General features: G+C 34.7%; 5 protein-coding genes and 5 non-coding genes across 13 annotated transcripts; 8 read left to right on the top strand and 2 right to left on the bottom strand.

Annotated features, from left to right (window-relative positions):
• Nucleotides 1–23,159: 23,159 nt before the first annotated feature.
• snapc5 (small nuclear RNA activating complex, polypeptide 5) lies at nt 23,160–26,023 on the top strand. The gene is made up of 4 exons (XM_051134971.1): nt 23,160–23,286; nt 23,756–23,871; nt 23,951–24,025; nt 25,116–26,023. The coding sequence occupies exons 2-4, from the start codon at nt 23,782–23,784 to the stop codon at nt 25,290–25,292; spliced, it is 342 nt and encodes a 113-aa protein (XP_050990928.1). The 5' UTR covers nt 23,160–23,286; nt 23,756–23,781; the 3' UTR covers nt 25,293–26,023.
• A 1,937-nt stretch (nt 26,024–27,960) lies between these two features.
• On the top strand, nt 27,961–37,657 carry lctlb (lactase-like b). Of its 3 annotated transcripts, none has more exons than XM_051134964.1 (15): nt 27,961–28,073; nt 28,151–28,357; nt 28,511–28,671; nt 28,761–28,848; nt 28,937–29,046; nt 30,651–30,779; nt 30,859–30,954; nt 31,047–31,101; nt 31,176–31,337; nt 31,409–31,683; nt 31,819–31,945; nt 32,941–33,140; nt 33,892–33,955; nt 36,285–36,329; nt 36,474–37,657. In XM_051134964.1, the coding sequence occupies exons 2-15, from the start codon at nt 28,228–28,230 to the stop codon at nt 36,587–36,589; spliced, it is 1,758 nt and encodes a 585-aa protein (XP_050990921.1). In that variant the 5' UTR covers nt 27,961–28,073; nt 28,151–28,227; the 3' UTR covers nt 36,590–37,657. The 3 variants fall into 3 exon arrangements, with proteins under 3 accessions (XP_050990921.1, XP_050990920.1, XP_050990922.1); XM_051134963.1 differs by having other exon boundaries at nt 27,968–28,073; nt 28,173–28,357; XM_051134965.1 differs by lacking the exons at nt 27,961–28,073; nt 36,285–36,329 and having other exon boundaries at nt 28,163–28,357.
• zwilch (zwilch kinetochore protein) lies at nt 33,672–43,346 on the bottom strand. 2 transcript variants are annotated; one of them, XM_051134961.1, is made up of 19 exons: nt 43,196–43,346; nt 43,011–43,050; nt 42,838–42,927; nt 41,950–42,068; nt 41,661–41,854; nt 41,484–41,563; nt 41,239–41,394; nt 41,032–41,103; nt 40,056–40,149; nt 39,840–39,892; nt 39,556–39,658; nt 39,391–39,470; nt 39,098–39,254; nt 38,947–38,975; nt 38,718–38,854; nt 38,434–38,529; nt 38,188–38,303; nt 37,990–38,086; nt 33,672–33,826 (listed from the first exon to the last, which is right to left on the bottom strand). In XM_051134961.1, the coding sequence occupies exons 1-18, from the start codon at nt 43,243–43,245 to the stop codon at nt 37,995–37,997; spliced, it is 1,758 nt and encodes a 585-aa protein (XP_050990918.1). In that variant the 5' UTR covers nt 43,246–43,346; the 3' UTR covers nt 33,672–33,826; nt 37,990–37,994. The 2 variants fall into 2 exon arrangements, with proteins under 2 accessions (XP_050990918.1, XP_050990919.1); XM_051134962.1 differs by having other exon boundaries at nt 41,664–41,854.
• Nucleotides 43,347–43,712: 366 nt separating this feature from the next.
• rpl4 (ribosomal protein L4) lies at nt 43,713–48,015 on the top strand. Its single transcript, XM_051134969.1, has 10 exons — nt 43,713–43,862; nt 44,675–44,846; nt 45,018–45,124; nt 46,187–46,325; nt 46,621–46,745; nt 46,827–46,956; nt 47,051–47,207; nt 47,390–47,473; nt 47,667–47,787; nt 47,864–48,015. Exons 1-10 carry the CDS (start codon nt 43,860–43,862, stop codon nt 47,951–47,953), a joined length of 1,128 nt encoding a protein of 375 aa, XP_050990926.1. The 5' UTR covers nt 43,713–43,859; the 3' UTR covers nt 47,954–48,015.
• On the top strand, nt 44,499–44,596 carry LOC127181263 (small nucleolar RNA SNORD16). Its single transcript, XR_007829751.1, has one exon. It is a non-coding gene; the product is annotated as a small nucleolar RNA SNORD16 (small nucleolar RNA).
• On the top strand, nt 44,882–44,949 carry LOC127181260 (small nucleolar RNA SNORD18). The gene has a single exon (XR_007829748.1). It is a non-coding gene; the product is annotated as a small nucleolar RNA SNORD18 (small nucleolar RNA).
• Nucleotides 45,168–45,265, top strand: LOC127181262 (small nucleolar RNA SNORD16). Its single transcript, XR_007829750.1, has one exon. It is a non-coding gene; the product is annotated as a small nucleolar RNA SNORD16 (small nucleolar RNA).
• Nucleotides 46,408–46,536, top strand: LOC127181264 (small nucleolar RNA SNORA35). The gene has a single exon (XR_007829752.1). It is a non-coding gene; the product is annotated as a small nucleolar RNA SNORA35 (small nucleolar RNA).
• Nucleotides 47,248–47,315, top strand: LOC127181261 (small nucleolar RNA SNORD18). Its single transcript, XR_007829749.1, has one exon. It is a non-coding gene; the product is annotated as a small nucleolar RNA SNORD18 (small nucleolar RNA).
• Nucleotides 47,901–71,063, bottom strand: map2k1 (mitogen-activated protein kinase kinase 1). The gene is given in 12 exon segments (XM_051134968.1): nt 47,901–48,774; nt 50,030–50,075; nt 50,581–50,639; nt 50,764–50,828; nt 50,946–50,985; nt 50,987–51,154; nt 54,423–54,547; nt 54,645–54,696; nt 54,820–54,897; nt 56,166–56,312; nt 57,084–57,294; nt 70,663–71,063. Coding segments are annotated over 12 exon segments (1,188 nt in total). The 5' UTR covers nt 70,746–71,063; the 3' UTR covers nt 47,901–48,660.
• Between the last annotated feature and the right edge of the window lie 550 nt (nt 71,064–71,613).

The raw sequence follows: 71,613 nt of genomic DNA, 5'->3' as shown, positions 1-71,613 counted from the left end.
TCCACAGAAGAAAGAAAGTTTGGACAGGTTTGGAACAACATGACAGACAATAAATATCACAAAAATTTGTATCAGTTTTGAGTGAACTATCACTTTAAATCCTAGTCTCAATGGAGCATTTATCTGATGATTTAATTTACTAATAATGGCATAGAAATATTTAGAAATAATTATTACATTTATTTAATCCCTTTTTTTTCTTAACCAGCCATTGTCAGAAAAACAAACCGCAAACTCATCTCCTGAAAGCATCTGATGAGAGGAGATGGCCGCCCAAGACCCAGCACTTAAGCCGAGGTGACAGTGAGTCTGAAAGACATAATGCAAGTCAGAGAAAATTGGAGATAAACAGATAAAAGAATGCACTCTCTGCTGGACGCAGCAGGAGGCAGAGGACAGGAAATAAACCTGTATTTAAGCTGATTACCTGCCCAGAGCCCCGGGCCCTCTTAGTAGCTCCACACTGCCCGGCCTCTCTACATCCACCGCTGTTAATTAGAGTTGTGCTCAGGGGGAAAAAGGCTGCCTTGTCAGCCTGGCAAGAGTGTTAGTGATGGCTGGTTGGAGGGGGATACGCAGGGGCTCTTAATTGGGTCTGTATGCTGTATCAGTGGCTGGCCTGAGCATTGGTGATGATTGCTGTGAGCAGGTGGCCATGGTGGCAGCTCTACACAGGCAGTCCCAGGCCAGCATGTCTGTTCTCGTCAAGACCCGGAACATTGAGCAGACAGCTCTCACTCATTACCCCAAACCTGCGCACCCCTCGTCACCTAGCAACCAAACCCGTGGCCCCTCCACAACACTTCCTCCGGCAGGCCCAAAATCTACCCAACAGTTGCTCTGCGTCTGCAGGCGTTCCAGACTGTCCTTTTCTATTAAAGGGGGTCGTGTGTGAACCTCGGTTGTGAAACAAGCTGAGGGACAAGAAATTACAAAGTCACAGCAGAAGAAGTTCTTCTCCATATCCTGCTTTTTTTTTGGCTCTGCGACGCCTTACGTGATGGGCTTTTTCTCCTCGATGTGTGCGTGCCTCCAGACATGCCAGAACTGGAAGTCATACTCCATGACTTGTGCGATTGAGATCGGTCTGATAACACCTTGTCGAACACATACACAGGAATTGTTAAGATCTTGAAAGCATTCTTGTGAAATCTGCAGCCGTCTCTTTCTGGCACAGATCACCATCATCTCCAGATTACGGTAGATATCTTCGGGAAAAAAAAAAAAAAAGAAAGGGCTTTACTTACAGAACCACCCTTGTGACTTCAACCTCAACACAAGAAGATCTTGATGGACCAGGCCATGTGACCAGAAACAGAGAAAGCATAAAGCATTTTTCCTGACCATGTAAACATCCAGTTTTGTTTGAGTGAAATGAAAAGAGACAGCGTAGACCCACGGCTCCAGAAATACCTCCGAAGTCATTGGAGAGAGGCGACTGTTGGTTTTGGGATGACCACATGTCATCCGCTGCTCAGCCAGGCACATGAACTTAATTTATTTTCCATATTTTTATATTAAATCAATCCATTAGAAAAATCCAAGTCACACAAGTAACAGCGAGGTAGTGGGGGGGAAGGGCCGCAGCGGATAAAGCTGGCGAAAATGTCATGAGTGAATGGAAGTTTGGAAATGAGCTGTAAAAGACTCAATCATTTAGAAATCTCATTTGACTTTAGCATGGCTTAAGAAAGTGGTATTTGGTGGCATTCAGCCCAGGCTGGGAAATGGCAGGAAATGACATCAGCTGTTGAGTAGCGCAGGGCTGCGTTTGTTTAACGGACTTTGGAAATAAATGGACGTTTTACAGGCTTCGCACCTACAGTGTGTGATTATGCGGCTCGCTGTGGCACTGAATGTATGTTGACATTATTGCATACCGTACAAAAGTTTTATGGTGCTGTATTTAGATTATAAGATGCAAGCATTCCAATAGTGATGACAGATTGGAGTGGAAACGTATTGCATATTGAATTCTGAATGCATTAACGCATAACGACCAGAAAGCAATCATCTGTAACTTATAATGATCTTTCGCCTAGCTATGTCTGCAGGTTTTAGTTTAGCTTGTTTTCCTGTTAAAGGAGAAGTTCACTTCCAGAACAAAAATTTACAGATAATTTACTCACCTCCTTGTCATCCAAGATGTTCGTGTCATTTTTTTCTTCAGTCGATAAGAAATTAATTTTCTTGAGGAAAACCTTCCAGGATTTTTCTACATATAGTGGACTTCTATGGTGCCCATGAGTTTGAACTTCCAAAGTGTAGTTTCAATGCGCCTTCAAAGGGCTCTAAACAATCCCAGCCGAGGAATAAGGGTCTTATCTAGTGAAACAATGGGTTATTTTCTAAAAAAAAATGTATATACTTTTTAACCTCAAACGCTTGTCTTGTCTATTCTCTGTGATGTGCATGTGGACTCTGTGTAATCTGGGTCAATACAGTTAGGGTATGCTGAAAAATTCCCATCTCATTTTCTCCTCTAACTTCAAAATCATCCTACATCGCTGCAGAAGTACCGACCCAGTGTTTACAAGGTGAACGTGCAAAGAAGATCAAACGCTCTTTGCAAAAAAAAGGTAAAAGAGAGATGTAGGATGGTTTTTAAGTATTGACCCAGATTACACAGAGTTCACATGCACAAGCGTTTGAGGTTAAAAAGTATATAAATTGTACCTTGTTTTTAATATATATTTTTGGGCTTTTTGTAACTTTATTATTCAGATAGAACAGTGGAGAGATGACAGGAAAGTATTAGGTAGAGAAAGGGGGAGCGGGATCAGCAAAGGACCTCATTAAAGGAATCGAACTCGGGTCGCCATGAGCGTTGTATATGTTGCTGCACTAACCACAAGGCTATCAGCTCCGACAGTTGTACATTTTCTGGCTAGATAAGACCCTTTTTCTCGGCTGGGATTGTTTAGAGCCCTTTGAATTGCACTGAAACTGTATTTTGTTTAAACTCGCGGGCACCATAGAAGTCCACTATGTGGAGAAAAATTCTGAAGTTATTATTCATTTTCCTCAAGAAACATAATTTCTTTACGACTGACAAAAGAAAGACACGAACATCTTGGATGGTGAGTAAGTTATCTGTAAATTTTTGTTCTAAAAGTGAACTTCTCCTTTAATGTGCATATAAGTTTTTGAGATTTGGTTTGGTGCTCACACTGCACAAAGTGTGACTCATTAAATATAACTATAAAAAGAAAATTATTAATTATCGTGATAATAGCTTTGTCGTTGTATTGTATTACTGTATTTTAAATAAAATAATAAATAAAGCTTGATAAAACAATTTAAAAAGTATTTAAAAATATAATAATTTTATACATTTAAAACGGCAATACTACTTTTTACGTTTTTAACGTAACTTACATTCTTGCTCCGGCATCGAAACAATGGAGGTCGGACTGTGACAGCTGGTCTAAGGTAAGACACTCATGTCAATCAACTATCGTGGGAGCGGCCTCTGTTGGTGTGACGCCACACCGACAGGCATCTGAGAATGGCTCGATTTGAAAAACGGGATATTATTTTTACAGATTAATTAAAAACCACTGCATGGATTTTTAGCATTATAGGGTAGATTTGTACATACACTGCCAACACACATTAATGTTCAAACAACATGTAAAAGTGAGTTTGCATCCGATGACCTCTTTAACAGCTGTCAACCGTGTTGGTACGATCTGAACCTATTTACATCGCGCATTTGCACTTATGCGCACCACTTATGCCCACCCCTGTAAAAAGTGTTGCCCACTCCATGGTTTTCCTCCGGAACTGGGCTACATAAAATGTGCAGTGTGTAAATTTTAGCGCCATCTAGTGGTGAGGTTGTGACCAACCAAAACCTCAGTTCATCGCTCACCCTTCCGTTTCAAAGCACGTAGTGAAGCTACGATGGCCGAACAAAGATGTCGTCTGAGACAGCAGAGAGTAGCTAAAGCCAGTAGAAGGCAAGGGTGCAACCTTTAGCCAAAAAAACTTAATGGCTAAAGCTAATGCTTCCAGTTTCAGTATGGAGACCAGAGGCTGTTTTCTTTGAATGGATGTCAGTGGAGGGAAGGCTTCGCTATGCTGAATAAAGAGCTTTTTAGGGAAAAAGCTTGTCATTTAATTTAATTTAAATGTTTTACACTAAACAATGCTTTTGGATTGAACTATTTTTAGAGTTTACACCGAAAAATAATGCCGTTTTATAAGAAAAGTCACTGACTTTTTGCGACAGTGGGATTCAGCTTACGGCACTTCCCATTCATTCATATGGTATCCATAAATGCCGACTAAGTGTCGCACAACTCTGAACTGAAATTCAATGACGTCAAAGCTGTAATGTGATTGGTTATCAAAGCTCACGTGATCAAAGTTGACCATTACACTTTCTCCAGTAGTAAGTAATACAGACCCTCTCATCTCCCAATAGTAGAAGCCAGTCAAGCAAAGCATTTTCTTTACAAAGGTAAATTAAGGAATTATATTTACTTAATTATTCAGTAAATCAATATGTTATGGCGAATAATATTGTTACTAGTTCATCATTATGTCAGTGTTTTATTCGCAAGAACAACATAGTGATGAAACACTCTTTGTAGAGCAGTTTGTCTGTTTAGGACTACTGTAGAAACATGGTGGCGCAAAATAGCGATTTCTGTGTAAGAGGACCCGCCCGTGGTGTATGGAAACAGAAATTGCTCATTCTAATGTAATAAAAATATAACAGTTCATTATGTAAGGTCTTTATACACCTCTGAAAATATAGTTATGTATATTATAATGCATTTCTGTCAATAGATTCTCCTAAATATTACACACTGCACCTTTAACACTGGTTGTCCGCAGGTTATCCCCTGCAATGCGCATGTGTGTTTTACCCCCACCCCAGAATGCAATTTTCAACCCCCTCGAAACGCAATCGGGATAGTTTTGAGAAGCAATTGGGTGGGTTTTGTTGTGAAAACCTGGCAACCCTGCCTGTAATGTGACTTATCCTCTCATATTTGGTAGGGTGAATTGGCAAACATGTCCTAGAACTGGGGCTTGGTTGAAGTGTAGCGTAGTCCAATTCACTAACGACTTTTATGATCTGGTTCGGTTTCAAGAAACAAAAACAAACCGTGTAATTGAATTCACAAACAAATGACTCTTTTGAATGAACTCATTGAATCCATCATAGCGGCTATTGAATCAGCCACTGAATCACCACGTTATCATTACTTTTAGTTATGACACATTTTAATATATTACATGAAGGATTGATGGAATATTATTGTAAATTATGTTCTTCCACTGTAATGACTTTCCTTTTCCATTCCTACTTTTCACTATCCATTCGACTTCCCGTAAATAAAATCAAGATTCCTTGTTGAAAATCCTACTTCGCTCATAAATACATCACATTCTAGAAGTTAAAAGTAAATTAGTTGCAAAAAGCAATTCACATTGACTTCAACTGTGGTCTGTAAGTGAGTCAGTGAGATGTTGTCTCTTGGACTTGCTAAAGGTCAGTGTTAACTCAGCACCCCACCCCTCGGGGCTTACCATTAATATAATAATCCAAACTGGATTCCTGTAGCTTCAGAGCCGAGTTCTCCGTTGGATCAGTGTGTGCGGTTTGGGAGGAATCCACACGGAACCCGAACGGACCCGCTGTAACACACACACCCTGTCGTATGGCAACGGACCCACTGGAATTCCCCTGGCTGATCATTTGTCACGGGTTGAGTTTCGCACGGCTGGAATTTCACAGTTTGCACATGCAGAATATCAGACAAGATGTGTGATGTTTCTGCAGCTCAGGGCTGCCTGTGTGCCGTGTCGATCAAAGTGCGCAATGCCGCCGTTACACTGTTCACACACAGCTGTGTGTTCATCGGGGTTGTACTTGGGCTGCAGGTGCTAGACCTCAGCGTGGAAGTGTTTGTAAATGAACGGTTTTGTCATTGTGCTCACACATTCCCCCTGGAGCTAATGCAGACTATCACCCCTATAGTTACAGTGTACAGACTCAAACCACACAACCAACGCGGGGCTTCCGTCCCTACCAGTCGATGTTATTCAGGTATGACGCACAACACTCAGTAACTCTTTTCCACTTTCAGTAGTTTCCCTCAACCACATCATTTCATTACACAAATCAGTCAACACTGTAGAATTCACACCTTTCTTCTCTCACGCTTATTTGTCCCTGTAGTCCTAACATCAATAATGCTCTGCGTTTTGCTAGTTCATGACATTGTTAAAGCTTTCATCAATCCAATGGAACTCTAAAGTGAAATAAGTTCTGTATTTTGTCAGATGTGAATGTGTGTGAATGTTTTTAATGGAGCTACTGCTGCAGGATTCAAGCCACGGTCCACAGAGATGTAACAAATGACAACAGGGAAGAGTAGAATACCTAGAAGCCCACACTAAGAAAGGAATTTTCCATATTGATTTTCCCACATTACCCATATTATTGGTTATTGCTGTTGTTGTAGATTATTCAACCTGATTTCATGATGAAAACCAACATGTGGGGAATTTTTTTGCAAGACACAAAATACCACCATGTATGTTTTGTGACATATTTGATGTGAAATGTCCACTAAGTGGCGCTAAAAGAGTGTTTGTTTTTTTCCACGGAACAGATGAACGTCCATATGTTAAGTTTTATGTGACGGTGGTTTTGTAGTTCTGACTTGAGTGGCATCTGTTGAGTGGCGCTGTTGAGTGGCGCTAGCTCTAATGCTCTGTTACATTTTAAAATAACATACCATCTGCACTATACCCTAACCTACCCAAGAGTATGAACAAAAGTGAATGTGACGTACATCTTTCAGCTCTTTCATTGTGAGTCATGTTTTTCATGAGATTCGTACCCAAGGACTTCGCATCCTAAGTCCAATTCAATGCCAGCTGAGCTACAGAGCGAGCCTGTTATGATTGGAAAGCGAAACATATGGCGCTGTAATCATAACTGTGTATGAAAACGATTATACATGCTCGCCAGTTTAACAGCTTCAAGTGTTCATTTCTGTTGGAAACTGCAGTGATATGTACTTACTGGTACGTATTTTCCATCTTGTGAAAAAGTTCCCACGGGTACGTTTTCGTCATGAGATCAGGTAGAGATTTTAGCTGCTGCTGCAAAGCAAGTACAGGAACGGTGCTGTATTTAAGACATACTGCATCTGCCCAAATGTGACCCTGGACCACAAAACCAGTCTTAAGTCGCTGGGGTTTATTTGTAGCAATAGCCAAAAATACATTGTATGGGTCAAAATTATTGATTTTTCTTTTATGGCAAAAATCATTAGGAAATTAAGTAAAGATCATGTTCCATTAAGATATTTTGTAAAATTCCTACTGTAAATGTATAAAAACTTAATTTTTGATTAGTAATATACATTGTTAAGAACATTATTTGAAGAACTTTAAAGGTGATTTTCTCAATATTTTGATTTTTTTTGCACCCTCAGATTCCTAATTTTTAAATTGTTGTATCTCGGCCAAATATTTTCCTATCCTAACAAACTGTACATCAATTCAAACACAAATGTCATATTAAATAACCTGTAGCAGATCTATACAGGTGGAGCTGGGGAGGTGGAGGGTTTCAGAGGAACTCCACAAAATGCTCTAGTGCAGTGTTTCTCAATTCCAGTCCTGGGGGACCCCTGCTCTGCACATTTTGCATGTCTCCCTTATTTAACACACCTGATTGAGATCATCAGCTTGTTAGTTCAGTTCATGGATCTCTCTCCTAATGAGCTGATGATCTCAATCAGGTGTGTTAAATAAGGGAGACATGCAAAATGTGCAGAGCAGAGATCCCCCAGGACTGGAACTGAGAACCACTGCTCTAATGAATACAAACCAACCATTTAAATTTAAATTGGCTGAGTATGCAACATGAACCAATCAGTTTGTGCCAAGTAGTTGAACGCTGTGAATATCATCAGTCTGTGTTAAGGACCCATCAGCCTGCGCCATCTAGAGTTTCATGACAGAACTTGGCATTTCAACAACCAAAAATGTTTCATTATTTAATTGCCATTATTTAATGTTATTCCAAATCTGCACGACTTTCTTTCTTCCAAAGAACACAAAAGGTGAAATTTTAATGAATATCTTGACCATTTTTCTTTAGTATAATAAGAGAGAGGACTGAGGCTGTCATGTTTCAAAAAGGACTATAAATGCTTTTTTAATCCAAATGATTTATGCACTTTGTTGCAAGTCTTCTGAATCAGTATATACCTGAATTTAAATATGTTAAATTCATGAACTAATCGTTCTTTTGCATCAGATATTTTAAATTAATCGTTGGATCCCGTTCAAAAAAACAGCCAGAATGATTTTTTCAGGGCTGCTCCCTAGTCGACTATCTGTTAGTTGACCAAAATTTTATTTGTCGCTTAGAGAAAAAAAATCCACAGGAAGCGCCGAAATCATGCAGTCTGTGACTGATAGATCATTAACATCTGGTCTATATGGTAATACATTGGGCAGGACATCTAAACGCTCACCTATTGCTCATCGACCTCAAATATGGCTTTTCATCTGAAAGATGTATGTAGTACAAACTTTACATGGCAGCTCAATCTAATGTTATCCTAGAAAAATGTGCGCTATTCAAGTGTTTGCGCAAAGTGTTGAAGCTGAATATTACCGCGCTTACTGCATGACAGATGGAGGTGCCAGTGCAGTCACTTGCTCTTAAATTAGTCACATTTGGTCATACAGATGAAAGTAACACATCTTTAGAATCTGTAAAGACTCTACATTTGTTTGTGTGCACTCACAAGAGCAACAAAACATTGTGCTTTTGTAAAATAACAAGGCAAACAGGATACGCTTTCTGCCGTATCAGTCTCTATGAACTTAAGCATGAAACTCTGAAACTCCATGTATACTTGCCTTACGGACATGAAAAATATATTATTGAGAGTGAAGTGTCTACTTTCAAACGAACCAACTCAAACAGAAAACAAATATCCTCAGATTAAGTAATCTGTATGAAACATGCGTACAGGCGAGTGTCGCCAATTTCATCTCTTAAGACAAAAACGCTAGTTTATCAATAAATTCTTAAAACGTTAACGCAGTCTTCTTGCTGTTTTTCTCTGACACATTCATAATTATTATATCTTGATTATTATAAGCTTAAGTGCTTATTAGACTATGTAGGCAATTAAATTCTCATTATTATGATTAACATTGTTTATTAGTGCCACTAATAGTCGACTAATGTTTAAAATGAACGACTACTAGTCGACCAGAAAAATCTTTAGTCGAGAGCAGCCCTCATTTTTTATGATCTGATTCTTCAAAACAACTTTCTGACTCAATAGGTGCATTTCCATGACAAATTTGCACAACATGTTTGCAGTGTTTTATAAATGTCGATTAAAAACTATTGTGAAATGATGATGTTTACATTAACCGATGTTATGCAGTTAAACATAATTGTTTTCCTATCGTGATGTCATGATGATAAACACAAGCATTGACTAGAGTGGTCGCAAAATAAGAGGTTATTCAAGCATTAATGACAAGGAAAGTCGCTTATACTTGAGAGCAGCCACGTATGTTTCTTGGAGGTTACAGTACATTAATGAATAATCATGTGACCTTTTTAGGCACCAATGAGCTGTGAATTCCATTTTCCATTGCAGTTTTGCGAAATATTGCTTTTCCAAACGGCCTGAAATACCACCTCATGTAAGTGTAAAAATTTTTTTGATTTTGTGATTCCATTGGGTTCCATTGTGCAATTTGAAGGGTAATGGAAACGCAACTAATTATTTGGTTAAAGTGTTTAATGGCTCATTAGAAGAAATTTACTTCATGCTTAATGGAAGAAAGAATTTCATAAAGGTTTGGAGCAATATGAAGGTGAGTAAATAATGATAAGATTATTTCGTTTGAACTCTTGCTTTTAAAGTATACATTTGTACATTCTAAAGAAAACTTACAAAGGACAGGCACCTGACCTTTGACTGCTATTTGACGTCTGGCTAAATAGACCCTTTCTCACCCTTTCCCAGGGTGGATTTATGTTTTATAGTTTCCTAATTCCTCCTTTCCTCTTCTTTGACGTCCAGAAGAAAGAGAATAAAGTTCCCTCCAAAAATCTTTCAGCGCTCCACTCAGCCATGCAGAATGCTATCTGGAATTAAAAGGCCTTCACTTGAATAGGGGAAGGGAAAAAACAGACTCATAATGAATTATTGATGTGAGAGAGAAGGAAGAAAGGAAAACAATGACAAACCAAAACAGCAAGAATTATGTCTTGTGTGCCATGTGGCACTGACGTGACTGAGCCGTTTAACACAAAATGCCACTGAAGGTGAACTGGCCTGAAACATGTAAACAAGCAGGCAGACGAGGGGAAATGGGCCTGAATGACTGTACAAGTCAACCACAGGGCAAAAGCCACAGAGCCAGTCTGAGAGGGGCTTGGGATTTCACTCATCCCAGCGACTCTAAAACAAGAGGATTGCTACATACGGGTGGTCAATTGGTTTAAAAGTTTCAGCTGTGAGCAGAATCTAGTTTAGACTCTCTCTCTTCCTCTTGAACCACATCAGATCAACAGCAGTCCAAACATGCACACAAACCACATGCGTGATCTGAGGCATTCCCTAGGCTGCAACATAAAGAAGCTCTTTCCATTTAGTCCAGCCTAAATTAACAGGCCTTTTTACTGTGGTCGCTGTTCATATGGATGTATTGCCAGAATATGACCATGCATCATTTGCGTTGCTTTGATTAGTGCTCTCCTCCACGCTAAGTTTGGTTAATGTGACAATTTGTCATTGACTTACATTTGAGTTGAGCTTGTATCAACATCCAGTCACATCAGTCCTTTGTTTGCTCAACAATGCCAGCATGCATTTCATTGTAAACTACCACACTTGTGACCCTGGAGCACAAAACCAAGTAAGTAGCATGGGTGTATGTGTAGCACTAGCCAACAATACATTGTGTGGGGCAAAATTATTGTTTTTTCTTTTATGCCAAAAATCATTAGGGTATTAAGTAAAGATAATGTTCCATGAAGATTTTTGATTAGTAATATGCATTGCCCAGAACTCCATTTTAACAACTTTAAGGCTAATTTTCTCAATGATTAGATTTTTTTTGCACCCTCAGATTCCAGATTTTCAAATAGTTGTATCTTGAACAAATATTGCCCTATCCTAACAAACCATACATCAATGGAAAGCTTATTTATTCAGCTTTGATGTATATTTTTGATGAATTTCAATTTAAAAAAATGTACCCTTATGACTGGTTTTGTGGTCCAGGGTCACATTTTAAGGTTTGGGACCATCACTAATGAATCTCCAGCGACTACTATTTCCATTTCCTAAGTAGCTTAGTGGTTCTTAGTGAATCTCAAACTTACAGCACGATTAGTGTAGCGCAATTTCTACATTTCTACAATTATTCTCAAGATGCCTCAAAAACATGCATCATAACCATTTTTACACTTTAAAAAATAAAAAACACAATTTGTTGAGTCAGCTTAAAATAATTTGTTACCCTGCTGCCTTCAAGTTTTAAGTTCAGTCAACTAAAATTTAGTCAACTTGAAATGTTAAGTTGTACTAAGTAACAACTTAGATATTTGTGTTTGCTAAACTTAACAGATGGGTAAGTAACCTAGCTGCCTTAAAATTTTAAGTTGATTCAACTCAAATATCTAAGTTGTCACTTAGTATAATTTAACGTTTCAAGTTGAATAAACTTTTTTTGAGTTGACTGAACTTAAAATTTTAAGGCAGCCAGGTTACAAATTATTTTAAGTTGACTCAACAAATTGTTTTTTACAGTGTATGGCTGGATTGACTGATTGATTAAAAAAAGTACAAAAAAATTGTTCGAAAGTCATAAAAACTGTGATGGAACCAGAATTGTTAAAAATAAAAACCTTTTTAAACCAAATTAAGATATTTTTGATGGATTCCGAGAGTTTTCTGAATCTCTATAGACAGCAACGCAACTACACGTTCAAGGCCCAGAAATCATTTGTGTGGAGAGTGAAAGCTAAAGCGTGCTTTGCAAGGAAGCGCCTGCGCGATCACTTGCATTTTTTTTCATAATAACAGTGGAAATCTAAAATACAGCATCATTTTTGCTCATAAAGGTAAGAGTAATGCATCATTGGAACTGCAAAAGGTCCACTTATTTGTGTGCATTCACAATATCAACAAAAAGTTGTGCTTTTGTAAAATAAAGAAAACTGCCGTCTGCCGTCTCTTGAGGAGAAAAGCTTCACAAAAATAATCTGAAACTCAGTGAATATTTGCCTCACAAACGTGATAAATATATCTATAGAATGCTTTAAATTACTACTTTAAAATGAAAGAGTTCATGTAATAAAGTCATGTTATATTGCGTAAAGTTAATGTGAAAATTCCACCTACTCCGCCCCAAAAAAAAAAAATCTGTGGCATCCAAACAGTAATGAAATGTAGGCTTCAACTCAGTTAACTGGCTGATCTATAAGAGTAATAAAACAATGTTGGCAAAGTTATAGGCTTGTTGGCTTTTCTGAGGTAGGCTAAATGTTGTTACTACTACTATGACTGTTCACTATTCATTTATAGGCTCAGACTTGCGTGCCACAAATAGGTCATGAATGGACTTAAAACGGTTTAATATTATTTTCAAGCATTTATACCATACATAACCAGCTTGTGAATACTCACGTAGCATTCTGTATTTAAGAAAAAGCAACAAGTTAACTGATAACTGATGGGCTGTTGAAGCACATAATGATTGGGGGGGCCCCTACAAACCGACTGCAAGTGTACATGAAGTGTTCCATTTGGGACAGGGCCTATGTCTGTCAAGGATGCATTAATATAATACCAAAACTGTCAGTAGGTGGCAGCAAGTCTCTTTTTATTAAATGATTCACTGAATCATTCGTCAAGTGATTCATTCTAAAGACTGATTCACTTAGAAACAAAGCAAGTGACCACCTTTATAAATGGGTTATTATTAATCATTGGCTCACTCGATTCATTCAAAAACATATTAATTCAGAAACAAAACACCACAGTGTTGCTCTGTCAACTTTTTAAGAACGTTAAAAGACGCGTCTGAGCATTTTTGAGCTTGTGCACAGCTTGTTGCAATATTGAGTTCTGATTGATAAATCGCTGTTATTTAGTTCGTAGAGAATTTTAATATTTCATTGCATGACAAGTTTTACACAACATTATTAGTCTGAAGGGGATGGTGGTTTTACAGAGAGGATGCTTTTTGTCACTTTTTCAACACGGAGGATGCCATTTGGAGCGACATGAGGTGAGTATTTAATGACAGAATTTTCATTTTTGGGTGCACTAGCCCTTTAAGAGGCATCTAAATGGATTCCCATCCCTACTGATTCCCAAATCAAAGCAATGCATTCCAACATATATTTCTGAAGAAGCTTGTCTGTTAAACTTCCATGAGTCACTGGGAGAAAGTAAGCTTGTCTTATCTGCTTTTTTAAATAGCGGGACTCCTCATTTGTACGTACACCCTGTGAGAACCACTGATGACAGACACAGACCACTCTGTTGACCAAGTCGCATTTCTGCGGTTGTTCTGATGATGGTCTGAGAGTCTTTTATTAATCATGATCTTTGATGTCATAATAACCCACTGCGGGAACTCAAAGCAGGTAATTCATCTGGTGTGAAAATCGCAGAGCGCATAAAGAAGCCCACTGTGTTCACACATCCGCACTCGCCCAATTTCGGACTGCAGCCTTGAGTCTGTGAACCGTGTTTAAACACGGCCGCAGAGGGACCGCAAGGCCACTCCTTAAAAGCGAAACCGAAAATTGGTAAAAAATAAATTCCTTTTAAAAAAACAAACCTCACTTTATAACATAAAAGCAGCAGAATTAATGCTCCAGTTCAGTACAGCAGCCAATATATGGAGTCCTATGAGGACAATTGTGTTCACGTAGTTGTATACGTGCAGGAGCGTATACGGCCGAGACTTCAGATGTGTGCGTGTCTGAATGCACGCGAGTCGATATGTGTAGAAGGAAGAGTGAACGGATGGGAAAGGTGAAGGTTGAGACGGAGCTTTGAAAACAAAGGGTCTGAAGTCTCCCCACACACACTTTTCCTTTTCCTTGGAGCACAGGGCTCCTTCCATCATTATGGGCTCAAGGGGTAACATCCTGGACATTATGGTTTTGTTTGTTGGTGCATTTCATTTATAGAAGAGATTTTGTGATTAAAAACAAAAAAGTGTTGCTGCTGCTATGATAAACAGCATGTTCAGGCTGATTTTGTATAACAGCATTGTATATATTGTCGATTCTTCCTTACAAATAAACATCTTTTGAATGAGAAAGCGGATAGAGAATATGAAAATGGATTGTTTGACAAGTGGCCACATACTTTGGCACTACACTCTTAAAAATAAAAGTGCTTCATGATGCCATAGAAGAACATGTTTGTCTAAATGGTTTCATAAAGAACCTTTAACATCTGAAGAACCTTTCTGTCTCACAAAAGGTTCTTTGTGACAAAAGAAGGTTCTTCAGATTATAAAAAGGTAAGAAAGAGATGGTTCTTTAAAGAACCTTTGACTGAATGGTTCTTTGTGGAACCAAAAATGGTTCTTCTATGGCACCTTTATTTTTAAGAATGAAATGTCACCTTTCAGGGCCTTGAACACGGTACACTGTAAAAAACAATTTGTTGAGTCAACTTAAAATTATTTGTTACACGGCTGCCTTAAAGTTTTATGTTCAGTCAACTCAAAAAAAGTTTAGCCAACTTGAAATGTTAAGTTGTACTAAGTGACAACTTAGATATTCGAGTTGATTCAACTTAAATTTTAAGGCAGCTGGGTAACAAACCCAGGTTTTAAGTTTAACAAACTAAATTTTTAGTTTAGTCAACTCAGATATCTAAGTTGTCACTTACCTAATATTTCAAGCTGACTAAACTTATCTGAGTTGACTGAACTTAAAATTTTAAGTCAGCAGAGTAACAAATTGTGTTTTTTAGCACTTGTATCTCATCAAAAACATCTTAAGTTGTGTTCTGAAGACGAACAAAGATCTTACGACTTTGGAAAGACATGAGGGTGAGTAATTAATGACAGAATTGTAATTTGTGGGTGAACTATCACTAACTACTAAAGACTGGGATCCTCAAAAAACGCATTTTTTTTTCTTCACCACTCGCACTCCATTCTTTCTCTTTCATGAGAGCTTTACTTCCTTATCTTGCAATGTATATATTTCTTATTTCATTGCTTTTTTTCGGCCCTCCATCATTGTTGCTTCGAAATTGAGTCACAATTTCCTGACTTGACTGTCCAAAGGTCAATCCCGCTGGCTCAATCTGACTCCCTTTCCCCCCCTTCCCTTTTGTGAGGCCCCTTAAACAGCACGCCCAGCTCTGCATTCCTCAGCCATACAGCACCTTCAAACAGAGCAGCGCTGGGCTTGAAGCAGCCCCCACAGCACTCATCCAGCCAGCTCGAGGAAAGGTCTCACTGCGAGAAAATGCAGGCCAGCAGCAACCCGGCCCCTGTGATGACAGGGAGAAGGCAACTGGGGGCCCTGCAGGGCACAGATTGGTATATGCAGCACATTAGTCGCCTGATCCAGAGTGTACCGTTAATCCCACCTTGAGAATATCCTGAATATCTCACAAAGCTTGGTTACGTATTATATTTCATCCCATAATCATAAAAAACATTTTACATTTGACATTATTTTAAGGACAATTAAGCATATTTTCTCTACACTTCCATTAGCATAATCTTTAATCTTTGTTTTACTTTAACTATTACATTTTTTTCCACAATATTTCTCAGTAATATAACACAATTTATTTCTAATAGTTTTTAATCATTTTATTTTATAAGTATATAATGAAAAAATATAATTTGTAAAAATGGTGCAATACTTTACCATTGAAATATGTTATTTTTTATCTTTAAAAATATCAAATATTTATTGTATATTATTTTAAGTTTTTGTTTTTTAAATATATAAGTTTATATAGAGAGAGAAAGAGAGAGAGAGAGAGAGAGAGAGAGAGAGAGACTAGTCTAATATTATTTGTTTTATATTATATTGATTTAGATTTGCATGTTTTATAATTTTATATAATTAAAAAAACTGAAGGCTCTGAAATATATTAAATAAAATAAAAAAGTTAAGAAAAATATTTTTTAAAAATAAAAATAATCATATAAAAATTTTAGCATGATTTATCCATGAAACATTTTTATATTATTTTATATTATATCAAAATTATTTTGATCACCTTATAATATATTTATTTATTTATTTTATTGTTTTATTTTAAAATCGGTTTTAATTTCATTAAGCAAAAATAATATCATTTCTATATTTTATTTTAGATTATTAAAAATAATGCTCTGAAATGTTATCTTACATTTTATTTATTTATTTATTTTTGTTTATTATAGACTAGTCTTCTTTATAATATAATTAACTAATTTTATTATTATATTTTATTTTAAAATAGACTTTAGTTTCATTAAAAAATAATGTCTTATTTCTATCTTTTTTTAATAATTTTAGATTATTAAATTTAAATTAGATTTTTTTGTTTTTTGTTTATTATAGACTACTCTTCATTTTTTACTTTTTATATTAATTTATATTATTATGTTATATTTTATAGAACATTTTATATTTATAGGCTTTAGTTTTGTTAAGCAAAAAATGTCTTATTTGAAATAAAATAAATAATAGTAATAATGATAATAATAATGTCTATATAATACAACAATGCTTATTTCTATCTCTTATTTTAGATCATTAAAAATGTTATCTTAATTCTTTTGTTTTTTACATTTTATATTTGATATTTTGTTATTTATTTGTTATAAACTAGTCTTAATTTTTCTTTTTAAAATAAATTATTATAATAATGTCTATATAATATAATAATGTCTTATTTCTGTTTTATTTTTAGATTATTAAAAATGTTATCTGAAATGTATTTTTAGTTATTATAAACTAGTCTTCATTTTTATTTTTAAAATTAATTAATATTATTTATTTTATATTCATTTTATTTTAGATTTGTATGTTTTATATCAATTTTATATTATTAAAAAAACTAAAGGCTCTGAAATGTGAAATCTTAATTTTATATACATACTGTATATTATTTTCTATTACTGTATATTTTTAATTATTGTATGTTTATTTTATTTTATTAAATACGTATTTATTTAAGCACATTGGTTTAACCAGTAAGGAATTTTTTTAATGAACCAATAATGTTTTACTTCTTTCCTTAAATTTTAGAGTGAAATATCTTTCTGACCATGTTTTCCATGAGAATCACCCACTCACTCAGTGAGACTCTCCCATGTCTGTACTTGGAACTGGCAGCTGTGTAAGCCCTGCACCATTTCCCTCTGACCCCAAAAGAGGCAGGCAGCAGCACTATGGGCTCCCCCTGCCCTGACGGAGCGCTCCAGTTACATCGTTCCGAGCAGCCTGGCATCCACACACGCATACAGCATGCAAGCGCTAAGCCCTCTTTGGAGGTCTGGCCAGGAAGAGAGGAGACGTGACATTAGAGGTGGGTCAAGTTGGCCAGATTTGTGTTATCAGAGCCTCACATGTCTCCAGTGACCATCATCCAAGCACTGTGCACTCACTGAACCCACTGACCTCACCTGAGGATGGCAGCACCAGCCATAGTCACTCCCTTGGCTTTCACCTGGCCAGAAAGAAGTCTATCTGGACATGCCATATCTGCCACAACATGTCTGTTGGTGCCATCCTCACGTGTGATATATGGAGATTGAAAGCAACGATTGAGGAGCTGATAAAAATCAGAAGCAGAGTCTTGCACGAATGAGCTTCACGCAAGCACCTTCTCTACAATTATATAATATACTCATATTTTATGATGTAATGAGAAACATTTTGAAATGAAAAAAAACCTTACCTCATCAAAATGGTGTAATGCCAGTCTTTAGTAAAGTGCAAAATGTATTATATATAAAAGAATTTCTAACAATTGAAATAATAATAAAAGACAGATTTTCTAAAAGGAAAAGTTAGAAAACTTAATAAAAAACTTAAAAATAACAACAAAAATTACAACTACTCACATGTGCATCGCTGCACACATCTGGATTGGTTTAAATATTTAAAAAATAAAACAGAATTTTTCAAAATGACATTTAAAATAAATCAAATAAAATATATGAAATGTAAATAAATAAATACACACAGATGTATATTTTAGAATGGCTTGATCTCTGCGCAGCATCCAGTGTTGCTGTGAGTGTACACATCTGGTTGGGTTTAAATAATTTCTGCAATAATAAATTTTTAAAAAAATTAAATTAAATGTAAACTATTATAAATATAACCTGAGAAATTTCTGAAAAATAATCTCGTAATTCTGAGAAATAAACTTGCAATTCTGATCTTATATATTGCATATCTTGAAATACATGTCTTCTGAACAGGTTTTTATCTCACAGTTCTTACTTTTCCCTCATAATTCTGAGGGTTTTTTTTTTCAAGAATTGCATGATATTCTTGCAGTTGTGAGTATATATATCATAATTCTTAGAAAAAAAGTCTGAATTACAAGAAAAAAGTCAGAATTGTGAGATGCAAACTCAAGAATAATCTTAAATCTCGCAATTCTGACTTTATTTTTCACAACTGTGAGTTTATATCACGCAATTCTGAGAAAAACGTCGCATTTGTGAGAAAAATCTTAAATTTTGACTTTTTCTAAGAAATGCATGATATTCTGACTTTATTTGTGCGATTCTGAAAAAAAGTCAGAATTTTGACTTTTTTGTGAGAAAATTGCACATTTATAACCAAAAAAAGTCAGAATTGTGAGATATTCCAAATTTTATTCTCGCAAATGTGACTTTGTCTCTATTTTTCTAGGAAATACATGATATTTTTGCAATTGTGAGGTTATATTACGCAATTCTGAGTTTAAAAAAAAAAAAATTGTGAGGTATGAGATATATTCTAACTTTTTTTTTGCAAGCTTGTATCTCGCAGTTCTGACTTTTTTCTAAGAAATACATGATATCCTTGCAATTGTGAATTTATATCATGCAATTCTGAGGAAAAAAGTCAGAAATGTGAGATATAAACTCGCAAATCTGAGAAAAGAAGTCAGAATTACAAGATATAAACTCACAATTCTTTTTTTCTCAGAATTGCGAGTTTATATCCAAAAAAGTCAGAATTGCGAGATATATTCTAACTTTTTTCTCGCAAATTCAAGCTTGTATCTGGCAGTTCAGATTTTTTTTCTAAGAAATACATGATATCCTTGCAATTGAGTTTATATTTCACAACTCTGACAAAAAAAAAGTCAATTGCAAGATACAAACTCCCAGTTTATCTCACAATTCTGACTTTTTTCTAAAAAATACATGATATTCTTGCAATTGTAAGTTTATATCATGCGATTCTGAGAAAAAAATTCAGAATTGTGAGGTAAACTGGGAGTTCTGACTTTTTTTTTCTCAGAATTGCGAGTTTATATCCAAATAAAGTCAGAATTGCGAGATATATTCTAACTTTTTTCTCGCAAATGCAAGCTTGTATCCGGCAGTTCAGATTTTTTTTTCTAAGAAATACATGATATCCTTGCAATTGATTTCATATTTCACAACTCTGACAAAAAAAGTCAATTGCAAGATACAAACTTGCGTTTGCGAGCAAAATCGTAAATCTCGCAATTCTGACACTATTTTTTGCAATTGTGAGTTTATATCACACAATTCTGACTTTTTTTCTCAGAATTGCGAGTTTATATCTCACAATTTCGACTTTTTTCTCAGAATTGCGAGTTTATATCTCACAATTTTGACTTTTTTCTCAGAATTGCAAATTTATAACCAAAAAAGTAAGAATTGTGAGAAATTCTGACTTTTTTCTCGCTAATGCGAGTTTGTATCTCGCAATTTATTTATTTTTTCTAAGAAATACATGATATTCTCACAATTGTGAGTTTATATCATGCATTTTTTAGGAAAAAGTTCAGAACTGTGAGATGTAAACTTGCAAATCTGAGAAAAGAAGTCAGAATTATTAGATATAAACTCACGATTTTGACTTTTTTCTCAGAATTGCGAGTTTATATCCAAAAAAGTCAGAATTGCGAGATATATTCTAACTTTTTCTCGCAAGTTCAAGCTTGTATCTAGCAAATTCTGAATTTTTTCTAATACATGATATCCTTGCAATTGTGAGTTTATATTTCAAAATTATGAGAAAAAAAGTCTGAATTGCAAGATACTCGCATTTGCGAGAAAAATCATAAATCTTGCAATTCTGACTTCATTTCTCGCAATTGTGAGTTTATATTATGCAATTCTGAGAAAAAGGTCAGAACTGTGACAAAGTCGCAATAACCTTTTTTTATTCTTTATTCAGTGGCAGAAACGGGCTTCCACAGGTTTCAGCACTTCACCATTGAACCCCTAAAAATCCTAATATGACTATTTTAGCATGATTTATGCATGAAACTCACAGGTATATCTTTTAGACTGTTTTGTTCTCTACACTGTCACATGCTGTGTATCAGTGTACACATCTGGATGGGTTTAGTCGAGGAATCCTATAAAAGAACCTAATGGGCTCTCCTAACATTTTGAGAGACTGATTAAGAGAGCTTTTAGATGTGCTCCACATCAATGAGTTCCATCTGTGATTTATGTGAGTTTACTTTAAATGAGCATTTTTTTTCTTTGGGATTTGTTTGGGCACGTGCAAAACTCGTACACGTCTTCTGAACAGGTTGATGTGTTGGTGGTACAGTACCTGTAAGTAGCTTTAATACCCAAAAAAGGTCAGATGGAGGCTTTGAGGTTGTGCGTATATCACACAAGTTTTCCTTTTATGTCCTCTAAGTAATTCCAGTCATCTAATACAAAACATACATTAGGATAGTGCACAATATGTTTTGTATGTGATATAAAAAACAGTCTTAATAAATAATGTTCCCGAGAAATACTCTTGGATGTCCTTCTGAGCATCCATTGCTTTCAAGCTGACACTGAAGGTTTTTATTAGATCAGGCAGTTGAATAAAAGAACAATGCCCTCTAATGGTACCATAGACTCTGACAAATGCAGACAATGAAAGCATAATATCAGCTTAGAGGTTTAATGTTGTGCAAATCATCTGAGAAGCAGGGTGTGTGTTTTGTGTGCTGGACTTGGAACATGCATTACATTTGCAATGAATTAGGCTTCCTGGTGCTGTAAAGTTGACACCTGCCAGTTCAAACATCACCATATGCAGGTGAGGACAGTACAGCACAGCAGGTAATTGGGGGACAGATGTAAACTTTTAACTTTTGCTCTCTCTCTCTCTCTCTCTTTCTATAGATCATCTATAACTATCTATAAATAAAAAACATAAATAAGAATATCATGAATATTGTGTAATATTTCTTAGGCTTTAATGTGTCTCCAAACATTGTCTTTTATGGCAATGCATTTCCTAAATTTCACCACATAGCGTCGCTACTGCGCTCAGTGCAGAATTTCATATGCTGTGGGTGCTTGGTATACTTAAAAAAAATAAATAAATAAAATAAAATAAAATATTATTTTTATTTTATTTTGTTTTTCAACTGTAAATATATTCATTATAACTAGAACTATAAATGTATAATACTAATAATATTAACAACGTTATTCATTTAAAAAGCCAACATAATTATAAAAATGTGCTGACATTATTTGTATATTATTTATTAAATATAAACAAAGTTTAACAAATTATCATTGATATAAAAATAAATTGATATAAATAAAAATATTATATAAATAAAAAGAATTCTATCATATAAATAAACATAAATAAATCAAATATTCATGATTTAAATTAATTCAAAATATTTAAAAAATAATTAAATGTGTGTATAAACAAATTTTAACAAATGATCTACATTTATATAAATACAAATATTATATAAATAAAAAGTATATAATTATATCATATAAATAAAGTATTTATGATTTAAATTAATTAAAAAATATTTAAAAAATAAAATCTAGAACTACATTAAATGTGTGTGTAAAACTATATATAAAATCTTATATTAATATTATAAAAATAACTAAATAAAGTACTTTAATATAAAATTATACAAATATAACATTTATCATGTAAAATACATTAAAATAAAAGAATAAAAAATAAAATCTAGAACAATATTAAATATATAAAATGAAATATAATAATAAATTATTATTATTATTATTATTAGTAGTATTATGTTAGTACTGTAGTATATTAAAATCTTTATTATAATACAAAATCTTAATTATAACTAGAAGTACAAATGCATAATAATAATAATAATAATAATAATAATAATAATAATAATAGTAATAATGTTCTTGGTTTAGAAAGCCGGCATCATTATAAAAATGCGCTGACATTATCATTTGTATATTTATACATTATTTACAAAATATAAACAAATTTTAACATAACATATATATAAAATATTTATAATTTAAAATATATTTAAAATATTACAAATTAAATCTAGAACTATATTAAATGTATATATATATATATATATATATATATATATATATATATATATATATAAAATGCAAATACAAATACAAATAATAAAAATAATAATAAAAGTTTAACTAAATATAAAATCTTATATTAATATTATTATAATTAGAACTAGAACTAGGGCATATAACTAAAAAGCCTACTCTAAACATTTAAAATAGCTTAACAGATAAATAATAATAATAATAATAATAATAATAATACATAAAATAATAGAAAAACATAAATACAAGGAAAAAATTACAATGAAAATAAATAACTTTATAATAAGTTTAAATCTAAGAACAGTATATTGGCTTTCTTAAGCCAACATAATTATAAAATCATCATTATCATATGCCGTGTAATTTTAAAGAATAAAAATAAATAATAAACAAAATAAAATTTTACAAAATAAAACCTAGAACAATATAAAATATATAAACGAAATATCGTGATTATTACATTATTATATTATTAGTATAGTACATGAGTTGTATATTGTCTTCTATTCATATTACATAATGTAATTCATATAGTTTACTATAGTTCAGACCCGCGGCACTTTTCACGTGCTTAACGCGCATGCGCGCTGAAGTGCGCGTGACATGTTCTTCAGAATGCTACAACTGTGGAGTTGAGAGGAAAATAAATGAACAGTTTAATCGAACTCATGCACTTTCCCCAGTGCGTGTTGAACCAATAAAGTAAGTAAAGTCGTTTGGTTTATGGAGCTAAAAAGGGAAATGAGCGACGCTAAACGAAATAAATTGCTTGTAACTGTATTTATTTCCGCTAGCATGCTTGCTAAATGAGCTGAGTCTACACAGTACATTGTTGTAAAATGTGTTCCGAAACGGTTTTACGTAAGAAAATGTCACTAAAATAACCGTTTAGAAGATGCATCATTTACACGTCTGAGTAAAACTCGACAACTCATGGAATGACAGCGGAATTCCCAGGAAAAGCAAAAGCAGCCTTTAAACCACAGGAGATCAGGAACATGATGTACTCCTAAACCAAACAGCAAGCACGGTTACACATTCCATCTACGATTTTGTCTTAAGGGCCGTACTGTTAATTTTAACATTGTTTAAATGTAATTTGTAGTTCATATAAAGCAATAAACGTTTGTTTCCTAATTCTAAGCACATTTTCTTGTGCTTTTGTGTGCAGTAATGCTGTAGAAACACTCATCCACTATGCTGAGTCGCCTTCAGGAGCTCAAGAAGGAAGAGGAGACTCTTCTGAAAATTAAACTCATGCTGCAAGATCAGCTTAACAGACTTAAGGTAAAAACAATCATATGTAAATCATATTTCATTGAGGTGTCTGTGCATAAAACTGATTGTCTTTGTTTATGCTCATCAGTTTGAGGAAGGGACTCTGAGGTCAATGATAAATGCTCAGTCTGAGGAAAGCCCAGATGAAGCCCCTGTTCCTGAGGTAAATACACAAAAACTATAAATATAAACACATTTGAATAAATAAAGTACATACAATTATGTATATTTAATATACATTAAAAATAAAATTATGTAAAAAATATAACGCCAGTCAGATTTTTTAATGTTTTTAATGAAGTCTCATCTGCTCACCAAGCCTGCAATTATTTGATCCAAAGTACAGCAAAAACAGTTCAATTTTGAAGTAGTTTTACTATTATATTTCTGTTTGAATATATTTTAAAATGTAATTTATTCCTGTGTTTTAAAGCTGAATTTTTAGCATCATTACTCCAGTCACATGATCCTTCAGAAATAATTTTAATATTCTGATTTGCGGCTCAAAAACATTTTTTATTATTATAATTATTATTATTATTATGTTGAGCTGCGTAGATTTTTTTTTTTCAGGTTTCTTTGAATAGAAAGTTCAGAAGAGCAGCATTTATGTCAAACAGAAGTCTTTTGAAACATTATAAATGTCTTTATCATCACTTTTGATCAATTTCAAGCATCCTTGCTAAATATAAAATTATGCTGACTCCAAGCTTTTGAATGGTATAGTGTATAATGTTTCAAAAGCTTTTTATTTCTGATAAATGCTGACCTTTGGATCCTGAAAAAATGTACTGTTTTAAATATTGATAATAATAATAATAAATGAACAGCTAATCAGCATATTAGAATGATTTCTGAAGGATCATGTGACACTGAAGACTGGAGTAATGGTGCTGAAAATGTAGCTTTGTTCACAGGAATAAATTACATTTTAAAATATATATTTAAATAGAAAGCAGTTATTTTAAACAGTAAAAATATTTCACAATATTACTGCTTTTGCTGTATTTTTTATTTAAATAAATGCAGGCTTGGTGAGCAGAAGAGAATTCTTTAAAAAAAACATTAAAAATCTTACTGTTCAAAAACTTTCGACTGGTAGTGTAAATGAAGCCTGGGTGAGCATAAGAGACTTTCTTAAGAATTATTAAAGCTATTCTTTTAAATACGATGATCTTATATATTTCATTATATATATATATATATATATATATATATATATATATTATAATATTTCTGTCTGTTGTGCACAGGTGGAAGTCAACCTAGATGATGAGGCCGAGATCAACCAGACCAAACTAGTATTAGGTGCTCAAACAGACTATGACATGGAAGAAGAAGAGGAGGAGGAAGAGGACGATGATGACGACGATGCAGATGACAACCTCGATATGGTGCTAGAAGATGAGGAGGACGACGATGACTACTGACTGTGCCTGCGAAGACAGCGTTATCATTTACTCCTGTGTTTAGGTGTGTAGTGTGCACATTTGGCATGCTGATAGAGACTACAACAGTCTCTTTGTGTTAGATTGGTGTTGCTTTAGACAAACTGTTGGTTCAACCCGTCTATAAAATCCTCCAGAAGTATGTGTAGCACAAATACAACTCCTCTTATTACTGTGCTGTTGGCCAAGCCTGCACTTTATGTATTTTTTAAATACATATAAATTAAAGATTGCACCAAGTTCACCAAGTGATGCTGTACTATATAGGCTTTATTTAATATTGTATTGTATTGCTTTCAGATTGAATGCATTATGATTTTGAAGCTGATGATAAGTATTATGTATGTTCATGTTGTAGGTATTTGCAGAGGTATTTTTTCTATTTGGAGTGAGTGTGTGGAATAGGTTGTGTATGCATGGGCATGACAATTGTTCTAGCTGAGCCAGAATTATAACTTTTTTGTACTTCATGTGCAGCGTTGTTAATGTACAGAGAGTTCCTATGTTTTCTTAAAGAAGAACATCTTTTCTGTAGATTTTGAAGAAGGTGCTCCGCGTAACATTTCAACTTAGCACTGTTTCTTTAAGAGAGTGATGCAGATTGTTTGGTTAGGTGTTTTGGTGTTGCCTTGATGTAAGTGTATGATGTGTGAATGACATTTTTACATTACACACTAGGTACATGCTAATAAACGCGAGTATGATGATCCAGACAGCTGCATTTCCTCTGTTGGCCTGTTATTGGCCTGTTATTAATATAAAAATTGTACAGTTTCTGGGACAGCAGACTTCTGCCCCCTCCCAACCACAGCATGAACCTGCAATGCAGTAAAAACACTACCAGCATTCAGCATTTTCCAAAAAACTGTTAACAATGTACTACACTTTCCTAAAACACTAGGGGCACCTCTGGTGAAAAATGAAGGCACAATAATATATATATATATATATATGTATGTATATATATATATATATATATATATATATATATATATAGTAGTCAAGTATATGTATAAATAGTCAATATTTGAAGTGGATCAAACAAGTCCATCAAAGTTGTCCTAAGACAAGAACGGTGTATTGTTTTGGTTTTAGAACAACTTTGATGAAAGGTTTTGATCCACTTCAAATGCTGACTACTATATATCTCTTCTTAGAACTTTAAGAATATTTAATATTTATATATTAAGTGCGAAATAGATTGTTTTAGAATAAACGTTTTTCCTCCTAAATATAGTGCAAAATAAAACTAAAAAGGTTTTATATTTTACTATTTTTTTATATATATTTATATAGAAAGCAAGATTTTTTTGTGTATATATATTCTTATAACTTTTTTAATTTTTTTATTTAATATTTATATATTTATAAAGTGCAAAATATATTGTTTTAGAAATAATTAATTGCATATATCCTTCTACATATAGTGCAAAATACATTTAAAAACGTAATATTTTTATTTTGTTATATTTTTATATAGAAAGTAAGGTTTGTGGATACAGCAAACTTTTTTTAATTTGTAATTCAATTTTAACGTAATTTTTATGTGATATACAAAAAGAGCAGGGTTTGAAGAAAATAACACAACAGTAGTAAAAAGATATATATATATATATATATATATATATATATATATATTAGAATATTAAATTTTTAGATATTCTTAAATAGAATTTCTGCAAAATAGATATTTTTTAAAATTATTATTTATATCGTCCTATATACAGTGCAAAATAAATGTAATAAATTTATAAAAAAAATACATTTTTTTATATTTTTAATCTCTTTATACAATACTGTTTTTATGTTATATGTTTCATGTTATATATATATACATATATTAATTGTTTAATATTTTTACTGTTTATATATATATATATATATATATATATACATATATATTTAAACATTATTTAATATTATTTTATGTAGAAAGCAAGGTTTGTGGATGCATCACAATTTTGTAAACTTCTAATTCATTTTTCATTTTCCTGCATTACTTGCTTTTCACACATTACTACCTGCTAAAATACAAGTTATGCATTACTTAAAGTCACAATAACTCAACATCAGAGTAATGCTGTGCAACGATTAATCGTGATTAATCGCATCCAAAATAAAAGTTTTTGTTTACATAATATATGTGTGTGTACTGTGTATATTTATGTATGTATATATACACATGTGGATTGATATATTTAAAAAAATATGTTTGTATATTAAATAAATTTATATAGAATATAAATTAGATCAATAGAAATATATACATGTAAATATTTTCAATATATATAATGTATGTGTGTTTTTATATATACATAATAAATATACACAGTACACACACATACATTATGTAAACAAAAACTTTTATTTTGGATGGGATTAATCGTTGCACAGCACTACATCAAAGTCAGAGTAAGATCTGAAACCTGTTGTATAATATTTAGTGTCAGTTTATCCCACCATACGCTGTTATTGTTGTAGTAAACACAAGAGTATCAGCCTCTCCAACATTAACTTTGCTTACAGAGTGAAACCCTCATTTGTAAGAGATCTGTCCACCATTGCAAAATGTGATCACAGTCCATTGACCCTCAATAGAAAGGCTTTTGGGTCTACATTGGGGTCACGGGACCACAGCACAGTGGTTTGCCACCCAGGCTAAACAGAAACAGACATCAACTTGGATGTGATATCAAGGTGTGGGATAGTTTTCATTGATTTTAAAACCATTTCCATCAGGAATCAATGCAAATACTGAAAGAGGTATGTTCAAATCAAGAATACGAGTGTGAAAATGTCATTTTCTAGACTGTGTTTAGTAACTGAAGAATGATGTCTAGTGAAAGGGTAACTACCTCTCAGATCAGGAGAGTGTGGTGCTGATGAGACTCACTGAGCTGGAGCTGAGATCTGGAATATGATGCTGTCACACCGAGTTGGACGAGCGTGTCATGTGCTTGTGCTGGTGTTGTGTCTGTCTGCGGCTGAGGACTTCGACTGGTCAGCGAACAACCACGACTCCTTCTATTATGGCACTTTTCCAAATGGTACGATCCCAGCATTACTATACAGATTCCTTTCTCAGCCACTATGGCCTTTGGGAAATGAATTGACCTGCATGGATATCAATGACAAAAGTTAAATACATTTCACTTATACTTCATGTGTATACTTCTCTACTGTTTGACTTCATTTGTCAGGATTTTCGTGGGGCGCCGGCAGTTCAGCCTATCAAACAGAAGGAGCCTGGGACAAAGATGGGAAAGGACTGAGCATCTGGGATGTGTTCACTCATAAGAAGGGAAAGACGTTTTTGAATGATACTGGAGACTCTTCATGTGAGGGATACTATAGAATCAAGGTGACCATGTTGGTACTTAACACAGCATTGGCTATCAAAAGTACCAGCTGAAATGCAACAACATTTTTAATTCATTGTCTTGTGTATAGGATGATATTTCACTGATGAAAGAGCTGAATCTGAATCACTATCGCTTCTCCATCTCCTGGCCCAGGATCATGCCAACTGGAATCCGATGTATGTATTTGTACTGCTAGCTCTACGTAGGATGTTTGTTATTAATAAATTCCCATTATATTTGAGCTCCACTTCTGTGTGTTTGCAGCTGACCATGTGAATGAAAAAGGAGTGAAATACTATAATGCTCTTATTAATGAGCTGCTTGAACACAATATCACTCCCATTGTGACTCTTTATCATTGGGACCTGCCACAGGTGAGTATTTCTGAATATCTCATATAGGTCTATTAATAGCGTTATTTAATATATTTGACCCTGGACCACAAAATCAGTCTTTAGTAGCACAGACATTGTATGGGTCAAAATGATAGATTTTTCTTTTATGTCAAAAATCATTAGGATCCCAGATAGCACATGTACCTCTGCAAGATGTCTGTTAAAGATCTCTTGATCTAGAAAGCATCTGCTGTGTACAAACATCTAAGAGACGTCTTTAAGATGTCAGTTTTACATACATTCTAAATCATAAACATCTTAAAGACATCTAATAAACATCTTTTTGACATCTGATAGAAAACGTCCTGTAGACATTTTGCAGATGAGCAAAAGATAAAAGATGTCAAATAGACGTCTCTGTGATGTATGTGTGCTATCAGGGATATTAAGTGAAGATCATGTTTCATTAAGATATTTTGTAAATTTTCTACCGTAAATATGTTAAAACATAGTTTTGGATTAGTAATATGCATTGCTAAGAACTTCATTTGGACAACTTAAAAGGCGGTTTTCTCAATATTTTGATTTTCAAATAGTTGTATCTCAGCCAAATATTGTCTATCCCAACAAACCATACATCAGTGGAAGGCTTATTTATTCGGCTTTCGGATGGTGTATACATCTCATTTTCAATAAAATGACTCTTATGACTGGTTTTGTGGTCCAGGGTCACATATTCTGATTTATTTAACCTCTCTAGGATGTTTTCATTAGATTTTTACTAAAACAAAGTTGTGAGGCAACAGACTGTTCAGTGGGTTCTAATACTTTTGACTTTGTTTTGTTCGTTCAAATAACGCAAGGTTGAGTAATAACATTAATAAGGTACAATACGGATATATAACAAAAAAAACGGAAAACGTATTATAAAAAAATAGACGTGTTAAGGTGTGTCATATTTACCGTTGCTCGACGAAATCTCGTATGTGAAATCCATAAAATCATCGGGAGTTTTGGGTGAAGACGAAACAATTCCTCACGTACATTTAGCAACGGTTAAGTTAGTCATGTGGATTCGGTGTGTTGGCAAACAAGTTGCTAGGTTAGAAAGTGATTTCTGTATGAGCTGTGCGTCCCCTGGTGAAAAAACCAGCATATGCTGGTAGGTATGTTTTGATGCTGGAATGCTGGTTAGGTAGGTTTTGATGGTAGGTAGGTCAAGGACCAGCATGAACCAGCTAAGGACCAGCATAAACCAGCATCAAAACCTACCTAACCAGCATTCCAACATCAAAACATACCTACCAGCATATGCTGGTTTTTTCATCAGGGTCATATTCCTCAACATCTCATACATCCCTATATATCGACAATAATGGACTTTTTTGCCCACATAAAGTCCGAAGTTTTGCTAATGTAACAATGCTAATAGTCGTCTGTCCCTCACAGCCTTCTTTTCGATTTTCATTTACTTGACGCTCTCAACAATATCTGTCAAGATTTGACCAATAAAAAGATGAATAACGTTACACATTTAATGAATTTAATTCATCCACAGTATTGACTACAGTAATAATAGATCAGTCTGTAACCTTTTTAGGAAAGTTTTATCATTTATCATTGTGTCTGTACATCTTGGACAGGTTTTGCAGGAGAAATATGGTGGATGGCAGAACATCAGCATGATTAATTATTTCAACGACTTTGCCAATCTTTGCTTTGAACGTTATGGGGACCGCGTCAAACACTGGATAACTTTTAATAACCCATGGGTATGCTCACTCTATTCATCTCTAGTTATTAACAGCAAATGTGTGAAGGATGTGCTTATTAATGCTGATTGTGTGTCAGTCAGTGGCGGTGGAGGGATATGAAACTGGAGAACATGCTCCAGGACTGAAACTTAGAGGCACGGGGGCCTACAGAGCAGCTCACCACATCATTAAGGTGACATATCACTGCGCCTTGATATAATATTGTACCGTGGTATTTCAGAATGGTATTTTTGGACAATACTGTTTGTGTTGGTTTACTAACAGGCACATGCTAAGGTTTGGCACACTTATGATACTCAGTGGCGTAAAAAACAAAAAGGTATGAGCTTAGCAATATATCTAAGTTTATTAAAAACTACACCCTTTGAATGCTCAGGCCTCTTTCTTCTTTAGGTATGGTGGGTATTTCACTCTCTGGGGACTGGGGGGAGCCTGTGGACATCTCTAACCAGAAGGACATTGAGGCTGCAGAGAGATATGTCCAGTTTTACATAGGCTGGTTTGCTACACCTATCTTTCATGGAGATTATCCTCAAGTGATGAAGGATTTCATAGGTACATGATGTTAAATATGTAAGGTCAAGAATGGCACAATCCAGCATACTAATGACAATTTTGTATCCAAGGGAGGAAGAGCGCTCAGCAGGGTTTGGGAACATCTCGCCTTCCCACCTTTTCTTCTCAGGAGAAGAGTTACATCAAAGGCACCTCTGACTTTCTAGGTGTGGGGCACTTCACCACACGCTACATCACCCAAAAGAGCTTCCCATTCAACCGTGGCTCCACCTACTTCTCAGATCGGGACGTAGCAGAGCTGGTTGACCCACGTTGGCCGGATCCTGGATCGGAGTGGCTCTACTCGGTTCCTTGGGGCTTCCGCCGCCTGCTCAACTTTATAAAGGTTTGCGGTTTCATATCATTTCCTCATGCTGTCTCTTGATCTTGTTTCATTCATAATACATATTATTAATGTCTTTGTGACAGTATGATGTCAGGAACTGACAACTCTTAAATCATGCTCTTTGACTTTATAAAGACTCAGTATGGGAACCCCATGATCTTCATCACTGAGAACGGGGTCTCTGAGAAGATGCTGTGCACAGAACTGTGTGATGACTGGAGGATACAGTATTACAAGGATTACATCAATGAGATGCTCAAAGGTAACGAGTCCAAAAATGAGTAAAGGGATGGGTCACCCAACAATACTTTAATGAAAGGAATACTTTCATCTGAGGGACACAAAAGAAGATCTTTTGAAGAATGTTTAAAGTGGATCCCATTAACTTGAATTAAAAAAAAAAAAAAGTAATTGTGATTTTGATCTTACAATGCTTACTTTTTTCTCGCAATTATGTAATACAAATTTGCCATTCTGACTTTTTTCTCAGAATTGTGAGATTTAAACTTGCAATTGCGAATTAAGTCAGAATTCTGAGCTTTTCTTTCAGAATTGCATGGAATAAACTCGAGAAATAAATGCGCTGTTCACACAGGCAACAGTGTTCTCTCTTTTTACCGGTAAAACACCATTCACACATTAGTTTCAAAATACCGGTAAAACCTGTGACATCATTAACCTCTAAATGACTGTGCCTGCCGGTGTTGTGTTTGTAAACATGGAGGAGTATACGTATTTTTTCAGTGTTTTTGTTGATGTTTTTATTTTTGCTAATGTAAGAATTGCAAGAAATAAACTCACAGTTCCAACTTTTTCTCGTAGTTGCGAGTTTGTATCATGCAATTCTGAGAAAAAAAGTCAGAACTGCAAGTTTACATCTCTCAATTCTGACTTAATTTCTCAGAATTGTAAGTTTATATCTTGTAGTTACTTTATAACTCGCAATTGCAAGTTTATGTCACAATTCTGAGAAAAATGTCAGAATTACGAGTTTGTATCATGCAGTTCTGAGACAAAAAAGTCTAAATTGTGAGACCAATAGCCACAATTACCTTTTCTCTTTTATATTTAGTGGCGGAAACAGGCTTCCATAACTTTCATTGTATGGGTGGGAAAAAAGACAGTAATTTTTCAAAATATATTCTTTTGTGTTCTACAGAAGAAAGAAATTAATACAGATTTGGAACAATAAATGATGACAGAATAGTCACAAACTGTAAAAAATGATTCTGTATTTTATTTGTTGCTATCCTTCAGCTATCAGAGATGGAGTGAATGTGAAGGGCTACACCGCTTGGTCCCTTTTGGACAAGTTTGAGTGGGATGAGGGCTATTCAGAGAGGTTCGGCCTGTACTACGTGGACTTCAGGAACAAAAATAAGCCTCGCTACCCCAAGGCCTCTGTTCAGTTCTACAAACGCATCATTAGGTTTAATGGATTTCCCAATCAGAGAGAGGTACATCTATTTTGTTGAAATACCCATTATATAGAACAATAGAACAAAAGAAGTCATAATAGTCCTAGAGATATATAAAAGTAGCAGTTCTTCTTCTGTTTTCTGTTTTAACATAAAATGTCAATTTAATACATTGCAAGGACTCTAATAAAGCTAAATTCATAAATACGCAAAAACTTGTGGAAAATGGGCATCCGATGTCCCCTTTAAGGAAAGTGCTGTTTGCACACTGATTAACATTTTGAATGAACTGATTCTGCTCCAGACTGTTTGACAGCCGTCTTGCGCTACTATTTGGATTAGATCATCTGTTTTGGTACTGAAACATGCTGTTTAGAGTCAATTAAATGTTTGTGGAGAACATTTCCAATTAAATAGCTGTTTAGGATGAATACACCAGCGACCTCGTTTGGTTATCTACCAACAAAAATGTCTTGGAAAACCCAAGATTAGGATGTAATTACCATATAAATAGTATTTTCTAATTATTTTTCTGCCGTTTTATAATGAACAAACTCCAGCTGCCTTGGACATGTTCCAAATGTTTATTTTCAGATAATACAAAAACATGTAAACCATTTTATATAGAACTGTTTATATAAACCATGTATTAAAGGTGGTGTAATAAATACCACATACAAAGACAGATTACGGTACAGAATCCTGAAAGGACTGCAAGCCTCTATCTGTAAGAGAACAGAATGAATAAATGAGACAGTGACTGTATGCTCTGAATCATCATCATTGGCAGGTTGAGATCTGGAAAAGGAAAGCTACAGAGACTTGCTCCACCAGCAATCAGCTCCTGGCTGCAGGTCAGTGGATCATTGATTTGAACTTAGTTGAAGAACTGGGGCAAACAAGGAAAAATTCCATTTGTTGATCACAGACTAAAAGAAATAATCATGTAGCCTTTAATCAAGAACAAATTCAGTGGGAACAAATTCCTCTTAAACAGTGCATGAGAACATTCCTTGTGTTCATCTGGATCTCCACTGTTTTATTATGCTAACCTCATTTGTGGTTTGACCAGGTTTCTATTCAGCCATTAGCGTCCGTAGGGACTCGGTATGCGTACCATGAGAATGGATTGACAAAGACTTTTGGGGAGGTCTGAAACAGAGACCACTAACAGGACTTTTCTTTGTTTGCCCCTCCAGCTAGAAGAAAATCCAAGGAAAATAAAGATCATGTAGAGATGCCAAAGATTTGGCCAGTGCTTGATGAAGTTTAGACACTAGGGTACATATAGAAGTAACTTGTTCTTTTCTATTCGGCTTGGCAAACATCCGACAAAGTCTTTAAAAAACCTCAAAATGATTGCGTGGTGTAGTTAGATAAAAAGGACATTAAGCAACTCCAGTTCTGGCCTACTCTGATCTTGGGAAACTGAAATGTCTCAAGTCTTCAGAGGCCATATTCTGTAAGCTTCAGTGAATGGTAATAAAATGGCTCTACAGTACATATATTCCTAATTAAATGTCACCGTGAAGAAATAACCAGATCAGCTATTGGAGCACTTTTGATTAAAAGGGTCAATACATCGTAAAACCTTATTTCATTAGGACAAACTATAATAGAGTGCAACAGTGCTTTAGCACTTTTTAATGGCCTTGGTTCTGGAAGTATCTTTCCCATTCATTTTTATTTCTTCCTTTTTATTAGTTATAGGCTATGAAAAAACAAATCAGCTACATTGTGAATCATTACAAACTTGATTTGAAACAAAAAAGTATTTGAACACTGGGCAGAAAACAATAGAAATGGCACTGAATAAAAAAGTAAGGTAATTGCAACTTTTTATCTCACAATTTGGGTGTTTTTTACTCAAATATGAGTCAAAGTCAAAATTGTGAGATATAAATTCGCAATTCTGTTTTTTTTCTCAGAATTGCGTATTTATATCTCACAGATTTGACATTATAACACAATTGTGAGTTATTGAGTCAGAATTGTGAGACATAACCAGCAAATTCTGAGCATATCAGTATTTTTCCCCCCCTCAACAGTCCGAATTGCGAGAAAAAAGTACGAATTGCAAGGAAAAAAAAAAGTCTGAACTCCAAGAAATAAAAAGTCTGAACTGCGAGAAAAAAAAGGGAAAAAAAGTCAGAATTATGAGAGAAAAAAAAAAAAAGTCAGAACTGCGAGGGGAAAAAAAGTCTAAACTGTGAGAAATAAAAAGTCCAAATTGCAAGTAAAAAAAAAAAAAGGTTTGAATTGCGATTTTTAAAAAAATTAGTAAGAACTGAAATAAAAAAAAAGGCTGAATTGCAAGAAAAAAAAAAAAGGCTGAACTGTGAGGAAAAAAAAAGTCTGCACTGCAAGAAATAAAAAGTCCTAACTGCAAGAAAAATAAAATGTTCGAATTGCGATTTAAAAAAAGGCCAAAAAAAAGTCTGAATTGCAAGAAAAAAAAAAAAAAAAAAAATAGGCCAAAAAAAAAGGCCAAACTGCGAGAATTGTGAGGAAAAAAAAGTCCAAATCACAAGGGGGAAAAAAGTCTGAATTGTGAGTAAAAAAAAAAAAAAAAAAAAAAAGTCAAAATTGCTATGTAAAAACGTCTGAAGTACGAAAGTCTTTTTTTTTCTTTTTTTTTTTTTTAATGAATGGGAATTTTTTTCTTACTTGTGGAACCCGGCTATTGCACTCTATTATTAGAATAAATTACATAATAAGTTGTCAAGTTTTATCAGGACCAATTGCATAAGCCACAATGACATATTGCTTATAGACTGGCAAACAAAAATTCTGTCAACATAAACTTTGTGAACTGTCTGTTGCTTTAATAATAGCTTGCTTTGCTGTAGTTTTGATTAATAGCAAATTGATTAATTTGATTAATTGATTAATTTCTAAATCTTTTTAATAAGACCCTGTTGCTTTTGCTAATACTTGAATACTATTTTTAATAAACATGTTTCCCATCAAAAATAACAGTTTCATACCATACGTGCTGTAAAATCCTCAAACAGCCAGTGTAAGTTTATAAATTACAAGGATGCTTGATTTGAATGGCATGCTGCCCTTTGGCTCATAACCCAGTTGACTAATTGTGCTGCTTTATTGTGAGCTTACCCAGCGGCCCTCAAAGGGTTAATGTATCCTGCTGCCATCCTAAGATTATTTCTCTCTCTTCATTAGAGGAACAGCGGAATACGGCTGCCAATATTCTAAGACTTATTCATGGTAAGCCATCACACACAAACACACACAACAGCTGGAAGAAAACTATATTAACCCTTTGAGTGCTCCGTTATGCAAAAGCAGTGTGAAACTGGGCTATGCTAATATGTTTGGACTGATAAACACATTTGTGTATGTACATTTCAGATCCTTTAACCAGCCACATGGAGATGGTGACCGAGGTTGTGGTTCCCACAGTGTGCACCCTCTGCATTTTGATCAGCGCCGTCTTTCTCATGTTCCTGCTCCGCAAACGCAATTAACCAAGTTTTTTTTTTAAGGAAACAAAGCAAACTGAATTTGGCCCTTGTTTTATGGTTACTATACTATTTGCGTTGAGGAGGTTAAGGATACTAGGGCTGTCAATAAGAATTAATTTGGTAATCGAATAATTGGTCGATTATTCCGACGATTAATCAAGTTAATCAGGTAATTGTAATTTTTTTTGCAGTAGTAAAAATAGACCTAAGCAAACAATAGCCTTTAAAATGACTTAAAATACAGATATAATAGCAATGAGGCAATAAGAATTAATTCAAATAAAGTATCAAAAGCAAGTAATCATGGTTTTATTGAACAAAACTGTTAAAAATACATGGCCTGACGATTGTTTTTGCGCTTTACTGCATGATCTAATCCTTGTTTAATATTGACTAAACAACATTTAATTCAAATGTCCACTTAATCTTTAATATTTGTCCATATTCTTATAACAGAAATGCTACAGCCACTGCAATTTCTTGAATATGTGGACATCAAAACGTGTAAACTCAAAAGCGAGGGTTTAAACTTTTATTTTCAAATCATTAACAGTTAGCATATTAAGAAAGATATTGATGTATTCTTCTGTGTTTGCGTAGGTCTATAAATGATTTACCTTACTAATCTCATAAAACGGTGCACGTTGCGTTCCCAGATCAGCGTTTTAATAAACCCAAACTTACAGGAATATGCAAAGATGGAGTCTGAGATGCTCCACACATGTAAATGATAACAGTTTGTGTGGAGCAGCATTTACGTGCATAACCTACACCTTTTTTTTTTAAATCGAGTACTCGAATTGAATCAGAGAATCGTGACAGCCCTAGATACCATGCTGAATTTAAATGGTATAGGCAATAGTTATCCATTTTTGGATTTTTTTTCTTTCTATGTGGGCTAAACTAGTTGTCTTAAATCCTGTTGAACCTTAAAGTGGTTGCATATATACCATTCATAGGTTTGGGGTCAGTAAGACCTATTTTTATTTTTTAAGAAATTCATGCTTTTTATTCAGCAAAGATGCATTAAATGGATCAAAAGTTACAATAAAGTTGAAAAATGCTACGAAAGATTTTTATTTCATATAAATGCTGTTCTTTCAAAGTTTCTATTCTTAAAAAAAATCCTGAAAAAGTAACATGGTTTCCAAAGAAAAAAAAAAAAGATAATAATTTACAGTATTTTAAACTGTGACAGTATTTCACAATACTGTTTTTGATTGCATTAATAAATAAATGTAGCTCTGGTGATCATGACTATTCTTTGTAAAACATAAAAAAGACCCTAAACTTTGAACAGAATTGTGCAGAAGCAAATTAAAACCATTGCATAAGAAACAATAAATAAATATGGCATTTGCCTTGACATTTTCTGAGTTCATTTCTAATATATGGAGTCTTACCGACGTTAAGTGAAGCTGATGAGACTACAGCTCACCATGGTCCTGTAGTAAGACATCTTCTCACTTTCTCCATTCACAGACACATCCAGGGGTATATCTGCAATGTGTGTGACCAGATACGTTTAAATGTCATGTTTCCTTTTATTTCAGTTAACTGAGCAACAACATAAATGAAACTAGAACAGCCAGTGAATTCACCTAAATCAAAACAGATGTGGTCTACTAAAGGCTTGTCACTGAGATACAAAGCTGTTTTGACTTCCTTTGACCCCTGTCCACTGGACACCTCCATAGCCCAAGAGAACGGCTGCTCCCTTATGAATAACAAACACATATTCATTTATACTTATAAAAGTCATTGTGCTGTTCAGTACATTTTACATAAACTGGAAAAATTATACAGAGAGAACCTGATAGTTTATAAGAAATGCAGCAAATACTCACTTCTCATAAAAGTAGCTAATAAGTGCAGGCTTAATTTGCAGCTGGAAGACATGGTCCTCATTATAGTCGGATGATTTGTAGTATTGCAAACAGGACCTGATATCAAATATTACGGTTAGAAACTTGCTATGCACCATCCTCAATGTAATCAAGGGATCTGTAGTGCTTTCTGAAGAAAAAAAGTTCTCTAATTTTCTCTGAAACAAATGGTGTGATATTATCTCTTTACATTTTGAATCACAGTTTGACTAATATATAATTTCCGGAAAGGGCAGGAAACTCACTGAGTGAAAAGGAAGAGGCGATCATGAGGAAGACTGAGGAAAGTGCTGCAGGTGCCCAGGATCTCCAGCAGGTGGTGCAATTTCCTCACTCTTATCACCTGCTCCTGCAGGTCCACCTCTGTGTCCAAGTAGTAACTCTGAAAATGACATGTATAAACCATGCTAGTATTCATCTAAATCTTCAAAAAAAATCTTTAAAAATAATTACAAATAAAAATGTGTTTCCTACCAAATAGTTGAGAGTTGTAAGTTCCTTTCCTAAAAAAGAATAATATCAGAATTAAGTCTTCAGTCTGCTTCTCAATAAACTATTTTATTTAGGTAATTAGCAGATGAAAAAGAAAAAGAGCTAGATTAGAATTTTTTGGAAATTAATGTACCAACAAGGTAGTTGATGAAGTCTTTCCTGATCTTGTCCAGGCCAAGCTCTAGCAGCATGTTAGCGGGTGTGAGGCCTGTGAGAGGTATGGCGTCTATCTGCTGCTGGTACGACTGCACAATCATCTTACTGAGAGTGCTATTGCTGTCTTTGTGGATCTAAGGAAAGAAAATACCCTTATTACATTTTTAAAATATTTATGCTGGAAAAAAAGAAAAATGTTAGGTCATATTTATTCACATAATGGTTAACCAAAAAAATAGTGCATTTAAACAGACTTGGAGCTGGACACACCCATGGTTTGATTTTACCAAGCTTCACTGCTTTGACAACAATTTTCAGGCATTCTGTTATGTCTTGATATGAAGTTACGCCTATGAGAGAAAAGATATATTACATTTGGTTACAGGAAAGGTGTATTTCTGTATTTTGTTAAAATTCCCCAAAGCTAATATTTACTCTTTCTCATCTTCTCCCACAGTTGTTCTGTAAAGTCCAAGTCTCCTCTCTCAATCACCATTGAGGTGAAGGCTGCTGTACCATCTGTCTTTGCTTTTTGTTTCTGTTAGAAAAGATCAAATGGATAGTTCACATAAACTGAACTTCTGCCATTGTTTACCCATTCATTCCAAATCTGTATCTTTCTTCTTTAGTGGAACAAAAAATGAGAATTTTGCTAACAATATACCAGCTTCTATATAATGAAAGTGATAAATTGAGCTGTTAATATTATATTAATTTACCTCAGAGGCTTTGGTAGCGTGTCCTGGTACTCCTTGTGCAACATTCTCAAGCTCTAAAATAAGGAAGAAAAACAGCTTCATAAACCAGCAAATTATCTCCCTCAAACTGCACAGCACGCTACACTCGAAAGCAAAAAATGTAAAGACTGGCAATTAGCAGCATGTGTATCTATTTGTGATTTTTTCTCACTACTATAATCAATAAAGTTGCTATACCCTCTATGAGTGATCTGGTCAGGTCCACTGCAGACTGAGTCTCCACTGGTTCCAACCATTCAGTTTCTCCTGTTCGCAAACCCTCTGCCAGAGCCTCAAATGTTTTAAAACAAAAACAATAAATGCTGATGACATGAAAATTATTATATTATATTGTATTATATTGTATTATATTATATTATATTATATTATATTATATTATATTATTGTGTTAAACATTTCTTTATCTAGAATAAATCAATTTATTTTAGTATTTTAACTTAAAAATACTAAAATAACAACTAAAATTAAATTTAAGTTAAATATAATAATAATAAAAAATAATCACAAAAGCAAATAACAAAATTACTAAAACCTTTAACTAAAATTAAAATAACACCTTAAAATATAAAAACTAAATCTTACTCATTAATAAAATAATGTTCATAAAATCACCGTAATGTCATAAAAAAACACTAATGTTTAATGTAAGAAATTATAGAAATTAATACTTTTATTCAGCCATAATCATCAAAAGTGATGATAAAGACATTTATAATGTTACAAAAGATATCTATTTCAGATAAATTGAGTTTTTCTGAACCTTATATTCATCAAAAAATAAAAATAAAAATTCAGCTGTTTTCAACAATAATAAAATGTTTTTTTTTTGAGCAGAAAATCTGAATATTAGAATTATTTCTGAAGAACCATGTGACTGGAGTAATGATGCTAAAAATTCAGCTTTGAAATCACAGGAATAAATTACTTTAAAATATATTCAAATAGAAAACAGTTTTAAATAGGGAAATTATTTCAAAATTTGACTTTTTGCTGTACTTAAGATGAAATAAATGCAGGCTTAGTGAGCAGAAGAGACTTCTTTAAAAGACATTAAAAATCTTACTGTTCAAAAACTTTTGACTGGTAGTGTATACATACAGTAAAACACTAAAACTACACTGTATAGGAAACACAATTTATTTCCAACACTTACGAGAAGGAACTCCATCTCTCTGTGGGTCTGATAGAGTGGACTCCTTATGTCTCCAACTGCCACTTTGATATTCTGTAAAAAAAAAAAAAAAAACACACACACACACAGCTAAACAAAACACTTGGTAACCTCAATAGGCATTATGATCAAAACTGATTATTTGCAACTATTGCGTCAAAGGCGACTGGATGCGGCAGTATTGCTGACCAGAGATGCTTTAGAAGACAAGGGCGGACACTCCAAGACTTTCTCCACATTGTTCCAAGTAAGACTCGCTATTACACTGCTCTGGGACTCAAACATCATGCTCTCCTCTTTTAAGGAGCAAAACAGATTGTACTGTGCATAGCCTTTGGTCGCTACCTGAAAAAAAACAAACATAATATTCTTACCAGATACCTAACAGTGAGAAATCTATAGGAGCTAAATAACAGCAACAACAAAAATCTTACTGTAGAAGCATGGTGTCTTTTCTCATGCTCTTGTTTGAGCTCATCCAATGTGGTGAACGAGGTTTCATCTGCTGTTGGACCTCCAGAACATTGGAAAATAAAAAGATGTTGTCTCTGTTTACAAAGACTAATCTTTTTTTTGCGCACTTATCTCTTTAAATAATACATAAGCGCTACTACCTTTGCAGCTGACTGTATACAGTTTGACACCACTGGTTTTGTTCCCACTGTAGACAGCTTCTACTCCAAGCCAGGCAGTGGCACAGGGGTCTGATTTGTCACAACGGACCCATAGAGGGTGTAGAGACCTTGGGGCTTCCACCAGGGGCATGTTGGGGTTGTGAGCCATGGTGTACCACGACAACAGCTGCCTAGTTAAAGAGAGTGATTAAAAATAATTTGTTATCGTGCTCAAACTTTGTAAGGGAAAATAATTCTTTAAATTGCAAAAAGCAGCTGCTTTCACCTTGCTTTCATGACGGAGAGAGGCTCAGGCCCAGGATCTTGCTCCACTTTAAAGAGTGTATCTTCAACAGCACTGGAGTCAGCTGTAGTTTCTGTAACTTCTGGTTCATACTTTGGTTGCTTTTGATTAAATAGGTTCATAAATTATGAAATGTTTAGTGTAAATAAGAACAGAACATGATATGTGACCCTAGACCACAAAACCAGTCATAAGTAGCACTGGTGTATTTGTAGCAATAGCCAAAAATACATTGTATGGGTCAAAATTATCTATTTTTTTATGCCAAAAATCATTAGGATAAGTAAAGATCATGTTCTATTAAGATATTTTGTTAATTTCCTACCATAAATATATCAAAACGTAATTTTTGATTAGTAATATGCATTGCTAAGAACTTAATTTGGACAACCTTAAAGGCGATTTTCTTAATATTTAGATTTTTTTTTCACCCTCCAGATTTTCAAATAGTTGTATCTAAGCCAAATATTGTCCTTTCCTAACAAACCATACATCAACAGAAAGCTAATTTATTTATGATGTATAAATCTCAATTTCAAAATGTTGACCCTTATGGTTTTGAGGTCCAGGGTCACATATATATATATATATATATATATATATACATACACATACATATACACACACACACACACACACACACACACACATATATATATATATATATATATACACACACACACACATACATATACACACACATACATATATATATATATATATATATATATATATATATATATATATATATATATCACACACACACACACACACACATATATATATATATATATATATATATATATACACAAACACACACACATATATATATATATATATATATATGGGGGCCATCATAAACTAACTTACTGCTTTCTCACAGACAAACATAGGCTCATTTCCAGTGATTATGTCGTGCAAAAGTTCTTCCTTCTTTACCAGTAGTACTGAAATATCATCCTGAAATAAATAAATAAATACCTTATTTTCAATACGCATGATTGAACATATTTTCTATTCATCTGCATCTGTATTAGTCTTACCATATACGTACAGTTCTCTTTATTTTCATCTTGACACAACCTAAAACAAGCAAGGAAAGAAATATAAGTCAAACATATGAACTACACATATATAATATATATTCTATACGTAGCAAAACATAACAAATCTGCCAGTTTCTCAAGTTCAGTCCATCGTAATAGAAAAGAAAGGTACAATAACTCACTTCAGAAATTTAACAAATGCGTTAGCGTCCGAAACTATTTTGGATCCCATTCCGCTTGTTTTAGAACAAAATATAAACGTAATTAACAAATTCTATCCGTTTGACTGAAAAACGTAAAGGATTCAAAACTATTTGATTACTGCGCGCCTAATGTACGTCACAAGGGGTTACGACGCAGGCGTCCTTTTGCCACGCCTATTCTTGTTACAAAATTAATAATCAACTTTTTTAAATCAATTTATTTATTTTTACAATATTATTTTGAACTAAGATGAAACTAATTAAATATTTTTTAAAAAATCCAAACTTTTCTAAATATGTAAATAAATTACTGAACTGAAAGTAGATCCATATGACACATTCGAGAGCTTCCGCTACTTAAATAGTGCCAAAACATACCGCCACGTTTATTACTTTATCGCATGTGTCTTATTGAAATTCACTGTACTTAAAGTAATAGACGGTGCAAAGTAATTCTATAATCAAATCCAGATCGTGTTTATAAAAGTAGGCTTTTGACTAAAACAAAGCGCAGACTTGGCCGGAAGTGACATATGTCGGATGGATATGCAAGTGCCGGTGGAGTGTTTCATTCTTCCTTTTCTTCCGTGGCCGCCATCGAGTTAGGAGCGTGGTTCCTGGCGTGCCGTGAAAACTTACAATAATGGTGAGCACAGTGAATGTTTTTTCACCGTTTTAAGCGCGTTTTCAATAAAGCTTCTTCGTTGTATTGTTTTACGTGCATAAAAGTCACCATTTGTTCGTTTTTGGATGAAATATTACACGTTAGCTTGCTATGCTTGCACTACAGCGGTTCTCGGGAGCCATTTTGATCGAGTGCGGCGTGTATACACGTGTAGTCATGATTTGGCAGCTGACTGCGTTTAGAGGTTATTACATCGAAATTCAATTTTAAAGAAAAGCTATTCCGTCATTTTAATAAACCTAACGTCTTATCCAAACAGAATTTGACAGCCTTGAGATTGTGTAAGAACTTAGTTGAAAATGTTAGCTTGCGTGTTGTGGCCTAGTCTTATTTTTGAACGCAGATATTTCAGTTTAGGCGTGTAATTGACAAGTATTAAAGTGACCGTTCACTTTAAAATAATTAATGATGTTTATTCATTCTCAGGATAGTATAATGAAACATTAAAAGGAATACATGTTAGAGCAGCCTTAGGATAAGTCGTAGCACAGTTTAACTATCACTTTAATTTACAGCAGTTTATTAATATGCTTACTCAGTAACTTCATGTTTTGCAACTTATTACATTTTTACCCACCAAATTTTAACTGCTACTCTTGCTATGATGGTGTAATTTGCGTCCGACTCTGTGTTCAGTGACAGATGCCTACTGTCTCATGCTGGCACAGAAGGTTGATGAAAACAAAGACTGAGCAAGATTCAATATTATAACTGATGAATAAACTTGTGAACAAATATTTGAAGTTATTCATATCTATTTTTATTCATTTCAGGCTTGTGCCCGACCATTAATCTCGGTTTTCTCCGAGAAAGGAGAAAGATCTGGCAAAAATGTCGTTCTGCCTGCAGTGTTCAGGGCTCCCATCCGCCCTGATGTTGTGAACTTCGTGCATACCAACATGCGCAAGAACAAGCGCCAGCCCTACGCTGTCAGCGAACTGGCCGGTGAGTGTTTTAAATCAGCAGAGTTGAAATGTTACCATCAATGATGATATTCCACTTCTGGTCCGTGTTTCTGACAACTGATTATAATGGAAGTTCTGAGAAACGTTTGTCTCTTTTTAGTATATTTTACTGTTACATGATCAAATGTTAACTACAAAATGTGTGTTTCAGGTCACCAGACCAGCGCTGAGTCTTGGGGCACAGGAAGAGCCGTGGCCCGTATTCCCCGTGTGCGCGGTGGTGGCACCCACCGCTCCGGACAGGGTGCTTTCGGAAATGTATCCTATCGATCGCAATATTTACTTGATTATAAGCAACCCTTGCTGTGATGGTGTAATTTGCGTCTTACTCTGCGCACAGCGACAGTTGCCTGCTGTCTCATGCTGGCGTGGAAGGTTGACGAATATTAAGACTGAGCTGTTTCACAGATATATGCTTAAAAATTAAGGCCTGTTCACACTAACAGAAATGTTCAGCAAAAATTTGATCTGGAATTTGAGAAATCACAAAACAACGAAGGGAAATGCAGAGGCTACCACGCCACTGAAATGAACGAAGCTCCCATATTTTGCAGATTATTGCTGCTGAAAATGGTCAGTTATTGTCATGTTTTGAACTGTACGAATCAGTCGGACCCTGGAAAAACGTTTGGAGTACTATAGACAGCCAAAAATAACACATCAAGGAGAAGAGCAAAACATGTCTGAGGAACAAAAGGCATTTGTAGTTTGTCAAACTACATTTGTGTTCTATTCATTTCCAGTTAGCTAGGTGAAATATTAGATTAATATATTAATACTTAACTTAAGCTTGTGAAATATTATGCCCCTTCCTGCTTACGAAGTCCTTCTCAATATGATTTAGCAGCTTCCACAAGTGTACATTAGCAGGATAACGTATTCAGTAGTACATTAACCGTGCAATCCATGGTGTTTACGTTCAAGTATCGCCAATATGGCAACGCATCTAGGTGACTGACCAAATCGTGACGCAAGTGCAAACCCTCCATTGTTGGGCAGTTTTCTTCACAGTGCATTGGAAAAGATATTAGTATGGTTTTCTGCGAAGAGTGACACTGACTATGTAAATGTTTGGATATTAAGACGATAGTACACCCCAAAATAAAATAAGATATGTCCTTAATTACTCCCTCTCATGTCGTTCCAAACCCGTAAAACCTTTGTTCATTCTTGGAACACAAATTAAGATATTTTTGGTTGACCCTTTAACAGCCAACTATTCAAATCAAAATGCTCATTGCATCAAATTTTCACACTGAACATTCACTTTTGTGTGAACAGGCCTTTCATGTAAAATGTTGACCCTTGACTCTACTGTAGATGTGTCGTGGTGGTCGCATGTTTGCCCCCACAAAGACCTGGCGCCGTTGGCACCGCAGGGTCAACGTTAACCAGAAGCGTTACGCCATCTGCTCTGCCCTGGCTGCCTCCGCTCTGCCCGCCCTGGTCATGGCCAAAGGTGAGTGAACACATTGTGTCCAGAACTGCACAATCCTTTCATTTTCTAAAAGTTGGGGTCCCTCCATGATGACAGTGCCTGTATGCACTGTATATATTATGTGGGTTGCCAAATATTGGCATTCTGCTCAATTCAGTGCAAGAGAAACCTCACTTAGCAGAAGGGCTAAGCCAAACTAATGGTTTCTCCCTTTCGAAAGCTGAGCACAGCAGTAAATATGGAATATTTGACATTACCTTCAACTTTTTAGTTGTTGCTGTTTTCCTGACTTATAAATGAATGGCATATGTTTCAGGTCACCGCATTGAGGAGATTCCTGAGGTCCCACTTGTTGTTGATGATAAAGTTGAGGGATACAAGAAGACTAAGGAGGCCGTGCTTCTGTTGAAGAAGCTTAAGGCGTGGAACGACATCAAGAGGGTGAGCTACTGTCAAACTATGAGTGAAAATGTTGCGCTTTACAAGTGCTAAGTATTTTTGGTACATATTTGTGCTCTCTAGGTTTACGCTTCTCAGCGTATGCGTGCCGGTAAGGGTAAGATGAGGAACCGAAGGCGTGTACAGCGTAAGGGACCATGCATCATCTACAACGAAGACAACGGCGTGACACGGGCTTTCAGAAACATCCCTGGTACGAGAAGTGATTTCAGTTAAAGTTTTGAACACAGAAAATTTGTTGATCTAGATGGTTGCAAAATCATTAACCATGAGGTTTGTGTTGTCAGGCGTCACACTGCAGTCTGTGAGCAGACTGGACCTGTTGAAGATCGCTCCTGGTGGACATGTTGGTCGCTTTTGCATTTGGACTGAGAGTGCATTCCGCAAACTGGATGACCTCTATGGCACTTGGCGCAAAGCCTCCTCCCTTAAAGTGGACTACAAGTGAGTATCCTTTACCTTGGAGGATAGGTTGTGCGTTGAACAACAGTGATGATCTTCAACTTAGTCCGTGTTTATGAACACCGTGATATTATCAGAAGTTCTGAGTGAAAAAATAAGGTGGTCTGAATTAAAATTTGTAGATATCGAGCATAAACTTATGGACTTACTATCTTATGTTTCAGCTTGCCCATGCACAAAATGAACATCACAGATCTGCACAGAATCCTGAAGAGCGATGAGGTCCAGAAGGCAATTCGTCCTGCCAAGTAAGTTTTGGTTACTTTGATCTATAGTCAATGTATCATTGCAGTGATGAGGTTTCTACTTTGGTCTGTGTTTCTGACTAATGATGTTTTGGAAATCCTGAGCCATCTTGCTTTGAAACTCAAAAGTTTTTTTTTTTTTTTTTTTTTAGTCTGCAGTACAAGTAGAGTAACAAGTTTCTTTATGCAATTGTAGACACAAGATTCATCGCAGAGTGCTTAAGAAGAACCCTCTGAAGAATCTGAGAGTGATGTTTAAGCTCAACCCCTATGCCAAGTCAGCCCGTCGTCGTGCTATCCTGGCACACAACCCTGAAGTAAGTACCCTTGTGGCCCACAAGTGTCACTATAGTCTGATAACAAGCAATTTCTAAATCTGTAAATTTTGTGCAGATCAAGGCCAAGATGCTGAAACCCAAGAAGAAGAGGGTTATCAAGAAGCTCAAGGTCAAGAAGACTGCAGCTGCTCCAGCACAAGATTAGAGCTCTCAAACAGATAATGACAAATGATTCCGAAATAAAACAGCTGCTTAAAAATTCTGAAAGATCTGTCCTTTTTAATGCACTGCATACCACTTAAGCACTGCCACATTCCATCAGTTGTCATCTGTTAAATAAATCTTTTATTATAATATACAAGTTTGTATAAGTTATGACTGATTTTTCTCTCACTTTGTGAGTTAAAGGCTGCAAATTCACCATTGAAGTAAAGCAGAACACAAAACATTACAAAGAAATAATGCAACCGGTGTAGCTGATAGTGCAGTCATAAACTTTAGAATTAAGAGTTTAAAAAGTATAACATCATGATCACAGCAAGTTGACACTTAAGAAGATCCCTAGCATTTTGCGTGTAATTTCAGCCTTGATAGCGTTTGCAGTCGACATTAAAATTAGATTTTGTAGTAAGAAAAATAAAACACATTTTTTGTCATAGGTCTTACGGATGCTATCAAAGCATTTAACAACTGATATTTGGCAGAACAGATTTCAAGCGTCCTATCGGAGGTGTAACGCGTTGTTAATTACAGCAGTATGCTTGTTTAATACTCAAGACAACATCTAAAATAAGGGGTGTATTCCAGAGGCAGTAGTTTGCTGTTGGCCTCTGGACTGACTGGTAGGGTGGAGCTGGAGATGTTGCAGGTGAAAAAACACTAAATGGTTGCCGTAGAAAAAGATGGCTTCGCTCACATTCCCACACTGTGAGTTGGAGTTGCTGGCTGGTTTAGCCCAATGGTGCTGCATAACCAACCAGCAAAGTCAACCTCCTCTGCCTCTGAGTTCTTTATGAAAGAATGGACCTGAAAAAAGATTATTAGATGTTAGTTGTATGAGGTGCATTCATTGGAAAAATATACACAGTTGAGGTCAGAAGTTTACGTACACCTGGCAGAATCAACAAATTGGTAATTAGTTTACCAAAATAAGAGGGATCATGCAAAATGCATGTTATTTTTTATTTAGTACTGACCTGAATAAGATATTTCACATGAAGTATGTTTTACATGTAGCCCACAAGAAAAAAATAATAGTTGAATTGATAAAATGTATAACCTTGTTTAAAAGTTTACATACACTTGATTAGTGATAGTTGTTCACAAGTCCCTTGTTTGTCCTGAACAGTTAAACTGTGCTGTTCTTCAGAAAAATCCTTCAGGTCCCACATATTCTTTGGTTTTTCAGCATTTTTGTGTATTTGAGCCCTTTCCATCAATGACTATACGATTTTGAGATCCATCTTTTCACACTGAGCAACTATTACAGAAGGCTCAAACGCTAACTGATGATTCAGAAGGAAACACAACGCATTAAGAGCTGGGGGTGAAAACTTTTGGAATATGGAAGATCAAGGTAAATTCAACTTATTTTGTCTTCTTGAAAACATGCAAGTATCTTCTGTAGATTCTGAAGGGCAGTACTAAATGAAAAAAAAAAAAGATATTTAGGCAAAATAAGAAAAATGTACACATCATCATTGTGTTCAAAAGTTTTCACCCCCCGCCTCTGAATGCATTGTTTCCTTCTGAAGCATCAGTGAGCGTTTGAAGCTTCTGTAATAGTTGCATATGAGTCCCTCAGTTGTCCTCAGTGTGAAAATACGGATCTCAAAATCATACAGTCATTGTTGGAAAGGGTTTAAATACGCAAAAATGCTAAAAAACAAAAAAAACAAAAAACAAAAAACAAAAAACAAAACAAAGAATGTGTGACCAGGGACCAGAAGGATTTCTCTGAGGAACAGTGGGCAGTTTAACTGTTAAGGACAAACAACAGACTCATGAACAACTATCATTAAACAACAACTACAAAAAAAACAGCTGTGGATCATTCATGTAACAAAATAGTATTAAGAATCAAGTGTATGTAAACTTTTGAAACAGTCATCTTTTATAAATTCAACTATTATTTTCGCTTGTGAACTGTATGTAAATGTCTTTTATGTGAAATATCGTATTATTCTGGTAAAATAATTAACATTTTGCAGATTCTGCAAGGTGTATGTAAACGTTTGACTTCAACTGTACATGAGAGTTGACAGAAAATGATTGTTCCTACCATCAGTTGCTTGAGGTCTGCTCTTTCTGCTGGATTTTTGATTAAACTGTGCAAAACAAGGAAATTCAATTAGGATTAAAAATATCAAAATATTGGTCTGTCTAGTGTGGAGGCCTTGTGAGGATAGTGTGATGGAAAAAATATCAGATGGGACTTTTGGGGGGGGGAAATTGGGATTTTTTTCCCATTCTCTCAAAACTTTTACGTTAACTGATAATCTATGAGTTCTTTTTTTAGTTTTCTCACAAAAGTATTGCTTTCCCCAAGAAACTCTGCATTCACTCAAAACACTGAAATAGTTTTCCATCACCATGTCCATTCAGCGGCTCTACAGCAACAGATTTCAAACTGGTTTTAGTTCAACCACTAGATGGTGCAGCAAGCACCACTGAAGAACAATTTGTGAATTTAGCGGATGATTTTACCCAAAGCAGCTTTCACTGCGCTCTGCATCTTTAGCAATATTCCAGTTGCCTGGGAATCAAACCCATGACCTTGGCACAACGTGCGCCATACTCTACTAGGTAAGCTACAATGCAGTTTCCTCTTACCATTTGTTAACAAAGTCTTGAAATTCTGTACCAAAGATGCTTGGTAGCTTGGGAGGCGGCTGAAAAAAAAAAAAAAAGAAGCGGCTCCATTAAGGCTAAGTGAAGCAGACAATAAATCCTCACTTTAATTAATTCACTGCCATAAAACAGTTTAGAGATCCTTTAAGCACACTGAAAGCTTACTTCATTGACAATATAGTCAAGCAGCTCAAATATAGCCATGGGAGGTCTGCTGTCTGGACCGTATGCTGAAAAGACAAACAGATAAAAAAAAAACAATAAAATTACTATATTATTATAATTTCAGAATCACCTCCACATGCATTCCCACGTCCCTGCCTACAGGATTACAAAGAGACACTCACAGCTGCCGGGTCGACCAGGAGGCCTGGGTTTAGGGGGAGGTGTCGCTGGCTGAGGGGTCCCCTTCAAGGGGCTGACCAAAGATTTGCTCCAGCTCTTTGGCATCAGGCGGTGGGATGGGGAAGCGTCCGATGGCCATCTCCACCAGAGAGAGACCCATGCTCCATATGTCAGACTGGACAGAGTAGTGAGTCCCTTGAAGGCGTTCGGGCTACAGATGGACACAGAGATAAAAGGACGAGAATCATAGAGAGAGGAAATGAACATTATCATACAGGAAGCAATGTGATGAAAAACAAGAGCCTGAACAAACAATTGGCCGCCCTGAGACACTCCAACTAAAACATCCAAGGATTCATGTTGCTGGCTGAAAAATTAAACTGTCTAAAGATTTTTTAAAGTATATACACTGATCAACCAGAACATTAAAACCACCTGCGTAATAGGGTTGGGTTAAAAAAAAGACAGATTTCTTCATTTTTACTGATTCTCATTTTTACGAAACAGTACTGATTATTAAATCCCAAGAATCGATTAATCTAGCCTGTTTTCAGTTAATAAATGGAACATTGCAGCACACTTCCCATGCAATTAATCGCAATAAGCTTTGTGCTTTATTACTACTGATATGAAAAAGTCTCACATTTCAAATTCTGCTGATTTTATTTAAGTATTCAAAAAAATACTTTGCCGTTTTGGCACTGTTTAATGTGGAGTGACAGATCACTGTAGCACCTCCGTAAACTCAACTCCTCCAGTATTTTTTTTTTTTTTTTTTAAAAACCTATTTTTGTGAACTATTCCTTAGGTTTTTTGCCCGATTGAAACCAAACCAGTACAGAAAGATTCTCTGGAGAGTCAATACCAATAGTTTAAAAAAAAAAAAAAAAAAAAAAACTTTAGAACTTTCGACTCACTGTCACAAAGGGGTGCCAAAACTTTTGAAAAGGGCATGGTCGCTTTTGGTAAAATGCCTATAACTTGTAAATAAAAAGAGATATCTCTGCCAAACTCAGAACACTTATGTAAGAGCTCAATCTGAGATCACAGGAGAAAAAAAAACACAGAGCTTGGCCACTTGGTGGCGCTATAAGAGAGAAAAAACATAAAAATGGCTATAACTGCCCAAACATTTGTACTATCAACATGAAAACTGGTACGCACAGTCTTGGTCCGAAGTGCCACAAGTGTTTAAAAGGATAATTGCGTATCTCAAAAAACATGGCCGCCATCGGCCGACGAATTTTGAGCACCTGTTAGACAAGGTTAACAGAGTTCGATCAGAACGAAACTCAGTGGGCCTGTTCGACTCGCGGCCCCAAAGGTCTGAGAGAAATTTGAAAGAAATCTGCCACTAGGCAGCGATACCACATTTTTCAAGGGTTTAAATGATTGTACATTGCACTTTTTTTTTTTTTTCGCACAATATTCATATCATACAATAAAACTCCTCGTTCCAAACAATTTTAAAACCTCTAGAACCACTGGTGTCAATCAAATTGTTTATGAAAAGATTGAGAAGATGCAAAAAACCTACTTGCGAGCTAGTCCTAAGTTTGGAAAAAAACACTGAGGTACAATTCTCTGGACTCTCTAAGGCAATAATTATCAAAAAAAAGTTAAAATTTACCCTTTGGGAAGCTATAACGGGGTCGTTTAGTACAGAGGCCTGTCAAAATTTACCCCAAATCCTATAAAGTCCAGCACATTTTGTTGGTCCAGCACATCCAACATATGTGCAGGCAACACTTTATGCTGCTTTATTATGTACCTCAAAACATTCTTGAACATTTTTTGCAGTGACCCTCACACCAGTTCACCAGTGGTTGTCCTTCCTTGCACCCTTTCTGGTCGGTATTAATCACTGCATACCAGAAACACCCCACAAGACTTGGCATTTTGGAAGTGGTGTGACTCAGTTGTCTAGCCAATACTGTTTGGCCCTTGGCCTTTCCAACACATGAAATTCAAGAAGTGACTGTTCACTTACTGCCTAATATAACCCAACCGCTGACATGTGCCATTGTAACAATATTATCAATTCTCTATTAACCTCTAAGTGGTTTTAATGTTGTGGCTGATCAGTATAGAATCACATTATGAAATAAATGTTTTTCTCCAGTACGTTAGCCACACTTATTGGCAACCTTAAGGCATTTTTATGAATGAAATACCTCCTATTCATATTTACATTTTATTTTTAACTCACCAGGGTGAATAGGAACATGAAATTGTCCAGCCATGACTTCCTGTTTCACAGGAGTATAAATATGAGCTAACACAAAGACCATTTCCCTTAATCATTCATCAGAATGAATAAAACCAAACAATATAGTTCTGATATGCAAACTATGCTGAGCTTTACAAAAAGTAAAGTGGCTGTAGGGAAATAGCTAAACTATTGAAAATTCCCATTTCCACTATTAGGACTATAATTAAGATGTTCCAATCAATTGGAGATGTTACGAATCTGCCTGGAAGAGGATGTTTGTGTTTTCAAGGATCACAGTTGGAAAACTGCAGAAATTAGCTGAGTCTTGGGGAAAGTCTAAAAAAAAGAAATCTCCAAAAACTCCAGCATATTCAGCTGTCAGACAGTACTGTACTGGAACTTCAAACTTCAGGTGCAAACAGATTAAATAATAGAAAACAGAGCTTTTTGGTACACATGAGATGGATTTAATGGGATTCACAAGTATAAAAAAACTACCCCATGGCCAACATTAAATATGCAGCTGGATCTTCGAAATTTTGTGGGCCTATATTTCTGCTGGAGGTCCTGGACATCCTGTTCAGATATATGGCATTGTGGACTATCAAATACCAGCAGATTAAAAAATCAGAAACTGAATGCCTCTGCTAGAAATATTTTAATGGGCCATGGTTGGATCTTCTATCAGAACAATGATCCAAAATCATCATAAAATGGGTCAATGGTTCGGCCATGGCCGTCCCAGTTCCCTGACCTGAACCCTTTAGAAAATGAGTAGGGTGAAATGAAGAGAAGAGGCGCCTTGACATTTGAAAGTTCTGGAGTGATTCTGTATGAAGCAAGGTCTCTGATCTCTTGCCAAGTGTTCTTTAACCTCATCAGACATTAAACGAGAAGACTCAGAGCTGTCATCTTGGTAAATAAAGGTTGCAAAAAGTACTGAATAAAATGGGGCCAATAATCGTGGCCAATGTGTATTTGAGAAAAACATTATTTCATGAGATTTCTCCTCTTTTTTAAATTGTTTTACTTCAGTGAAATACATTTTTAACAATATATTAACATATATAACAATGGGGTTTTTTTTAGATAAATTCTTGTGCTGACATCATTTCAAGATGGCCACCAAACAAACCAAAAAAACAACAACAGGTTACAAAAAAAATGCCAAGCAGGTGCATGGGAACATATTTTTCCTGCTAGACAGGATATATTTTAGTAAAAATATTTGATAAAATTGGTATTTTTGTTGGGAATGCAAACTTACAGACATGTAGGACCTGGTGCCCACGAACGAATTGGCCATGGAGTCAATGAGCTGTCCACTCACACCGAAGTCACACAACTTGATCTCACCACGCGAGTTCACCAGTATGTTAGATGGCTTTACATCTGCAAGACAAGGGCAAGGTCTTCCCTTCAGTAAACACAATGTCAACAGAAAAAGTAATGAACAGCTATCAGTTTGAGATAACACGACACTAGTCACCTCTGTGCATAATCTTGTGTTTCTCCCGCAGGTAGGACAGGCCTTTTATCACCTGCATGAACGGAAAGAAAACAGGTCCAGAAACATTAAACACTCTACCTCAGCCTTGCTTTCTGGAAACAGTCCATAAGAGACCACTGAGGATATTGTTAAGAAAGGTTGCAGAGATACCAACCGCAATGCTAACTTTGCCCAGTATTTGTTCTGGAATCTTTCCAGCTTTCTTCAGGCACTGGTCCAGCGAGCCGCCATCCTACAGTAAAAGATTTTGGATGGAGAAATATTCAGCAGGTACACTTACAGAAGTCAAAAGTTTACACCCCCCTTTCAGAATCATTAAAAATGTTAATTATTTTACCAAAATAAGAGAAATCATTAAAAAAAAAAAAAAAAAAAAAAAAAAAAAAAAAAAAAAAAAAAAAAAAAAAAGCATGTTACTGTTTATTTAGTACTGACCTGAATAAGACATTTCACATAAAAGATGTTTACATATAGTCCACTAGAGAAAATAATAGTTCAATTTATAAAAATAACCCCGTTCAAAAGTTTACATCCTCTTGATTCTTTATACCGTGTTCTTACCTGTGTTCTTTGAATGATCCACAGTTGTGGTTCTTTGTTTTAGTGATCAGGGTTGCCAGGTTTTCACAACAAAACCTGCCCAATTGCTACTCAAAACTAGCCCGAAACTAGCCCCATTTCAAGGGCTAAATATCACATTATTTGGGTCGATTCAACCTGCGGACATCTAAAACAATCCAAGGCAACACTGTTAAGGTAGCCCAACTTGGCAACACTGTTAGTGATAGTTGTTCATGAATCCCTTTGTTTGTCCTGAACAGGTAAACTGCCCGCTGCTCTTCAGAAAAATCATTCAGGTCCCACAAATTCTTTGTTTTTTCAGCATTTTTGTGTATTTAAACCCTTTCCAACAATAACTGTATGATTTTGAGATCCATCTTGGAACTGAGGGACTCATATTCAAACTATTACAGAAGGTTCAAACGCTCGCTGATGCTCCAAAAGGAAAAACCATGCATTAAGTGTCAGGGGGTGAAAACTTTTGAACAGGGGGATCCCATGGAACAGGGATTTGTGGGACCTGAAGGATTTTTCTAAAGAACAGCAGGCAGTTTAACTGTTCAGAACAAACAAGGGACTCATGAACAACTATCACTAAACAAAAAACCACAGCTGTGGATCATTCAGGTAACAACGCAGTATTAGGAATCAAGGGGTGTACATTTTTTATAAATTCAGCTATTATTTTCTCTTGTGGACTATATGTAAACATCTTTTATGTGAAATATCTTATTCAGGTCAGTACTAAATAACATGCATTTTGTATGATCCCTCTTATTTTGGTAAAATAATTAACATTTTTAATAATTCTGAATTTGACCTCAACTATATATGCACTAATGCTATTAAATGTAATGTTTTAAGGACACTGAAAATTACACAACCACCCTACAATGGTAAAAATCCATTCACGACATTGACACTGAGAGAGGACAGTACCATGTTCTCCATACAGATGCTGATCTCTCCATCACTGTAGAAAGCCCCGTAGAAGCCCACTATGTAGGGCGAATTACACTCATGCAGCACCTGCAGCTCTCTGATGATCTGATTCCTTATTGCTGGCTTGATCTCTAGGTGGATCAACTGCATGAAAATCAGAAAACTATATTACAAGTAGGCAAAATGTGGAAATTTGTTATTTTTAATAAAAATCAACCCCTGAAACTGAGGAAACATTTACAAATTAATGTTTTACATTCATACTGATGTTTACCATGTTGCGATTTTGTCTTTATAAGCACAAAGCATAATGCTGAAGCCTCATTAATTTCTCTCAGTACCAGGGAGAGCTTCTCTCTATAATTGCCAGGGTGTCTGCATTTTATAGTTAGCTGATAAGGGGTTGCTTCTCTGCATGCATACTGTCAATTCTTTGTTTCATCTATGCTGTAAATGAGCTGTTTGGAGTTTGTGTGCTGAATGCACTTCAGCTTGTTTTCTTTGTTGGGCGGTCTCACATTAAGGATGATTTGTTTCATTACACTATGTAGTGGAGTAGTGGTCATTTGGCTTAAAAAGTAGATTTTTTCTAGGACAAGATTGTTTGGAAAAAGTCATTACATGTGCAATATACGTCATGGGATCAATTCTGCATGCTAAGAACAGAATGTCATGGCTTATTGCTGTAATGTCTAACTTCTTCCGATCTATAAAAAGACATGATGACATGAATAGCCAATGCCTTTAAGAGATATTGGAGAGGCTGCACTGGCCTCAGGAAAGCAGCTCTAAACTGCATCTGATCGATTCATGGCTGGTAATGACAATCAATGGACTTCAGTGACCTTTCTTGCAAGTTTAAAGCTGAAATGAACACCATCTCTGGTTGTAGCAGTTTGCTTTATCATAACTTACCTTCCTGGCCATTATGAAGCCTGAGGGTCTGTGTAGGACCTTGAATACCACTCCTCCATTACCTGCACCCAACTCACAAATCTTCTCAAAGTCATCATCTTTTAACTCGCCAACCTTCTGCTTCTGGGTGAGGAAAGCCTCCAGGCGTTTCTTCTGCTGCTCATCCAGTTCCAGTTCTTCTAGTTTCTTCTGCAGAGCTTCCAGATTTGTTCTAAGACACAAACAAAAAAAAATCTATTTAATTTGCAAAGTGATTAAATTCAATGGTTCAATCTATACTTCAAAATAGCCACGGGGGTCTACAGGGCTCCTCTCTGTGGTTAAAGTAGGTGTTTCAAATATTAAAGGGATAGTTTACCCAAAAATGAAAATGCTGTCATTAATTACTCACTCTCATGTTGTTCCAAACTCATAAGACGTTGATCTTCGCAACACAAATTAAGATATTTTGATGAAATCCAAGAGCTGGGTCTTACGGCTTTGGAACGACATGAGAGTGAGTAATTAATGACAGAATTTTCGTTTTTGGGTAAATTATCCCTTTAATAATCAGTAAGGCAATTTTGTTAAATTATATTATTTTTCCTAAGGATAATTATGCTCAATTATTTAATAAGGCTTTCTACTTAAGAATTTCTTTCAAAAATCTTTTTTATTCATTACAATATCAGGAGAGTTGTATCACCCTGGAATTTTTTATATGCATTACATATTCACATGTAATTTTTAAATAAATTAATGAGACAAAAATACATTATGTCACTGACACTTGAGTCATTTTAGGAACTACAGTCCAGAGTTGTTGTTGTTAACAAAAACTAAAGTTACTAAAAATATTTTAGGTAACTAAAAAGCTATGGAAGCCTGTTTTAGCCACTGAATTAAAAAAAAAAAAAAAAAATTATAATTTTTATAATTTTTATTTAATATTGTGACATCTTTTTTAATAATTTACAATTTACATCTTGCAGTTCTGACTTTTTTTCTCAGAATTGTGATACAAACTCACAATTTTGACTATTTTGCTCAGAATTGTGAGATAAAGCTCGCAATTCTGATAAAAAAAAAAAAAGTAAAAGTAAAAATTGTGAGTTTCAAGACATCTTTCAAGACAAGTCTTTTTCCCCCTCAAAACTGGAATTTATAACTTGCAGAATTGACCAATTCTGACGTTTTTTTTTCTCACAATTGCATGATATAAACTCACAATTGTAAGAAAAAAGTCAGAACTTATATTTCTTACTTTTTTCTCGCAACTGAAAAGTTTATATCTCACAATTCGGAGATAAAAGTCAAAATTGTGAGATATAAACTTTTGCAAGAAAAAGTCAGAATTGCAAGATATAAACTCGCAATTCTAATTTTTTTTTTTTTTCCACAATTATGAGTTTATATCATGCGATTCTAGGAAGAAAATTTAGATTTGTGAGTTTATATTTAGCAATTCTGACTTTATAACTCGCAATTGAGAGTTTAGATCAACACAATTCTGAGAAAAAAGCCAGAATTGTGAGTTTCTATTTTACAGTTCTTACTTTATGTCCTGCATTTGAGTTTATATCACATAAATCTGAGGGAAAAAGTCAGAATTGTGAGTTTATATCTCACAATTGTGCATTTACATCATGCAAATCTGAGAAAAAAGTCTGAATTGTGAGTTTATATCTCGCAGTTCTGACTTGCGAGTTTATATCACGCAATTCTGAGAAAAAAAGTCAGAATTGTGAGTTTTTAATCTCGCATTTCTGACTTTTATATCACGCAAATCTGAAAAAAGGCAAAATGCAAGTTAATATCTTGCAATTCTGACTTTATAACTGACAATTGTGAGTTTATACCACGCAATTCTGAGAAAAAAAGGCAGAAATTCTGACTTTATTTCTTGCAATTGTTTATATCATGCAAATCAGAAAAAAAATCAGAAATGTAAGTCTAAATTTTTCAACTCTGACTTTATTTCCCACAATTGTGAGTTTATATCACGCAATTCTGAGAAAAAAGTCAGAACTGTGAGTTTTTAATCTTGCAAATCTGACTTTATTTCTTGCAATTGTGAGTTTATATCATGCAAATCAGAAAAAAAATCAGAAATGTAAGTCTAAATCTTGCAACTCTTGACTTTATTTCTCGCAATTGTGAGTTTATATCACGCAAATCTGAGAAAAAAAGTCAGTATTGCGAGTTTGTATCATGCAATTGTGAGAAAAAAGTCAGAACTGTGAGATAAAATGTCTCAATAATGTTTTTGTTTTTTATTCAATGGTGGAAAGGACTTCCATAAAAACCTGATAGAAAGTAAAGTAATATTACATATTAAACAAAAGAATAAATACTGCCCTAAGCTAAAATAAAATAAGCTGAGGTTAAAGTACTAAAATGATCTAAAAATAAATCACAAAAGTACATGCAATTACTAAAACATAATAATAATATATAAATAATACTAAAATGACTCTGTTGCAGTCTTAGGCTTGCTTTATATTATACATTATTATGTCCACATCAAAAATTCCCCTCTTGTGATCAGTCATGAGCCAAAGTTCTTGCATGCTGAAACATATTCCAATCCTCAAGGCAGAAAACATGCAGGAATATTGAATAGGTTATTGTACAATGAGTCCGTAAGTGGTGTGAAGCCTTATAACATCTTCCTAAAGCTCTGTCTGAGGAAACAGGGAGTTCCTCTAAGCATGCGAGCCTTTCCCTTGGCCCTGTTGTCATGGTGATGTATTTCCTTAGCTTTCTGCTGGAAGAGCGAACTTCCATGACCCTCCGCTCTCCATCCTCTCTGCATCTCCTCCAACAGCACTCTGTTCTTCGCTGTTGCATAACTGCATTCACCAGGTGGAATGAACCAATTAGAAATCTTATGATTCAGAAACTGATACTAATCAGGAATTATTTAGACTCAATCTTAGGTTTTTACCGCAGCTTGTGTTCTCAAAAGCTTTGGTGAAAAAAAAAATCTCATGCTGTATCTCCAAATGAATGTTTCAGGATCATGATCGGACACCATGAGCCTCAAGGGCTTTTAAGCACCGAGTCAATTCAGATGTAAAACATGTTGTCCTGCTCTTCAACAATGTTTCAGTTCACAACAAGTGACACTCACACATAAATTTACATCAAAGCTTGCTGATCAGTCTGCAAAATATCGCAACATGTAAGCTCCAGGACAGGACTCAGGTGGATGAAAAACAGCACAAGTACTCCGGGATGTCTTTGTCTCATCTATATGCAGAATGAGGCGAAGTGTTTTCAGTTTTGACAGCAAGGCCAGATATAACCATGGTTACGAGGCTGCTGTGTGGGTGTAAGTGGGTGGCGTGGACACGCTGTGGTAGAGACGTGATAATGGTGAAGGACGCAGAAGATGCCAGAGTGGAGAAAAATACTTCACAACTCAAACCTTGTGTTGCATGTAGGAGGCCTCATCTGGAGTGATACCAGCCAGCGTGAAGAGCCACAGAGGATGTAGAGCTCACAACAGAGCTCTACTGCCAGATTTTTTTTGTTGGCCTGATCAGAACAGTAGTTCAAATTTTTACTTGCCTTGCCGACATTTTTTACTTACGGAAACCCATTACCACCACTGAAAAAAATAAAACTACGTAATTAAAACTACTTTTTATTCACACAACTTTTAGTTAAGTCATACAAACTCGCAATTCTGAGAAAATATCAGTCTTTTTTCCTCTTCAGAATTAGACATTATAACTTGCAATTGCAAGTTATTATTTCACAATTTTAGGAAAACAAGTCAGAGATGCTAGATACAAAATTGCAAGTTTATATCCTGCAATTCTGACTTTATAACTCACAATTTCGAGTTCATTTCTGACATTATAACTCACAATTGCGAGTTCATATCTTACAATTCAAAGAAAACAAGTTGGAATTCCAAGATATGAAATTGCAAGTTTATATCCTGCAATTCTGACTTCATACCTACACTACCGTTCAAAAGTTTGCGGTCAGTACATTTTTATTGTTTCTTTTTTTTTTTTTTTTTTTTTTTTTTTTTTAAATTAATACTTTTATTCACCAAGGATGTATTAAGTTAATAATTAAAAGTTTATTAAAAGTTAATAATAAATAATTTACATTGTTATAAAATATTTATATTTTGAATAAACACTGTACTTTTTAAACTTGTTATTCATGAAAGAATCCTGAAAAAAAAAAAAAAAAAAAAAAAAAATCACAGGTTCCAAAAAATATTTGGCAGCACAACTGTTGATATTATCCAACAATGATCCTTCTAATAATAAATCCGCATATTAGAATGATTTCTGAAGCATCATCTGACACTTAAGACTGGAGTAACAGCTGATAAAAATTCAGCTTTTCATCACAGGAATAAATTCTATTTTAAAGTATGTTAACATAAAAAACATTATTTTATATTGTAAAAACATTTTGCAATATTACTGTTTTTTTTCTATATTTTTAATCAAATAAATGCAGCCTTGATGAGCATAAGAGACTTCTTTAAAGACTATTACAAGTCTTACTGACCCCAAACTTTTGAACGGTAGTGTATATCTTGCAATTCTAACTCACAATGTGAGTTTATTTCCCGCAATTCTGACCTTATAACTCATGATTTTGAGTTGATATCTCACAATTCAGAGAAAACAAGTCAGAATTGCGAGATATAAACTTGCAATTCTGAAAAAAGTCAGAATTGCGAGTTAATATCCTGCAACTCTGACTTTATAACTCACAATTCTGACAATTCTATATCTTACAATTCTGAGAAAACAAGTCAGAATTGCGAGATACAAAACTGCAATTTTATATCCTTCAATTCTGACTTTATATCTCACAATTGCCAGTTTATATCACACAATTCTAAGAAAACAAGTCAGTATTGCAAGATACTAACTCACAATTGTGAGAAAAAAATCTGAATTGCGAGATACAAACTCACAATTCTGAGAAAAGTCATAGTTATGAGATTATATCCCACAATTCTGACTTTATAACTCACAATTGCCAGTTTATGTCACACAATTCTGAAATGTACATGATATTAACTCACAATTGTGAGAAAAAAAAAACATCAGAATCGCGAGATACAAAATTGCAAGTTTATTTCCCGCAATTCTGACATTATAACTTACAATTCAGAGAAACCAAGTCAGAATTGTGATATAAACTCGCAATTCTGAGAAAAACATTTATTTCCTGTAATTCTGACCTTGTAACTCACAATTGTGAGTTGATATTTCACAGTTCACAGAAAACAAATCTGAATTGCGATATATACTCACAATTGGGAGAGAAAAAAAAGTCAGAATTGTGAGATACGAAATTGAGTTTATTGCAAGTTCATATCACACAATTCTGAGAAAAAAACAGTAAGAATTGCAAGTTTATCTCGCAATTCTGAATTTTTTTCTTGCAATTGCGAGTTTATACCACAGTATTTTGAGAAAACAAGTCAGAATTTTGAGATATCAACTCACAATTGCGAGAAAAAAATTCAGAATTGCAAAATACAAACTCACAATTCTGAGAAAAAAAGTCATAATTAGTTTATATCCCACAATTCTGACTTTTTAACCCACAATTGCCAGTTTATATCACAAAATTCTGGTAGAAAACAAGTCAGAATTGCGAGATGTAAATTCACATTTTCACTTTTTTTCTCTGAATTGTGAGTTTATATCTCGCAATTCTGACTTTTTAAATCACACAACTGCAAGTTATTAAGTCAGAATTGTGAGATATAAACTCGTAATTCTGAGAAAATATCAGTCTATTTTTTCCCCTTCAGAATTAGACATTAGAACTCGCAGTTGTGAGTTTATATTTCACAACTCTGAGAAATCAAGTCAGAATTGCAAAATATTAACTCGCAACTGTGAGGGAAAAAAAACATCAGAATTGTGAGATACAAAATTGCGAGTTCACGTCCTGCAGTTCTGACTTTATAACTCACAATTGCAAGTTTATATCATACAATTCTAAGAAAAAAGTCAGAATTGCGACAAACTCTCAATTCTGAGAAAAAAGTCAGAATTGTGAGCTCATATCCCACAATTCTGACTTTATAACTTATTGCAAATTTATATCACAATTCCGAGAATACAAAGTCAGAATTGTGAGATACAAACTTGCTGAAAAGTCATAATTTCGAGTTCATATTGCGTGATTCTGACTTTATAACTAATAATTGTCAGTTTATATCACACAGTTCTGAGAAAACAAGTCAGAATTGTGAGATATCAACTCTCAATTGTGAGAAAAAAAGTCAAGAAGAGAAAAAAGTTGCGATATACAAAATTGCGAGTTTATATCCTGCAATTCTGACCTTATAACTCGTGAGTTTATCACACAATTCTAAGAAAAAACAGAATTGCGAGATGTAAACTCACAATTTTGACAAAAAAAGTAAGAACTGTGAGATAAAAAGTTGCAATCACCTTTTATTCTTGACTCAGTGGCCGAAACGTGCTTTACTTTTTATTGAACAATACTAGTTTATTTTCTTTTTTAATTAGCTTTATTTACATTTATATTAATATGAATTAAAATTAAATTCCAAAATATTTACATGACAATACATTATTATTTACTAAGCCAACAATGTTTTTTGCAACACGCAATCACACGGACCTCCAAAGAAGAAAAAAGAAAAGAAAAAAAAATACTCTATTATATATATATATATATATAATAATGTAGGATGTAGTGACAATGCAGCAAGCTATGCTACAACAACTTGTATGAAAGTAATAAATAATTCAATACTACTATGCAGTAAATTATTTAGTCTAACCTTTGATACACCATTACGTTCACATAAAAAGGGCAGATTCTTTCTGAGGACAGCTACAGAAAGTGCATAAAAGTGAAGAGTAAAGCTGCTCATAGTTAGAGATTCAAAAGCAGAAAAGCCTTTGAAGGCCCAAGAACAGTACTTGAAAGAATCATAACTTTTGAGTTTTTGAAGAGGTGTGTAGAAACAGTATGATCAAACACAGGAAGTAAGTGGTCAACTTTACACATCGTGCACTGGAATGTGGATGTAAACACTAGGGAGCGCCAGGATCATCTGAGGTTAGAAAGAAGCAAACCATTTTTCTCTGGGGAGGAGCACAAAATCAGAGACTGTGTTCTGTGGTCAATATTTAACTACGCTCCATAAATCATTTCTGTGGATACATCTGTCCTGTCATCCTGTAGATCCACAATTTAAACAGATCACAGACATAAGCATAATAATGGAAGAGAATTAGCGAACAGGTAGGGAATGACTGGGAATTATCAAGCTCTTTTTGATGCACTATGGCAGCATTCATACACCCAGCAGCGCTCTTAAGTAAAATGGAGAGCAGCAGATGGTGCCATGGTGTGTGTGTGGTGTGATTTTGTAACACTGTAACACTGTGTGGTTTCCTACTGATTATCTTGAAAAGACACAATGCTGCATAGAGCTCGTGGGAAACAATAGCAGCAGAGGTACCGCTGCCAATGAAAAGAGATGAAACAATATTGGCAGCGTACAAAATTAGCATTGTCAAGTACCAAATGCAAGAAAAAAACTAGGTTACTAATCATTAGGACAGCAACAGATTACCATTATTATATCACCAGAATTAAAGTCTGACACTTGAAAATGTATCACAGTTTCTACATCCGTTTCAACATCAGTAATAAGAAAGGTTTCACAAAATATTAGAATGATTTATAAAGGATCATGTGACATTGAACACTGGAGTAATGACAATTACAATGACAATAACAATTTTAAATTCTAATAATATTTCACAATCTTACTGTTTTTCCGTATTTTTCTGTAAAATAAATGCAGTCTTAAAATAAACGCATGCATCGCTGTACTCTAATGAACGTGATGGGGACTGACACAGAATAGAAGAAATTGTTGAATAAAGTCATTATTTTTGTTTTCTTTCTACACAAACAGTATTCTCGTCACTTTATAAAATTATGGTTGAACCACTGATGTCACATGGACTATTTTAACAATGTCCTTACTATCTTTCTGGGCCTTGAACGTGTTAGTTGCGTTGCTGTCTATGCAGGGTCAGAAAGCTCTCAGATTTCATCAAAAATATCTTAATTTGTGTTCTGAAGATGAATGAAGGTCTTGCAGTGTGTAGGGCCCTGAAACATGATTTTTTTCTGGATTCCATTTTTTTTCCATTTTAATTTTTAAAAGTTTTAAGTTTTACTGGTTAAATTAAAAAATATTAATTAAAAAGCACAAATTAAAATCATGAAATTTAAAACACCATTTAACAGCAATTTATTTAAAGTTTCACAAAAATTAAATTAAGGCCACATGAAATACGTATAAAATAAAATAATTAGACAGCATGATTTTTTTCTCAAATTCAGTTTTATTTTGACCAAATTCTGTTTTTCATTCATTTTCTAGATTCCATTTTAATGGTTTCACTACATTTTATTAATCAAAAACCTTAATTAATTGATTTTATTTTTTAAAAAATAATTTATTATTATTTTATTTCTTCTATTTTTTTTTCCCCCAGAAATACTGTTACATATTTACACTTTTCTCGTACAAAACATTCTGGTAAATAATTTTCCTGGTAAATATTCCTTAGAAGAATAATGTTTTTAATAATAACAAATTTCTGTCACAGTTTCTTCAAGTTAAACCAAACTTTTATTTTGACAGGTTGCTGTGAAGACTTTCAAGTTTCTGTTAGTATATGATATGATATGATGATAGTTTTTCTTCTCATGAAGTGACACATAGAGCAGTTCTACAGATTTTGTTTTATGTGTTCATATTCGGGTGGCAGAGGCTGAAATCACTGCTTGCAGTTATGGTTATGGTTGTGGCGTCTGCGCCATTCATTCACACAGACACACATAACATGCAGGATTCATATTTAAATAGTATTTTTGTGACAGACACTAGTCCATATCGCATTTTGATTGAAGTGTACTGATCTATTTTTGACTTATTCATCCAAAATTTGGCAAATTAAATTAAATTCTGCATTATACAGTAAATTCCATTTTTATGACTGGATTCTATGATTCCGTCAGCGTTTTCCACATTGCGTAAATCATAGGACCCTAGGTTTGGAATGACATGAGGGTGAAGGTGAGTAATTAATGAAAGAATTTTCATTTTTGGGTGAACTAGCCTTTTACAAATGTAACTACACTGCACAATATCATATTTGTAATTCTTTTTGCTATAGTTATGGTGTGAATTTACCTATTCTCCAACAATTACAACAATTTCAAAACTTTATAGTTATCGTTCTTGCTGTGAAAGAGCTTTTAAGCCACCAAAACAAAAATATGAAGTCTGGTCTTAAAAAACTTTTAGTTTCATTGCTGTTAAGAAAATATTTATGGCTGCTAATTCAATTCACTCTTCACTTGAGGCAGATACTATTACTGTATTACTCCTAATTTACATAGTGTAAATGCATGCAAGAGATGCTTCACAAGCAATAAGCAAGAACTTAGGAAATAATATTAACTGCACTCTTTGAGATAAACTTGCCACGACAGATTTAAAGCACAGGCTTCTGGGAAAAAAAAACGTTGTCACAGTATTTAACATTCCACTGAGCCTCTCTCTATAACACTGACTTCCACAGGATTGAATCACCGCTACACACACACACAATCACATTCCAAAGCGAGCTCGCCACAGCCTGTCCTGCTCTCCAGAAAGGAATGTAATTTTACTGTCATTCTCCCAAACACCATTTCTACAGCACTATATCCCAGCTAATACACATTACTTAGAAATAATAGCCAGTTTCTATATACAAGGACACCAACTTTATCCTAAATAATTAATAGTGTCTTAATGCCAAATGGAGGGACTACGAGAGGGGAAAAGTGTCTAAGCCCTCAAGTGAGCTCGATGAAACAAGAGGCAATGACATGCACCACTGGCTCAGGCTGTGAGGAGTGTCACTGGCTCGGCTTCAAGAGGAGAAAAATCACAGGCCTGCCAAATGAAGGTAGCACAGACAGAGGTGGTCCTCTCTGTCACCATATCTGTCTGTGGGGATGTGAAGCTGACAAACAAATCGATACATTGCCGTCACTTGCATCTATATTTGGTGGTTAGTTCAAATACCAACAATAATGACATACTGAGGTAAACTGGGTGACTATACTTGCACTCAGAGAATGATGTCACATTTATTCACATATCTATTTTAAATGTCACATGGACTATTTTAACAATGTCCTTGCCACCTTTATGTGCCTTGAACGTGGTAGTTGCATTGCTGTCTATGCAAGGTTAGAAAGCTCTCGGATTTCATCAAAAATATCTTGGGTTCCGAAGATGAATGAAGGTCTTACGGGTTTGGATAGACATTAGAGTGAGTAATTAATGACAGAATTTTCATTTTTGCATTAACTATTCCTTTAAGTTGTCTGAGATTACTCTGCGTTGTCATGTTCATTAGGAAGGGCAAATACAGTTGAAGTCAAAAGTTTACATACACCTTGCAGAATCTGCAAAATGTTGCATTTTACCAAAATTTAATGTACTTTACCAAAATGCATTTCCTTCTGGAGCATCAGTGAGCATTTGAACCTTCTGTAACAGTTGCATATAAGTCCCTCAGTGTGAAAAGATGGATTTCAAAATCATACAGTTATTACTGGAAAGGGTTCAAATACACAAAAATGCTTAAAAACCAAAGAACTTGTGGGACCTGAAGGATTTTTCTGAAGAACAGCAGGCAGTTTAACTGTTCATTCAGGTAACAACATAGTATTAAGAATCAAGTGTATGTAAACTTTTGAACAAGGTCATTTTTACAAATTCAACTATTATTTTCTCTTTTGGACTATGTAAACGTCTTTTATGTGAAATATCTTATTCAGGTCAGTACTAAATAAAAAAATAACATGCATTTTGTATATGATCCCTTTTATTTTAATAAAAGAATTAACATTTTGCAGATTCTGCAAGGTGTATGTAAACTTTTTACTTTCAACTGTATATCGATACTTTAAACCATGATCAGCAATGCAGTGGTTGGCTGGCGGCAAGGCAGCAACATAATGACATCACATAATTAAGATTAAAGAAACAGCCTGGTGAGCAAAATGAAATAAAAGTTCTAACAGATATAAAATTGGAACATTTTTCAAAAGTATTGCAATTAGGAATCAATTTAATTATGAAACAGACTTACTGTTATATGCGACAGCATTAATTACAGTTTCTTAATTCATAAGATCCATCTTAAGACATAACGGACTGTGTTTAAATTAATTGTGTATCATAAAAGCATTTCGAGATTTGAGAAGTGGCTCCTGTGATTCATCAAAGCCACCTGCATAAAAGCTCACCATTCAAATTAATGCACGGCTCAGACAAACTGTAAGTAATGTGTGTATGACTGGAATAAAATTATGAGATAATTATTCCTTCTCGAATAAACCTCTTAATGAGTCAGATTGGCTGTGTGTATTATTTAAGATCATGCAACATTTTAATTATTTACAAATATATTTTTTTTTAGGTTTTTTTTTTTTACAGGTTTATAAGTGACTGGGACAGACTTTCAGTATCACCTTCAATTGAAACAATACAAACCAAATATATATATATATATATATATATATATATATATATATATATATATACACACACACACATATATATATATATATATACATATATATATATATATATATATATAATTGATATATTTGTATTTGCATTTTTAATGTAATTTGGCATATAAATGCTTAACATTTTCATTTTCATTTTTCTAAAAAGGAAACAAATTAGTTGTTCATTTTAAGAGACCTATCTTATTTTCTCTTGTATATTTAGTATTGCTCTTTAATAAAGAAAATGACTTCTTATCCGATTACTCAATTAATTGATGGAATAATCGATTACAAAAATAATCGATAGCAACAGCCCTACTCCTAAGGACCTGTTGCTATAACAGCAACTACAGGATGAGCTTTGAAGAACCTAACAATCCTTGCTCATATCATAAACAATATAATAAAATCCAGCTAATGGAGTAATCCACCTATGAAGAACGGAACGCTAGATTTTTGGCCTCTAAATTGCAACACAGACAGCTCTAGTGTCTTTATCTCACCAGATCCGCTCCATTTTGAGCCTAATTTATGCCTGGACAACATACTACAGAGGAGAGCAGTGTTGGGTTGGCTGCTCTGTCCAAATGCGATAAGGTATTCTCATTGATCTTAGTGGCAGGAGATGCGGCCCTTTTATGTGCACCTGATGGATACTAAACAACACTAATATATGGGTTATTCCACAAACAAAAGCATGCATTTTGTTTTCCTCATAAAATTACTTAATGCATAACTGCGACCAACTTTTACTGTGTTAATACAGATATTATTCCAAGCACAGCCCCCCAAAAATAATAACTTTATATAGGTACCCTGTGACCCCGGACCACAAAACCAGTCATAAGGGTCATTTTTGTGAAGCTGAAGTTGAATAAATAAGCTTTGCATTGACATATGGTTTGTTAGGATTGGACAATATCTGTCCAAAATACAACAATTTGAAAATCTTGAATCTGAGGGCGCAAAAAAACATCTAAATATTGAGAAAATCGCCTTTAAAATGGTCCAACTGAAGTTCTTAGCAATGCATATTACTAATCAAAAATTAAGTTTTAATATATTTACAGTAGGAAATTTACAAATTATCTTCATGGAACATGATCTTTACTTAATATCCTAATGAATTTTGTTTTTTGATTTTTGCCTATTGCTACAAATATACCCATGTTACTTAAGACTGATTTTGTGGTCCAGGGTCACATACTGGAAGTAAACAAAAGTCACTTTTACTCACCAAGGATGAATTTGTGTTAAAAAATACAGTGAAATATAAATATTAGTATAACTTAAAATATGCATTTTCTATTTTAATGTATTTAAAATTCAATTTATTCCTGTGACGACTAAGATCGATTTGCAGCAGTGGTTATTCCAGTCTTCACTGTCACATGATCCTTCAGAAATCATTCTAATTTGCAGATTTGGTGCTCATTTCTTCTTCGCACACACTTTTTAGTGTCACCAACTCAAGCACAATAGCTAAAACTGAATATTTTTTGTGATATTACGCCTTGTTGTATCATATACTACATTAATTTATCTTGAGGTGCCACAATATAATTTATAATAACACTCAAAAAGATTATTTGATAGAATGGTTTAAATCAAAATCAGATATTTACTTTAAACATCACTTTATCAAACTTAAAAACCCAAGCATTTCACAAAATGACCTATATTTTGTATTATGCAAGTCAAGTAAGCTAAAGGTGATTATTATTACCAATCATTCTTGAGCTTTAACATCCTGTTGACACTTAGAATCAACACACCCTGGAAAATATCGATACTAATACCAATTGAATGCACAACACGACAGGTTTAGCAATGCTAGATCTATTAAGCAGCCCTGCCAGAGTCATATTCCTAACGAGCCAAACAATCTATGAATGAAGCAACTCTGGTTTCACGAAGTCTTCTAATAGCTTGTTCGACATGAAATGACATCGTAAGACTCAAGCCCACTCACTCTGTGGCCCCGGTTCCGTTTATAGCGTTCCCATCTGGAATTGGATTCAGCTGGATCGGCTCTGGCTTCCTCCTTTTTTGCATGATGAATCCTAATAGCTGGCTTTCACGGCAGTGAAAAGAAAAAATCAAACAGGAGCAATCTGATCCGCACACTACACCAACTCACTCGCCGACAGAGCAATGATGCATAAGCTATGAATAGCCTATCACACCCTGCCAATCGCTGTTTGCTTTACAATAAATAAATAAAGACAGAATGCATTCAACGACAACGTCGCATGGTCTTCTGACAGGCAGGAGGAAGGTTGTTTCGAAGAATAGATTATTCAGGAAGAAACGGAGTATTTCTAGAGGTGGACGACAGAGGATGGGTACAGAGATTGTCTCTTTACGTCATGAAAATATTTACATCTGTCTTCCGGACAGCATGACCGCGTGTGGACAATAACCCCATCTGCTGGGGGAAATGCGTTATTACTGCGCATTGTTTTTAATAGGCGTGCCTGCTAATTAAAACTAAAAAATTTCAGCAGTTATTTATCAGCATACAGTCTTTTTATGTGTTTATGTTTTAGATTATAGAACTTAAGTATATTAGATTGCACGTTTTCAACTTTTACAGGCCCAGACCCTCAATATAAAAAGCTAGGTCATAAAGTTTTATCCTTGGTAACACTTTAATTCTCTTATTAAAACATTTGTTTGTTTATGAATATTCTTCTCTATGGAGTGTCAACCCCCTGCAGTACTGGTTGAAAACTCTGACAAGTCTATATTCTTCACATAAAAACAAGCGTGAACATTTATACATTCCAGCTATTTTTTGCAATACAAAACTGCTTGTGATATTATTTTAGTGTATTATTGTAATTATGAACACACTGGTTTGTAATGCAAACAGTTTTATCGTTTACTGCACATTGTTATTCTTCTCGTTATTTCCCTATAT

This window comes from Labeo rohita, chromosome 18, assembly GCF_022985175.1.
Source record: "Labeo rohita strain BAU-BD-2019 chromosome 18, IGBB_LRoh.1.0, whole genome shotgun sequence".
Classification (NCBI taxonomy): Eukaryota; Metazoa; Chordata; class Actinopteri; order Cypriniformes; family Cyprinidae; genus Labeo; species Labeo rohita.
This window is presented reverse-complemented; position numbering and strand designations above follow the sequence as displayed.

Excerpts from the sequence above, each read along its gene's own strand:
- snapc5 (XM_051134971.1), top strand. The coding sequence starts at position 23,782 with ATGCTGAGTCGCCTTCAGGAGCTCAAGAAGGAAGAGGAGACTCTTCTG. Across the intron at positions 23,872-23,950 it reads ATCAGCTTAACAGACTTAAG|TTTGAGGAAGGGACTCTGAG; the intron begins GTAAAAACAATC and ends TATGCTCATCAG. Across the intron at positions 24,026-25,115 it reads ATGAAGCCCCTGTTCCTGAG|GTGGAAGTCAACCTAGATGA; the intron begins GTAAATACACAA and ends TGTTGTGCACAG.
- lctlb (XM_051134964.1), top strand. The coding sequence starts at position 28,228 with ATGATGCTGTCACACCGAGTTGGACGAGCGTGTCATGTGCTTGTGCTG. Across the intron at positions 28,672-28,760 it reads AGGGATACTATAGAATCAAG|GATGATATTTCACTGATGAA; the intron begins GTGACCATGTTG and ends TCTTGTGTATAG. Across the intron at positions 30,955-31,046 it reads CAGCTCACCACATCATTAAG|GCACATGCTAAGGTTTGGCA; the intron begins GTGACATATCAC and ends GTTTACTAACAG.
- zwilch (XM_051134961.1), bottom strand. The coding sequence starts at position 43,245 with ATGGGATCCAAAATAGTTTCGGACGCTAACGCATTTGTTAAATTTCTG. Across the intron at positions 42,069-42,837 it reads TGTTTGTCTGTGAGAAAGCA|CAACCAAAGTATGAACCAGA; the intron begins GTAAGTTAGTTT and ends TTTAATCAAAAG. Across the intron at positions 38,087-38,187 it reads CCACATCTGTTTTGATTTAG|ATATACCCCTGGATGTGTCT; the intron begins GTGAATTCACTG and ends CACACATTGCAG.
- rpl4 (XM_051134969.1), top strand. Across the intron at positions 45,125-46,186 it reads GACAGGGTGCTTTCGGAAAT|ATGTGTCGTGGTGGTCGCAT; the intron begins GTATCCTATCGA and ends ACTCTACTGTAG. Across the intron at positions 47,788-47,863 it reads TCCTGGCACACAACCCTGAA|ATCAAGGCCAAGATGCTGAA; the intron begins GTAAGTACCCTT and ends AATTTTGTGCAG.